The sequence below is a fragment of the Lathyrus oleraceus genome, chromosome 7 (genome assembly GCF_024323335.1).
Source record: "Lathyrus oleraceus cultivar Zhongwan6 chromosome 7, CAAS_Psat_ZW6_1.0, whole genome shotgun sequence".
Lineage (NCBI taxonomy): Eukaryota > Viridiplantae > Streptophyta > Magnoliopsida > Fabales > Fabaceae > Lathyrus > Lathyrus oleraceus.
In genome coordinates, this window is record NC_066585.1 from 365,073,041 (window position 1) to 365,145,129 (window position 72,089).

Consider the following 72,089-nt stretch of genomic DNA (forward strand, 5'->3'; position numbering starts at 1 on the left):
GTGATACAAAATTAATCCAATAAATAATTTTAACTGGGAATATCAAAAAGAAAAATATTTAAAGATTTTTGCTTAAAGTCCCATATTTTTTGGATTAAAAATAAAATTAATATGAAATAAACAAAATAAAAGGATTAAAAATAAAATTCATAAATTAAAATAAAGTAAGAAAAAACAAGGGCCATCAGATCTCCCTCATTAATTGCGGTGGCAGATCTAATAGCCACATGTGCGCGTTCCATGGTGGACACAAGTCAACGTGCTATACACGTGGTAACTCAAAACAAAGGTCCATATTAGAACATTCAAACATGATTAGATGGCCAGGAAGTGTGATAACACACTGTAAGACCCCAACTTTGACCCTAAGATCCCTCATGCTATCTCATCATATGCATTAGGTTTAGGATCACACCTTGGCATTCTCCTTACCCCTCATCCATTGGGTTTACATTAGGCGAGATCACCAAGCACATTTGATTGTATAATGCTTTTTTTTCATTATTTACTAACCAAAATGCCAAAAATATGTCAATGTATAGTTTGTTGCTTTTGTAGGTAGTGTGTGCATCCACCAATGCCTCATCAAGCTCATACCTAGGGTTTGAGACCCTTAATTCAAGGAGACTAATCAATATATGGTTTGAATTGGTTCTAGACATCATATATGGATCCACATGGTCTTCACATATCATTTTGATCAAGGAAACATTATGAGTTTGAAGCTTCTTCAGCATTTGATCAAATATCTCAAGTGATACTTCATATTACATCATCTTCTACATATATTATCCTCCATGAGTCCCAAATATCAATAGAATGTCAAGTTTGCAAGTTGGTTCATGGTGGTTGACCAGAAAAAGTCAACTGGTCAAAAATGGGGTTCCCTAGACCCTATCTCCGACAATTTTTGTCATATGAAAATGATTACAAGATAAAATTTACTCCTTATGACATTCCAAACAACTTTCATGTTGAAGTCAAGATCTAATTTTCCTTGGAAAGTCATTTTTTATGGTGAAAGATTATAAGTCATTTTGTTTGAACCCTAGTTAGGAGGTCAAATTCCAAGGACCATTACTTGCTCAATATTTATGAGATAAAATCCATTCAAGTTTCATGATTAAATTAAATATGTCCTTTTCAACTTTTATGTGTAGTATAAGTTCAAATTCAAATTTCAAATGCATGTGCCAAGAGGAAACATTATAGGTAATTTTGGGTCATTACCATTGAACAAGTGGTTTTCCTCATGTTCTAAAATGCATAACTCCTTCATGCCAAATCCAAATGAGGTCAAATTTATGACCAAGTTTAAGAGGTTTTAAAGATATTCAACTTTAATGAAGGAACGTTTTCCATTTGAAGTCCATAGCAAAAAGTTATTCAAGGTGGAAGAAGTGAACATTTGACTTGGTACTTAGAAAAGTTTCAAATATGTTTGATTTTCCAAACTTCCACCTCAAAATTCATCTCGATCCAAGCTTAAAATGGGAAAGTGTTTAACATGAACGTTGTTTCCCTTGATCTCACGTTTCCAAAAAGTATAAGATCACCTCATTTGGACAAAGATTGAGGGACTTGTGCATGATTACTTTGTTTGGTTTATTTTGGCATGTTTTGAATTCAAATGATCATTCCTGTTTACATGCTTCCATGTGATGACCTCAGAACTCTTTGTGCATGAATTGGATATGGATTTCATCATTCATTAGGCCCAAACCATTGCCCATGCATCCATGCACCTTGGTTTCCAATTTTAGCAAAATTTAAAGTGGTGCAATGATCAATTACCTTGCCTATTTAAACGAGCTCATTGCCTCAGAAATCACACACACACCTTGCCCACACTTCACCTTCTATTTTGAAGTTCAAACTCCAAGGATTCATTTCCTTTTTCATCTCAATTGATTACTGGAAGCAAGAGGAAGAAGAATTAAGCAAATCTAGATCAAGATCAAGTTGAATTGAAGCTACTCGAAGGTGAAATTTCAGAAACTTCTGTTTTTCGATTCTCCCTCATTTCTCAATTAATTTGATTTATTTTTGGTTGGCTGAAGTTCTACCAATGTAGGCAACAATATTGAGTTGCTTTAAGGTCAAATCGAAGCAACTCAGTTCATCATCCTCAAAATTCAAATCCCTGTATCTTTTTATATACTTGGAATTGGAGAAAATTGATGCCAGATTCAAGCTCCTGAGCATTTTCTCTTTGAAATAGTGTCCTTGTTTTTCAATTTTCATTAAGTTGAGGTTAGACCAGTCCGGTGGTGATCATCGGAGAAGATGACTGGAGCTAGGGCTCCGGTGGTGCGTTGGCAAGTCTCAACCATCTGATCTAGTTCCAACGTTTTAATCTTAGCCCTTGCTTTTGCATACCACACGTTGACCGAAATGCTGGTGGAATGCGTGCTTCTGGCCATCAGATCTGACACCTCAATTAATGAGGGAGATCTGATGACCCTTGTTTCTTTTTTAATTTCTTTTTAATTTCTGATTTTATGTGTAATTGCTTTATTTAGTTTAATTCATATTAACTTCATTTTTAATCTAAAAAATACGGGACTTTCACAAAAAATCTTTAAATATTTTTCTCTTTCATTTTCTGAATTTAAATAATTTTTTGGATTAATTTTGCTATTTTTCATGAATTAAATGTTTTTTTGTATATTTTTAATTGTTTAAAAATACTTCTGACTTTTCAAAAATGATGAAATTTTTTGTCTAATGTCCTTTGATCTTGTTTGAGATAGGATAAATATCTTGGCCATTTATTTGGTATTTTAAAGAGATTTTAGGTTTTGACCAAATTAATTTGTATTTTAATGCATTTTTAATTTGATTTTTAATTGATTAATTGTGTAAAACTTATTTTGAGTCATTTTTATGGCCTTATGATGTTTGACTATTTGTTTGGGCCTTGGTCAAGGTTGATTTGACTTTTGTTGGATTAAAATCATTGGATTTAGGGGATTGATAAAATGTAGATTTCATCTTCCAAAATGAATGAATGATTTTAATTTGAATAAATTCCTTCCATGACCAATTTGTGTTTCTCTCATTCCCTTCCCTCTTCAGCTTCATCCATATTCTTTCGCATTCCTTTCATTGACCAATGGATTCTCAAATGTTCTAAGGCTAATTGGTTCATCAATGACCTTGTGTCAGATGAATCAATACAAGTATGAATGAGATAGGTCCATCCCTCTTGATCTTTTCTGTTAGTGTGTGGTATGTTTTAGGAGTTTGGTTCATCATATCAAATCTCTAACATGTATTAACACCTAAGTTTCTATTGTTCGACCTCAGATAGTTGTGACTTCTACATAAGTCCAATTACGATTGGTTAACATAGAGTTAAATTTGACCCTAAAAGGCATAGCATTCTAGTAAGTGAGATTGTAAGTCTCCCATCCTTCATGGTATTGTGTCGAAACTTGGCCTTTTTTCCTTCCTGTGGAAGATGTCTTGGTTCAAGGATCCATGCTTGGGAATGGATGGTTGAGTGTTCTCCAAAGAATGACTTAATCAATTAAAAAGCAAAACATCAGAAACACTTAACTAACATTTGACTAAATCTTATTAATATCACTTTACTTTTAAGTCATTTACTTTATGCAATTTAATTTTTTAGTCATTTATCATTCATTGTCATTTTTCTTTCATTTAATTTGTTTATGTTTATGCCATTTTCACTTTTCTCATTTGAGCCATATCTTATGATTATATATATTTGTTTGTGCATCTTGATTTTGTTTGTGGTCTTAGGACCTTAAAACACTTAATAAACAACAAAAACTCTAAAAAATGTTTGGTGGACTGTTGATCTTGATCTGAACTTTTGGAATTAGGATTAGGCAAAATTCCCTGTGTAAAAAGGACTTAGCCAATGCCACCATTTTGAAATCAAGTGATTATGAACTGAGCCTTCATCTGATGAAAGCCTTGGGACCCTGTATTCATCTATCGCTTTGTCTTGGTGCCAATTGTTATTTTGATCTTGTGTCTGATGCTTTCTTCTAAGTTGATCAAAAGAACATTTCATCTGATCTATGAGAAGACAAAAGAAGATAAAAGAAGATTGTTAGCTATGGAGTTGCTTGCTTGGATATGACTATCTTTATTTGATGCCTTGATCTTCATGATGTCTGATATTGCTAATTGCTTGTTGATTATCGCTTGATTCAAAGTCCAAAGGGAAAATGGGTTTTCTATATGACATTCTTGTCTGTTGGATTGAATCCCATTGGTCAGATCTTTTCAACTCTTAACTTTTAATTTTATGCTTAGGATAACCTCTTCATCTCCTCCCACTTATTAAATTTCGAAATCTCTCCCCCTTTTTCAAAAACTTTATTTGCTTGTGATTTCAAACTTAGAATTTGTTTAAATGATTAGAAACATTGGCCTTATGCCATTGAATTTTAAAACTCTTTCTTAAATCAAACTTGTAAATAAATCTAGTCATATTGACTTAAAATTTTCAAAAGACAAAAAGAACTAAAAACCCTATTCAAACCTTTGGCCCCTTTGTGCCCTTCTCAATTAAATTTTTGTTAAAAGTAATTCACCAACTTTGAAATTGTCACCATGAACTATGAGGTTTTGATCCCTCATTTTTTATTTTGGTACGTAGGCACAAGTCCGAAGGTCTTGTCAAAAAAAAAATATAATTAATAAATTCTTTTCTTATCCCCACACGCTATTTTTTTCTCAAACATCTTTTATACCAAACACACATACACACATAAAAAAGGGCTCCCTAGGAGTACCTAGAACACTTTAGGTGCTAACACCTTCCCTCTGTGTAACCAACCCCCTTTCTTGTAATCTCTGGCATTTAATTAGTTTTGACTTGAAAACTTCTTATCTTTGGGTTTTGTTCATACTTTTCCCTTTTCCTTTGGAAACAATAAAAACACGATGGCGACTATGGTTTTATTGATGTCAAGTTTATCCATAGCTTGATGGTCATGAATTTACCGCTACAGATATTAAGTGGCGACTCTGTTGGGAGTTGTCCTCAGTGGGGTTAGCCTACTTTTTTTATGTGTATATATTTGTATATTTGATGTTTGTATATTTGTTTGTGTGATATAATCTGTCTGTTGTGCTTGGTGATCTCTGAGTTGTGAGATAAGTTCTAACCCGAACTTGAGTGCAATTAAGATAGGAGGATGGTATAGTCATGATTAACTTGTATAAAGTACTCCTTAACAAGTTGGCTTGAGACTCATCTACTCAGTGGAGACCCTTTTGGAGTTACTAATGTCATACAAGTTATTTGTGGTTAGGCATTACTCTCTCTGATTTGGGGTCCGAGAGGCTGAGGAACGTAGAACATTTAACCCAACTTGGCCTATTTAGGACGTAGTGCAAGGACTGTTCAAGTGTAGACCTGATAAAAGTTGTTACGCGATACTACACTCAGACGAGTTTCTCTTGAGAATATTATGGTTTCATGAGTCAATCATCCTAACCTGTAATATCCGATAGATGGTATTAAGACTCTGGGAACTTTTTTAGAACATGATCTACATGTTTTTATCCTTAGTACACTCCTTTGGATGGTTCTTAACCTGACTCCATGCTCATGACTCATAACAAACCCTTTGATTCTTGGTTTATCTGATTAAATCTCATCAATATCAATGGAACTTGGGTGTTGATAAGGTGAAAACCATAATCCACCAAAATGGATGATTGATCTTTATGATGACTTGATTCATCCCTTGACCTTTGTTTATGTTTGCCTTGTGTGTGATCCATTGTTTGTGATTGTTGAATTCATGCATACATGCGCATCATAACATTCATCACAGAAAATTAAATTTCAAAGAACTAAGGTCTTATTTGCAAATGTTTTTAGACCATGGATTATGGATGAAGGAACACTAAGAAATACGGTTTCAGATGTCCTAATTTGAAAGATCTAAGGAAGTTGTACTGCTTTGTATTAGATCCCTTGGACATCAAGCAACGCCATGGGAAGCTCTTGTCTGTGTTATTTGCTGATGTGGTCGAAGGACTCCTGAGTGTTTTGGTTCAGTTCTATGATCCTCTCTACCGATGCTTCACTTTTCCTGATTATCAACTTGTGCCTACGTTAGAGGAGTATGTCCGTCTCTTAGGAATACCCGTATCAGACAAGGTACCCTTTAGTGGATTGGAGGAGATTCCCAGATCTCATATCATAGCTGAAGCTCTTCATTTGAAGAAATTTGTGATTGGAGCTCATTTGGTAAAGAAAGGAGGTATTACGGGGTTGACTTCTGAGTTCCTCATTGGTAAAGCTAATGTCTTTGCTCAAATCGGTAGTGTGGATGCTTTTGAAGCCATATTTGTATTGCTCATATATGGTCTAGCTTTGTTCATTAACATTGACGGTTTTTGTGGATGTTAACGCCATTAGAATCTTATTAATTGGGAATCATGTTCCTACTATGTTGGGTGACATGTATTTCTCTTTGCATTTGAGGAATTCCAAAGGTGGTGGGACTATTGTGTGCTGTATTCCTCTTCTGTACAAGTGGTTTATTTCGCACTTGCCTCAGACGCCTACTTTCTTGGAGAACAAACAATGTCTACGGTGATCTCAGAGACTTATGTCTCTCACTAATGATGATATTGTTTGGTATGACTCTGCATTGGGTAGCTTGGATATTATTGAGAGTTGTGGTGAATTCTCTAATGTGTCCCTCATTGGTACACTAGGAGGAATCAACTACAACCCTGCTTTGGTTCGTCGTCAACTTGGGTTACCCTTGATAGATAAACCTAATAACACTCAGTTAGAAGGTATTTTCTATCAAGAGGGTAAAGATACCCAACATTTGAAACAGAGGATGATACGTGCTTGGCATAATGTGCATAAGAAAGGACGATCCGAGCTTGGTCCGTGCAACTGTGTAGCTTTGGAAGCTTACACTACTTGGGTAAAGAAGAGAGCTTTGGAGCTGAAGATGTTGTATGCTTGTGAAAGACCTATGTCTTTGGTTGTGGCTGAGCATCAACTCGCCCTAACTAATATGTAGAGGAGTTGGAAGACGCACTCGCCAAGATGAAGCAAGAGAGAGACATGTGGGAAGAGCGGTTCCATGCTTTGAGTCGAAAGCATGAGGAGTTGCAACTTGAGTCGAAAGACAATGATGCACTTATTGAACTTCTTGAAGATTGGGTAGTGAAGAGACAGAGAGAGCTAGAGGTTCTACCTTCCTCTAGTGTGCCTCAACCTTCCGGTGCTTGGAAGAAGATTGTTAATCCGGTTGTCATAAAGAAGGCTCAGATGAAGACATCCTTTGAGTCCGGGATTCGACGCATCCGAAGGAAGTACGCGCCTACAGCCAGATCATCTGATATAGTTGCTAAAGGGGTCCTTACGATGATTAGTTTCCTCTTCTCTTGTATTTTTATTTTTGGTTTCTGAAATTGTACTTAGTGTAATCCTTCCAAATTTATGAATAAAAAGAGATTTTATGGTCAATCAAATTGTTACTATTGTTATTATTTAATATTTGCAAATAGAATTTCGAATGTTCCTTGAAATTAAACAAATAAAAACATTGCATTTGATGCATCATTTGCATAGAAGGTTTCCTTCCCCCAGATGTCTTATCGGTTATTCTTTTGTGCTTCAGCCAAGCTGACTCACCGATACAACACTCGCGCTAATTATAATTAACCAAGGATCATGGAACACTTAGAGTAAGAAAACAGAGAGCTGAAGGATGAAATTGTCATGTTAACGGAACTAATGGAATCTGTCATTGCTGCCCAGAACCAGACTTCACCAACTCCTGTAACTCCTCCCCATAGGACTATTATTTCGGAGGTTGCTACCTCGATTGTTCCTGTTGCAGCCAACCAATCCGGTCCTTCCATGCCTAGTGGATTCTCTTGGGGAATGCCATCAAACGTTATGCCTGAAGGGTATGCACCCACTTTTGTTTCTCTGGCAGCATCTAGCCCGGTCATGTTAGTGCCACCTCCAGTTGTTCATACTCTGCCTCGTGTTAAGGACACCATCTACCATTCTGAGCCATATGAGGGCCCAGACGTGTATGAGAAGATGGACGAAATGAAGGATCAGTTCCTCAAGCTACGTAAAGAGTTGAAGACTCTAAGAGGAAAAGACTTGTTTGGGAAGAGTGTTGATGAGCTCTGCCTAGCGCCTAATGTGAAAATCCTAGTGAAGTTCAAGGTCTCTGACTTTGAAAAGTATAAGGAAAACACTTGTCCTCTAAGCCACCTTGTGTCGTACGCCATAAAGATTTCTACTCAAACTGATAACGATCAGTTGCTAATTCACTATTTCCAAGACAGTTTACTTGATGTTGATTTGGACAATGCAAGTATTTGTACTTTCAACGACTTAGGTGAAGCCTTTGTTAAGCAGTACAAGTACAACATTGATATGGAGCGCGATATAGACCAGCTGAGGTCTATGTCTCAGATAGATCAGGAGACATTCAAGGAGTATGCCCATAGGTGGAGAGAGCTTGCTTCCCAGATAAGTCCACCATTGGAAGAGAATGAGATGACGAAGATCTTCCTGAAGACGTTGAGTTCGTTTTATTACGAACGTATGATTGCTAGTGCCCCCAATGACTTTACCGAAATGGTAAACATGGGGATGAGGTTAGAAGAAGGAGTCCTCAAAGGACGTCTGTCTAAAGAAGAAGCATCGTCTAAAAAGAAGTATAAGGGTAGTTTCTCCAAGAGGAAGGAGGGGGAAACTAATTTAGTGTCAGTGGGCAGGCAGATGAGGCCTCATGTTAGAAAGAGTTCTCAACCTCGTCAACATCAACATCAAGTTTCTTCAGTGATTCCAGTTTTTTCCAACAATTCCAACAATCAATTTGTTCCGATTCAACAACAATAACAACGTCAACAACAACTGTAACAAAGAACCAACTCAAACAACAATAATAATCAACAATAAAACTTTAAGAGGAAGAAGGTCTCCTTTGACCCTATTCCTATGTCATATGCAGAATTATATCCATCCTTAGTACTCAAGAACCTCATTCAACTCAGAAATCCTCCACAAATTCCTGATCTACTGCCATGGTGGTTCAAACCTGAACTTCACTGTGCTTTTCACCAGGGAGCCCATGGCCACGACATAGAGAACTACTATCCATTGAAGTATGAAGTACAAAATCTTGTGAAGAATGGGATGGTGTCCTTTGAGGACAAAGCACCTAATGGGAAAGCTAATTCATTGTCTGCTCATGGTAATTCTACTGCTAACTTGATGGATGGTTGTCCAGGAAATTTCTAAGTATTCAATGTACGACGTATCCGTAGATCATTGGTGGAAATGCGTAGGACCTTGTGTTTGATCAGTGACTGTGAGCATGACAATGATAGTTGTGTGATATGCAGTGTGAATCCCCGTGGGTGTATGATTGTCAAGAGAGATATCCAGAAGTTGATGGATGAGAATGTAATCCAGATTCAACAATCGAGGGATATAGATTATGTAAATGTAATCGTGCTATTGTTCAATACCCCTGAGCAGGTAGTTATTCTTTGATAGAAACAACATCAACCATGTTAGTAGACCGGTATCACCGTTGGTTATATGGTTAGTGGGCCCTGTTTTGTATGCATCTGACAAAGATGTGCCTTCTCAATACAATGCTACAATGGTAGAAAATGGTCAAGAGGTTATTTTACCAATTGCAGGCTCTGTGGTAAATATTGTTGACATCGCAAAGGTGACCCATATTGGTGAGTTGGTCCGGTTTTTCTAAAGGAGGTAGAAGAAGTTGTAACCAGTAAAAAGGCAGAGATTCCAATAGTGAATCTGATTAGCACTTCAGTGTGTCAGTCTGGTGAATCTAGCAAACTAAAGGTTAATGATGATGATGAAGTTCTGAAGTTAATAAAAAGAAGAAAATTTAATGTGGTAGAGCAGCTGCTCCAAACCCCGTCAACGATCTTTGTGCTATCACTATTGATGAACTCGGAGGCACAGAGGGACCCATTACAGAGAATGCTCGGGAAGGCTTATGTGGAGCATGATGTGACTGTGGATCAATTTGACCATATTGTTATCAATATTACTTCTTGCAATAATTTGAGTTTTTGATGAAGAGATTCCTAAGGAAGGCAGAAATCACAATTTAGAATTACACATTTCTATGAACTGCAAGGAGGACGCTATGTCCAATGTGTTGGTCGATATTGGTTCGTCTTTGAACGTGCTTCTAAAGTCAACATTGTCAAGGCTTTCTTATCAAGGTGTCGCAATGAGATAGAGTGGTGTGATTGTTAAGGCGTTTGATGGTTCCTGTAAAACTGTCATTGGTGAAGTGGACCTTCCAATTAAGATAGGTCCGAGTGGTTTCTAGATAACCTTCCAAGTAATGGATATCCACCCGGCCAACAGTTGTCTATTGGGAAGGCCATGGATTCATGAAGCAGGAGCTGTGACGTCTACTCGTCACCACAAGTTGAAATTTATGAAGAACGACAAGCTTGTTGTTGTTGGTGGAGAGAAGGCACTATTGGTGAGCCATTTGTCATCTTTTTCTTACGTTGAAGCTGAGGAGGAGGTTGGAACTCTATTCCAAGCCTTGTCTATTGCTGAAGAGAAGAAAACCGCGACACCTATGTCCTCTCTAAAGGATGCATAAAAGGATATTGAGGTTCGCATCATTGATCAATGGGGTCGTATGGTAGAGATTGCTGAAAACAAGAATCGGGCTGGATTGGGATTTCTACTAGGGTCTTTCAACGTCAGAATAAAAGATGTGCAACCGAGTTTCTTTAGTGGAGATTCATTCATGGGAATGATCAACACTCTACTGTTGTGATTGACGATGGTGACGATGAAGACGAAGATTGCACCAACTTTGTGATGCATGACCAGACTTGCAACAACTAGGTTGTTGTTAATGTTCCTACTATTATTCATCGCTCTAAGTAATTTTTTTTTCAATTAAAAAAAATCCTTCTCCTATGCCTAAGGGAGAAGTGAACATTGTTGGGCATTTTTATTATCATCAATAAAATGTGATTTTATTCATCCATATCTATGATGTTTTGTTTTTACTTTTTCCTTTTCTGAAAATGGTAATCACAAAAAACATAAATAAATAATAATCTTCCATCTGCATAATATTTGGTCACAATTCACTTCTCTAAAATCAAAATATCAAATCATTATGCAGGTTGGTTCTCAAACCCACTAAATATAATGATCCTACTCCCACTCCAAACTTTGATTTCCCTGTGTTCGAAGTTGAGGAAGAGACTGATGATGATGAAGTATCTGATGAATTATCTCGTTTACTTGAGCATGAGGAAAAAACTATTCAGCCGTTTGAAGAGCAGATTGAACTAGTCAACTTGGGTTCCGAAGATGATGTCAGGGAAGTCAAGATTGGGTCTCAACTGTGTCCAGAGGCTAAGAAGAGGTTGATTGATCTTCTTCAAGAATATTCAGATGTGTTTGCTTGGTCCTATCAAGACATGCCTGGGTTGGATTCTGAGATTTTGGAGCATAGATTATCGTTGAAGCCAGAATGCCCGCCGGTCAAGCAGAAGTTGAGGATAACCCATCCTGATATGGCAATTAATATCAAAGAGGAAGTGCATAAATAGATTTATGTTGGTTTTCTTGTTACCTCCAAATATCCGCAATGGGTGGCCAATATTGTTCCTATTCCTAAGAAGGATGGAAAAGTTCGCATGTGTGTTGACTATAGATATTTGAACAAAGGTAGTCCAAAAGATGATTTTCCTCTGCCACACATTGATATGTTGGTAGACAATACATCTAAATTCAAAGTCTTTTTGTTTATGGATTGATTTTCCGGTTAAAATCAGATGAAGATGGCACCTAAAGATAGGAGAAGACCACATTCATTACGTCATGGGGGATATTTTGTTACAGAGTGATGCCTTTCAGTTTAAAGAATGCTGGTGTAACATACCAAAGAGCTATGACCATTATTTTTCATGATATGATGCATAAAGAGATTGAGGTTTACGTTGATGATATGATTGCCAAATCATGTGATGAAGAAGAAGATGTTGAGCATTTGTTGAAGTTATTCCAGCATTTGAGAAAATATAAACTCCGCTTGAATCCCAATAAGTGTACTTTTGGTGTTCATTCCGGTAAGTTGTTGGGCTTTATTGTCAGTGAGAAGGGTATTGAAGTTGATCCTGCCAAGGTCAAAGAAATACAAGAAATGTTTGCGCCCAAAAATGAGAAGCAAGTCAGAGTTTTTCTCGACTGCTGGAATTACATCTCGAGATTCATATAACATATGATTGCCACATGTGCACCTATTTTCAAGCTTCTTCAGAAAGATCAGTCTTGTGATTGGACCGAAGATTGCCAGAAATATTTTTACAGTATCAAAGAATAATTGCTTGAGCCTCCGATTTTGTCTCCTCCTATTGAAGGAAGGTCGTTGATCATGTATTTGACTGTGCTTGATGAGAGTATGGGTTGGGTTCATGGTCAGCAAGACGAATCCGGGAAGAAAGAATATGCAATATACTACCTCATTAAGAAGTTCACCGACTGCGAGATTCGGTATTCTATGCTGTTAAAGACTTGTTGTGCTTGGCTTAGGCTGCTGTAAGACCCCAATTTTGACCCTAAGATCCCTCATGAAATTTCATCATAAGCATTAACATTGGGATCATACCTTGGCATTCTCCTTACCCCTCCTTCATTGGGTTTGTTATGGGAGAGATCACCAAGCACTTTGTGATTGTGGCATACTTGTATTTTATCATTTCACTAACCAAAATATCAAAAATATGTCTTTGTATTTGCCTAACTCTTTTGTAGGAAGGGCATGATCCCATTGATTCATCAAGTTCACATCTAGGGTTTGAGACCCTCATGAACAAAGAGCACAACAATGGATTGATTCAAGGATGGTTACAAACATCATATATGAATCCTAATGATTACTACATATTATATTGATCAAGCATTCTTCAAGAGTTTGAGGGTGATTTTCCTTAGAAACCTTAGTTTGACTAGGTATCTTGAGTAACTTCTTCAACAAGCTTCTTCACCAATTGATCAAAAATCTCAAGGGATACTTCAAAATTCATCATCTTATGCATATATGATCTATCATGAACCAAGAAGTCAAGGGAATTGGAAGTTAGCAAGTTGGTTGATGGTGGTTGGCCAGATGAATTCATCTGATCAAAACTGGCTCTCCCTAGACCCTATCTCCTACAATTTTCACCATATGAAAATTATTCCAAGAGAAAACTGACTCTAAATGACATTCCTAACAACTTTCATGTTGAGACCTTGAGCTAGTTTTTCTTGGAAAATCATTTTCTATTTTGAAAAATTATAGGTCATTTTGTCTAAACCCTAATTTGAAAGTCAACTTCCCAAGGCCATAACTTTCTCAAGTTTTATGAGATGAGATATCTCCATGTTGCAAAATCAAAAATCGATGTGTGTAATTCAACTTTTATGATTGGAGTGGGAGCTAATTCATATTTTTTGAGCATGTGATATGAGGTTACATTATAGGTCGTTTTTTATCTATACCATTGATTAAGTGATTATTCAAAACTTCAAAAATGCATAACTCTATCATTTAAAATCTAAATGACATGAAATTTGTGACCATTTTTAAGGTCTTTGAAATAGCTACAACTTTGATAAAGACACTCTTCCCATTTAAACCTCACATAAAAAGTTAAGCAAGGTGGAACATTGAGACATATGGCTTGACACTTAGAAAAATTTTGATATGTCAAAAATTTCCAAACTTCTACCTCAAATTTCTTCATGATACAAACCCCAAATGGAAAAGTGTTGAACATGAAAGTTATTCCTCTCAATCTCACATTTCCAAAGAGTTCAAATTCATCCATTTTGGACAAGGAATACATAGGCTGAGTATGGCATGAACATGGTGTCATCACTTTGCAAGGATCAAACTTCAAATCTTCATGTACACTTGCCTTGCAACCCAATTTGAATTCAGAATATCTTGTAATACCCCAAAATTTACCCTTTATTTTTCCTGGATGCATGGAATTTTGTTGTACACTTCATTAGCATCATACTAGGTCATACTCATTACATACTGCATTAATGACATGGAAATCAGATTTTGAATGATCACTCCTTGACAGAAGGAGCCCACACAAAGCAAGATTGAGAAGGGGACTTCATTCTCTAAGTATACAAGTCTCAAGGTTCTCAGGGGTCTCCAGGTATCTTATTATGGTCCTCAGTTCATCAGTGAAGGATTTAGAGCTATCAAAGTGTTCATCTGGATTTAATCAGAAATTAGGGTTTCATGGCTACCTGCAACAAGCAATGTTTGGTTGGAAGTATAGGGGCTCATCCATGTCATGATTTGAGAGGCATCTTGGCCTAGGAAGATTCACATTTATCTCAAAAAGATCCATTGACAAGCAGTGCAATCAGTTCCCGATCAAGTTTGCCCTAAAATTAGGGTTTGGTATAAAATCACTTTATTTCTGATTATTTGGGTGAAACTCTTTTCCATGGCCCTCCATATGTCCACAAGGGTCTACATACAAAAAATCAACTTTTTATTTGAGCCAGAAGTGCTTCAATTGATCACTGGAATCCGGAATTAGACAGTTTTGGAAAAGTCAACTGTGGGGCCAGAAAAGTCAACTCCTGACTTTTTGAGAGTGGAATCTCAAAATCCATGCCTAGGGGATACTACATGTGAAATTTGATCAAGGTTGGATCATGGATTCATCATTTAATCAGGAATTGGAGAAGTTACTTAATTTGGAAATGGTTGACTTTCCATTTAGGGAAAGTTTTCATGATTGTTGCACTCACTTTAAGCCCATTTTCCTTCAAGATAAGAGCTCCATTTGAACATTTCTCCAACATGAAAGTTGTTCCTCTTGTTCAAATATTTCTAGAGATATAAAGTTTGCTCCATTTGGATTAAAATTGAGAAAGTTATGCTTAGTCAAAGTGAGACATATTTTTAGGACACTTAGAAAAATTTCTAAGTTCAAAATCTTCAAAGTGTTTCAAGATTTTTTGGCCAGTTTTCTTGCACTTCAAGGCATCATTTGAAAAATTTTTCTTCATAATAATTGTACCTTGCCATGTCCTCTTTCACATACTTTTGGAATCATCTCATTTGGATCCATGGTTTGAGAGATACACTCACCTAAAGTGGGCATCATGACTTGGTTTTCTAGGCAGATTTTAGGCCAAACTGGCCCAACCATTTTGCAGTTGTGAAACCTGAACTTGAGGCCCATTTTTCACCTTCTTCCATTCATCATTTCAACTTGTGCTCAACATGAAAGATGACATACTCCATGAGATCTTCCTACTGTTTGCATTGTCTCACCAATTGGTAGCTTGCTCATCAAGTTACATGGCCACAAAGTCACCACCTTGGAATGGATTTCTTGCTTGCCAAGTTATGCTGCAAACCAGCCCACGTTTTTGCTACCTCTTTTGGCCATGCATTGGATATCCATTTACTTAAGTTTGGCCCAAAATAACACAAACATCATGTGTCCATTCCTAATACACCTCACTTTGCATTTTTATTCTTATGGATAACAATTGTTTCAAAGCCCATTTAATCATTTGATCCACATATTTAAGAGGCTGCAAACCCTAAACCTAAGAGGCATTGGTGAATTTTCGAGAAAGGCAAGGCAGGAGAATTAGAGATCTGTTTTCATCAAGCTTCCACTAGGTAACATTTTTGTCCATTTTCCATAGCCATCCATTGATATATCATGCTTGCACCATGCTATTTTTATGCTTGCTTACCACGCTCATCATCATTACCATGCCAATCATATAGTTTTTGCCTTTGCCCGTGTCCATGTTGACATCTTGTGGTCAACTTTTCTCCATGATTAAGCCATCATTTTACTCAAACAAGGATACCATGATAATCTACACATTTTGTACTTGAATTTTGGTTTTTATTTCATGGCATTTGGTGCAGTATAGTGCTTGTATTATTGAGTGGAAGTTGGAGAAAATCCACTGTGTTTTTCGCGTTTTCTGCATGCATGGCATTAGGGTTAGGTTTAGTGAAGAAGATGATTACGTGGCACTTCATGAACCATTGGATCTATCATTCATGTTTTAATCCTGGCCGTGCATAACTATTTTGTCTTTTAGTCACTTAAGTGACCATGACCAATTGATACAAGGTCACATGAGTTTTTTTAATAAAATGTTATTTAAATGGTTGTCACGCTGGATTATTAATGTTTTGGACTGGGCCTTTGCACATTTCGCTCTTCACACCCTCCCTTTCCTGGCCCATCAGCATCATTCCTTCCACTTTCATTTTTTTTTTAATTCTAATTTTTATGCTGTTTTGATTTTAATTATTTTAAAATATTTCCTTTATTCATAAAAATATCCCAAAAATATTTTCCATATTTCTTAATGTCTTATTTAATTTTATATAATTTTTATTTTCGTATTTATTTAATGTTAATATTTTATTTTATTTATTTATTCTAAATGGTCCATTTTAACACACTTTTTTTTCTTTATTTTATTTGTATGTTATAAAATTATTTTTAACTTTTGATTTTTGTGATGAAGGTTAACCAATATCCCATGGTCAACCTTACTTTTTCTTGGAATTTTATTTCCCATTTTCAATTTATTTTGGATTTATTTTTTGACCTAGTCTAGTTGGTTGTCTTTTGTTTTGACCTCTATTTTGTTCCAATTAATTCAATAACCAATTTTCATTATTTTTAAAATCTTCTTGGGGGATGATAATGTCCTGACCCCACACTATTTAGTTTAATTTTTCATAATTTTCTTGATTAATTTACTATTTATTTGATATTTTTTAAGTTGACTTGACTTTTCAGTTGACATTTCTATGATTGATGTTTGACTTAGGGATTGCTTATGGAAATTGAAGAGATCTTTTGATCCTCCCTTGTTCATCTCATATGCCATGTATTAGAGGCCTTTCATCTTGATTTTATTTGATCCTTGCATCATTTCCTGATTAAATTATTCTGTGAACCCCTTTTATGCATATTTTCATCAGTCTGATTCATCTGTCCTTTGTTATACTTGTTTCTGTCATCCATGCTTAATATTGCTTGATTGTTTGACATGTTCATACTCCCATACATTGTTTAATGCTCCATTATTTGATTCTTTGATTTGATTATACACTTGTTTACTTATCTGATTTGATTAATAACTATTGCCTACTTGTATGATGATTAAGGCATATATTCTTATTGTTTGATTGCCATGAACCATCCCCATTCATAACAAATGTACCCCTCTCCCATGAAGTGTATAATATTTATTCTTTCATTCTTTATTCATCTGTTAATTCAAGAATTAAAACGAACATTCGATAATCATTTCAAAACAAGATCAAAAGCTCGATCCAACGTCGAGTAATCATTTTCAAAACTTAACAGAACCAACACATATTCATCCATCCTTCTGTAAGTCGATTTCTTCATGCATCGCCATTTCTCTTGTTAGTCGATTTCTTCATGCATCTTCATCTACCTGTAAGTCAATTGCTTCATGCATCGCCATCTACCCTTATCCGTGGCTCCTCTCCTTGCTCCATCCGTCGACTCTTGTTCCGTTTAGGTAGCACCCATTAGGTAGAACCCTTTGTATGATAACATAGGTAGAATTCCCTTATTCTTTGCATGCTAACATTAGGTAGAAGTTCCCTTTTGTAAATCCTAACACATAGGTCCATATTGCATGACAACTCTAGGGCAGAGCTTCCCCACTTTTAGACCTTCCGTGCGTCTCCGATCTTGTGGCATGTCAATCCGTTCTATTACAAAGAGGTAAATGCCTAAGACTCGATTCAGCGAGCTACGACACCTACTGCTAGGATGTTGAGCACATTGCCCACTTTCCTTTGACACAGCTGGTGTCCTCTTTTGTAAGTCCATGTTCAGATGGCAACCATTAACCCGTAGTTAGCCGAACTACGGTAACTCTGATTCTTATGTTCAGATGCGATACGTAGGCACGAGATGAGATGTCTTGCCGAGTTTGACTGACGACTAACAACTAATCCTTGTCTGCTTTTTCCCTTGGTGAGATTCTTTTCTCTCGCCCTCGTTGCGATCGAGACCTTCCCTTTCTCTTGCCCTAGTTGCAATCGAGACCCTTGTTCCCGTAGTTAGCTGAACTACATTTTGCTCTGATTCTCATTCCAGATCAGACACGTAGGCATAAGATGCGATGTCTTAGAGAGCACACTTCTCTTTCATCCCTAGGTGGCCGAGCTACGAAGACTCTGATTCTCATACTCAGATGAGATACATAGGCATTGGATGCGACGTCCTTGCGAGTCATTTTCTTTTTGACTTTCCTTTAGTAGATAGTACATTAAATATACATACACCCTTTAGACTAGAACAACAAGAGTGGATCCCGTAGAGTACTACAGATGCGTAGGGGTGCTAATACCTTCCCTTCGCATAATCGACTCCCGAACCCTAGATTTGGTTGCGAGACCTTGTCTTTTCCTTTCCTCAGGTTTTCTTGGATCGTTTCCTTTCCTTCCTTTGGGATAAATAACGAACGGTGGCGACTTTTATGTTTTCTTTTTCCTCGCCGGTTGTTTTTTCGCACCAATTGCGACAGCTGGCGACTTTACTGGGGAGCCTGGTTTCCCTATGCGAGTCCCTCCTAGCTTTTGTGAGTTTCTTGTTTGTTGGGTGTTTATTCTTTTGTACAGTTATTTACTTTCAGCATTTATCTGCCTTATCTTATTGCATTGTGTACATATGATTGTTGTATCCTTTGGCTCTATTGGTTTGTGTGTTTGTTGGGTTGGGATGTTCTATGAGAGATAAGCCCATGATGCGGTGTTTTTCGCAAGTATACGAACGCGTCAGAGTAATATAAAAGATTGTCGAATCCACAGAGACCAAGTGTCAATCATCGTTATCTATTGTTATGGTGTTTATCAAAGGCAATCAAAATAAGTGTTTTTAGGGTGTGCAAGGAAAAGTAAAGTATTGAATAAAGTTCAATTAATAAAGACAGGGTCGAATGTAATTCACGTAATCAATTAATAATCCAAGTACTTGCTAATAGAATTACTTATGGGCAATGTTTCCTACTTTGAAAAAAATAATTTAACAGGAACTGTCGCTTTCGCGTATTCAGAACTGAGTTGTACTCCCTAATCAAACCCTCTTATTGTCACTTATAAAAAGGCGCGCATTGCGTTAGAGTAGTAAACCTATTTTTAAGAAATATAGTATCTTGACTAAGTTGAAAAGTATTATAACCTGGATTTCTTAACCAAAAGAGGTTCTCACGAACCAGACTCTAAACTTATAAACGCGTCCGAAAATAATTTTAAAATCTCTTTTCTTCTTAAGTTAAAAACTCCTAATGAACTAAACAAAGCACTTTCGCTGTTTTTGAAATAGTTAAAAACAATTAAGTTTAGATAGACATTGGACGGCTTTCGATCTTACCCAACGGAATTGAAGTGCGGAAAAACTTAAGTTGAAAGTTAAAATAGCCCTTAAATGTTTCTACGAACAATTGTACGTATTACCGGTTCAATTACGATCCTTACATTCTAACCTTATAAATTTAGTTAGACATGGTAAAGTAAAAGTGAATTAAAATAAATAAAAGTAGAGCGAGTGCGGAAAGTAAATAAAAGTAGTGCGAGGGCGAGGAAATAAATAAAAGTAAACCGAGTGCGAGGAAATAAATAATTTAAAGCGAGTGCGAGGAAATAAATAATTTAAAGCGAGTTTTGGAAATAAACAAAGTAAAGCGAGTGCGGGAAAATAAATAAAGGGAGTGCGAGTGCGACGAAATAAACAAAAGTAAAGCGAGTGCGAGGAAATAAATAATTTAAGGCGAGTGCGAGAAAATAAACAAAGTAAAGCGAGTGCGAGAAAATAAATAAGATAAAGACAAGTAATAAAAACCTGCTCCAATCGGAGGGTTGAGTAAATTGCAAAGCGGAAATGAAAATGGCGGCAGGATTAACTTCCTTCCAAAATGCTCCAAACTCGATTACAGACTCTATCACAGACTCGATTACACAATTGTGGTAACACTCCAATGTGAAGCGATTACCACTTTAAAATACTGAATATATGCCTAAGTGAAACAAAGTTGCTCTGAGTTTGCCTCTGCTCTAAGTTTGGATGATTGTAAAAGTGATTTCGAGTTTCTATTTATAAGCAAGTAAAAAGATGGAAATGACAAGGATGCTCTTCAACTTGAAAATGGGAGGGAAAACTTTTCCTCTTGTGGCGCCCGATTAAAGTAAAAACCTGAAAACAAAGGAAAACATAGAAATAACACAACAAAACAACAATAAAACAACTAGAATGCATGTGAAATCAGAGTCGAAAATACGGTAAATTTTAGTGTTATCAAACTCTCCCACACTTAAACCTTTGCTTGTCCTCAAGTGTTAGTATCTTAGGATTGACATTAATTTTGTAAAACAAATAATGTAATCACCTCTGTTGTTTTAATATGTTGGGTTGAAGAAGTTCAACATCTGGACCAACATGTCATGTAAGATTTCATAACATCGTGACTATGACATCACGCCTGTGTGTAAAACTGAATTAGTTAATTCTGTTATGTGTTAACTGATTCAATATCCTGGGATTAGTTAGAATCCTATGTGGCGTTATTTGTGGAGGTCTTGAAGACTCAATCAGAATATTTGGTGAATATACAATTTCTAAATATGGAGATATTTTAGGAAGTAAAAGATTGAAGACCTTGATTGTAGCAGAAGTTTTCTGCTGGCTTTGTAACAGCAAAGGAGAAGTTTGCTGCGATTTCTGAAGGCCCAAATCCAGTTGGGTGTTTAGGTTATAAATAGCAGATTGTAACCTAGGTTTGAAAAGCCTCAAATAATGTAAAATTAGGGGTGTGTGTGAGGTAAACCTCTCAACCTGTGGGAAGGTTACCATGTGTTTCTCAGTGCTCGAAGGCATGAGATTATTTGTAACTCAAAGCCTATAGGTAAGAGTTTGTTATGGTCTTGAACGAAGCTGTGAAGCACGTTCAAGTTGTTTAGCATTACAGTGTATTGTAGTGATAGGAATGGAAACTGGAGGTTTCTATCTAGGAGTTCCTAGGTATAGATTGCATTGGGTAGGGATTAAGTGAAGAGTTGTAAACGGGGGAGTTTAACTCTGAATTAATATTGCTGATAGTGGATTTTCTTCCTGGCTTGGTATGCCCCCAGAGTAGGTGATGTTGCACCGAACTAGGTTAACAATTACTTATTGTATTTACCTTCTGCATGTTATAATTTTGTCTGTTATAAAATAAGGTAAACCTGTAATGCTGTAACAGGTGATGTTCAAATCAATGTTGAGACATCGTGCTGATAACTGTGCAGGCTCAACAAAAGTAAGTGCTATGGTTGATCTCTGCTGTGTCTTTGTACCAGTTGGTCAGAACTGCGTGTTCTTCCATACTATGGTGATATAGTAGCAGATGTCGTGACATCTGTGAATGTGTGCATATCAGTACTGGGTTTTAATTTGTATAAATTTCTTGTTGTATTAGTAACAATGTTGGATCAGATGTCATGACTTGGAGTAGAACATCTGAACTCTGACTACACCAGAATTTGAATTTGTATCAGAGCAGGCATCCTGTTCTTGTTCTGGATGAGATCCATGAGTGATACTTTCTGTCATCTTGCAAGGAGTTATGTTAGTACTGATGTTGGAACCTGTGGAAGGTTCTGTGATTTCCCTGAATGGTCCCTTGAAGTAGGTGGATGGACTATTCATGACAGGAACTGTGTGTACCTGTCTCTGGAGGTTGGCAATTGGCCTTTGTGTGGGACAACTGTGCTAGTATTGAATCATATTCAAACTTGGTATGTTCTTGGAGGCTTATCTGGTGAAGTGTGTGTTCATAGGTTGAGTTGTATTATGATTTCCGCTGCATAATACCTGGCAAAACTCAAACTCTGATGGAGTTTCCCCTCATGTGGATGAAAGGCTGTTGTATTCAAGATTTCATCATAACCTACTGAAGATGTCAAAGATACTTGAGTCTCCTCAAGTCCACTCATCATGACGTTCTCACTTTAGGATGGTAAGAATTACCTGATCACTGATTCTTTTACTCTCTTGGGTAGTGTATATGAAGACCTTGAAGACTTTCAAGGAGGGTTTGTTCCAAGGAGGTGGAATTAATGTTCTATGTGATGTTAGAACATGTTGTTCAACAAGTATGCAGCTACTGGTTGAAGAGCAGATGTTTTTAGGTGTCAAACAAAGGGATACTTTTGTTTGGAACCTACTCCTAACCTGGAAGAGGAGACATCTGTGTGTGCTAAGTTGACAAGGGTAGGGTCAACTATGTGTGTGCTCAAGAAGGTCACTTTTAGAAGTCTGATCTCTAGAAGTGGAGCTGGTTGAGATGTGACATTGTTCAATCTCCTGTTGTTTGTCTTATTCCTGTAGATTGATCAGGGTTGGATAGTTGTTCCCTGAAGTACCATGTAGTGTTGGAAGACAAGTCCCCTGGATGTTAGAAGTCAATAATGGGGTAACCTGATTGCTTTTCCATTTAAGAGGATTGGGACCATGAATCTTGTAATTCAAACACCACGCTCAGAAGTGGCAGTTCTTTCAAGGAGTGAGAATATGAAGATTCAAAGGTTAGTTGAGGTATAACTCATAGAGTTAGTTGCCACTGGTAGGGATGGTGTATGTCATGTTGAGACATTTGTGTACAATGCATGGATATTGGTGTGGAGTTTCCATGATTGTTAATTTAAGGGGGAGTTTTTGTTAACCTCCTCACGGTTGGTCAGCCTAGGGTCTAGTTGGCTGTTGACCTGTGTCACATGGGTTCTGATTGTTGTGTGACACATTTGCCAGGAAGGATTCATCTTTCTCATTCCCAAGGGTGAATCTAATCTGGAAAGATTCTCAAATCTGTTGAGGTGCTTGCAAGCAGAAGATGTTGACACAAGAAGAGTATTCTCGAAGTATTCTTATGGTGGAAGTATCTGAAAGGATAATTGGGAAAGGATTTAAGATCAATGTCTACTTATGCCAAGAACAAGTATTGAATTGATTATCCTTGGAGCTCAAGATAACTGATGTTCTTGAAGATGTTGGAACATCCCTTCTTCAAGACCCTGTGCAGAATCACAGGAAGGATAATACATTGGTTTATGATCTATCTCTTTGGTGACAACAAAAGCATATGATCTCTGAAAAAGGTTTCCTGGCAAGGAACATGTTCAGCCTTGGTGTGTACACGATGAAGAAGACATCATAGTCTTGATGGTGGTTACTTGGATCAGTTTATTTCTGATCCAGGTAAGGAAGTGCACTGGCTAATGCACCCTGGGGAGTTAAGAACAAGTGGCAGCATTCTTGACATCATGGAAACATCCTTACTTTAGGAAGTGGAATCCTTGGTATAGCTGAAGGGTTAGTCTCTAACTGGTCCTTCTAAAGACTCATGCATCAAAGTGTCTGATGTCTTTGGAGAAGAAGCAGGGATTCACCAATGTGTGAGCTTGGATGACTTAACTGCAAACCTGCAGGATGGAGGTTGTTTACTCAAACTTGGTTCCACAATCAAGTCTATGAGAGCGTTGAACTCTGGTTCTGTGAAGGAAGGAAGTTCTTTCAAGTGGCAGAAGAAGGAGCTGAATTCAACAACTAGATGTTAAAACACAATGTTGTGACATTTGGTTCAACATCAGAATCTTAGTTGGTGAAGTAGGACATCAACTTAAGATACAAGGGTCTATAGAGTTGTAGATTGGGTACTTCGAAAAGATCGTTCTCATTGCAGTTCTTTGGAGGTGCTAGATGGAGATGTCACTACTATGGTAGATTTGGTCATATAAAAGCCTTCTGCTACAGGTTGCATGGTTATCCTAACCAAACCCCTCATGACAGACCTAAGCATAAGGCATCTAAGCATAATTCCCCCATTAAGAAACGACAATGGGTTGCTAGGTTAGCGCACACAACTCTAAGGGTGTTTACCAGAGAAGACTGATACTTTGATAGTGGCTGCTCAAGACATATGAATGGTATGGAGAATTTATTGGTGGATCTACAACCTCACACTACCAGTTATGTGACCTTTGGTGATGGTGCTAAAGGAAAAATCAACGGTGTTGGTAAGTTGGATAGCTCTGGAGTTCCAGAACTGAATAATGTGCTGTTAGTAAAAGGACTAACTGCTAATCTCATCAGCATAAGCCAACTGTGTGATCAAGGTTTCTATGTTCAGTTCACTAAGGAATTATGTGTTGTGACTAATGGAGATAATCAGGAGGTTATGAGAGGATCCAGGTCCAAAGATAACTGCTATCTATGGGAACCTAATGTCTCAAACTACTCCTCAATTTGCCCCTCAGCCAAGGAAGAACAGGAGGTGAAGTTATGGCATAGACGTCTTGGTCATCTTCATTTAAGGGGAATGAAAAAGATCATATCCAAGGAAGCAGTTAGAGGAATTCCAAAGCTGCTTATTGATGAAGGCAGAGTCTGTGGAGAATGCCAGGTTAGCAAGCAAACCAAGATGTCACATCCTGAGCTGGGACATCCTACAACATTCAAAACTCTGGAGCTGTTGCACATGGACTTAATGGGACCTATGCAGCGTGAAGATCAAGTCTCACTTGGAAGGTCAGAATATCTTTGGGAGAAGTCTGATAAATGTGGAGAAGTCAAAAAGTGGCATGTGATCTTTTTCATGTGAGGATTCATGAAGGAGGTAATCAACCCAGTAGCAATTGTTCTATCCCAAAAGTGAGTTCGAAGAATCAAGATAATCAACATATGGGAGCTGATTATTCTTTAGGAAAGTCTGAAACAAATTACTTTTGAGCAGAAAAGTAGCAAGTTGAAGACAAAAGGAGGTGTTTTCTATTCATCTCTTGGAGCTTGTGGTAGGAGTTCTGAGCTATCTATGGAATATTATCTCTTGTAACTGGACGAGAATGTATATGTCCCAATTTATGCCTGGGTTCTTTTGGATCAAGATGGTGACTCAGTGTTATCTAAAGATTATCAGATGGTGTTCTATGTTATATTGTGAAGGATGTCCTAACTTATGTTAGAACAGTTGGTGAAGTGATTTTCTATTCTGGTTAGAAGAGAGATTGACACAGAGTGTGGATGTGTTCAGCCAAGACTGTTGAACAGAGGGAGTGCTCTTGAAGACATCAAAATGCGTCTTATGTTTTCCATTCATCAAGTTGTCTGGGTTCCCTTTGAATCAGGAAGTATGTGAAGGTCCAACTTTGGGGTGTTGGATATGTTCATGTGTGATCTCCAAGTTTCATGAAAAGAGTTGGTTGTTCATGACAGGGGGAGTTCTGTCTTTGCACTGCAAGTAATCATCAAGCTTGTGGTCTATGTGTTCTCAGATAACAAGGTATGGCATCTTGGTAGTTAGTGGGATGATGTGAGTGAGCAGAAGAATGTCTGACCGAATGTCATGACATTGCCTTGGACAATTTGTGTGTCTTACTAGTTGCCCCCATAACTAGTAATTTTGTTTGTTGCACAGATTTAGGGGGAGGAGAAGTACCCTTGTGCATGTGTGTATTACTAGTAACCATAGTTAGTAATTGTTTTGCTTCTGCTGCTGATTAAACTTCTGTTATGTTGTTTAACTGCTGGTAGTTTTCCTTGTGAACAAAAAGGACAGAGTGTTCACAAGATGTCATATGTAATGTCTTAACATAAGATATCCTATGTACCTGCTGGAAGTTATATAAGGAAATATGGATGTGTGGTGCTAGATGTCAAGCTACCACTGGAGGTGAGAAAGTGGTTTTAGGAAATGGTGATAGGGAGAATACATGAAGAATGCAGACAAAAGCAGTGTCGAATGTTAAGACATTGCTTGCAACGTGTCTGACAACATTTATGGAAGAGTATACACGCATTGGAACTGTTGTTTCTGAAAAGAAACAGTCAAGAGCTATAAAAGATATTCAAAGATAGTCTGGGATATTGGTGGTGATTCTCTTACTGATTCTCAGCAAATATTTATGGGTCTTGACCAAGTATTTACTCCTACCGTTAATTCCTAAGCATATATTCATGGATCTTGACCAAGTATTTACTCCTACCGTTAATTCCTAAGCATGGTCTGTCCTATTTAAAGGATGTATCAACACTCCTCTTCTCACAAGAACGACATTCCATTCCCTCTAAACCATGGGGTTTGTTAAGATTTGGGCATACTGCGCCTGGATCTGGTTTTGTGAAGGTTTCATTTATAACTGTTTAGCTAAAAAGGGGGAGAGAAACATTATCCTGAGGATGTACCAGAAGCAAGCAAAATGTGGTAGCAAGCAGAAGTTGGTTTCAGGCACAAAAGTCACTAACTGGGTATATCACTTGTGACTTGTGATCTGAGTTAAGAAGACAGTTGTGTCTTGTGATCTGAGTTACATTATCTATGTACTCAGTATTACATATTCTTCAGGAAGCTCTAGTGTTGAGGGGAAGGGTTGTGATGCAGCTGATTCCTGTACAACTTCTTCTTCATGTACACCAAAGTTGGTTTCGGTGATGGTGCTGACAATGACAAAGAGGAAGTGCAGACCCATATTAGGATGTGGTGTCTAGTGTAATGTTTATTTGTTTTAGCTAAAATTTGCCAAAGGGGGAGATTGTTAGTATCTTAGGATTGGCATTAATTTTGTAAAACAAATAATGTAATCACCTTTGTTGTTTTAATATGTTGGGTTGAAGAAGTTCAACATCTGGACCAACATGTCATGTAAGATGTCATAACATCGTGACAGTGACATCACGCTTGTGTGTAAAACTGAATTAGTTAATTCTGTTATGTGTTAACTGATTTAATATACTGTGATTAGTTAGAATCCTATGTGGCATTATTTGTGGAGGTCTTGAAGACTCAATCAGAATATTTGGTGAATATACAGTTTCTAAATATGGAGATATTTTAGGAAGTAAAAGATTGAAGACCTTGATTGTAGCACAAGTTTTCTGCTGGCTTTGTAACAACAAAGGAGAAGTTTGCTGCGATTTCTGAAGGCCCAAATCCAGTTGGGTGTTTAGGTTATAAATAGCAGATTGTAACCTAGGTTTGAAAAGCCTCAAATAATGTAAAATTAAGGGTGTGTGTGAGGTAAGCCTCCCAACCTGTGGGAAGGTTACCATGTGTTTCTCAGTGCTCGAAGGCATGAGATTATTTGTAAATCAAAGCCTGTAGGTAAGAGTTTGTTATGGTCTTGAAGGAAGCTGTAAAGCAAGTTCAAGTTGTTTAGCATTACAGTGTATTTGTAGTGATAGGAATGGAAACTAGAGGTTTCTATCTAGGAGTTCCTAGGTATAGATTGCATTGGGTAGGGATTAAGTGAAAATTTGTAAACGGGGGAGTTTAACTCTAAATTAATACTGCTGATAGTGGATCTTCTTCCTGGCTTGGTATGCCCCCAGAGTAGGTGATGTTGCACCGAACTAGGTTAATAATTACTTATTGTTTTTACCTTCTGCATGTTATAATTTTGTCTGTTATAAAATAAGGTAAACCTGTAATGCTGTAACAGGTGATGTTCAAATCAATGTTGAGACATCATGCTGATAACTGTGCAGGCTCAACAAAAGTAAGTGCTATGGTTGATCTCTGCTGTGTCTTTGTACGAGATGGATAAAACTGGGTGTTCTTCCATACTATGGTGATATAGTCGCAGATGTCGTGACATCTGTGAATGTGTGCATATGAGTACTGGGTTTTAATTTGTATAAATTTCTTGCTGTATTAGTAACAATGTTGGATCAGATGTCATGACTTGGAGTAGAACATCTGAACTCTGACTACACCAGAATTTCATCAAGCAAAACATTGAAAAGCTCATAAAAGAAAATTTGTGTAAACGAGTGCTTCAGGTAAAAATTCTAAGTTCAAGTCGGGATGTAGTGATAGGTACTAATGAGTGAACTAAGGGTATCATGATGAGACTAATCCGCAAATACGGACATAAACTTCATTCCTATATTAACCAACCCATATTATCCCACAATACCTAGGTCTGCCTCATCATCTCTTTTTGTGTCCTTTTCATTCAGGCGCAATCACATTAAGGCCGTTATCCGTACATGCTTCATAGTAGAGTGGCCTGTTAGTGATTATGATCTGAGCACAGGGTTTCTGGCACATAAATATCTGTAAACCCTTTTATTGGACCCAAATGTAGTTGTGGGGGATCGGATCGTAATCCGCCCTACCGAGTTCAGTGTCAGATACCTCTGAACCAACTAGCAGTGGGTAAGTTTTTCTTTTTCTTTTTCTTTTTGTAGCAATTTTTTACAATTCTTTGGTTTAAATGACTTTCTGAGGGTCACCTATACCGGAGTTGCCTTTTTGCTTTCTTTTATTTTTTTTGTTTTTCTGGATCATTCACTTATTTGCATCGGTCCCCTACGTAGAGGATGCGTAGGCCGGAGCTGACTGCTGAGATAAACTACTGAGGACTTATACGGAAATGATGATTAAGGCCATGGTATATGGGGTTTCGGGAGTGGTTCCTATATTTACAAAGTCTATGGTGCTAAAATAATACTGATGTTTCGCAAAGTTCTCCCAAGTCACCGCATCCTTACTCAAAATATGTCTTTAAAACCTGAAAACTTTCGGAAAAACACTATTTTCTTTTGCAATTTTTTTTTCGGTGGGGCTAAAGGTATGGGGAGGTAGGATTGTACTAAAGATCTACTATATTTGGTGACTCGTCAAACTCATGCATTATACTAAAAAGCAAAATAAACAACTAAGAGGAAATAAAAAGAAATAAACTATCTAAAAACAACAAAGAAAAAAGAAAAAGCGATAAAGGAAAAACGAGAAAAACAATAAAGAAAAGACGATAGAGTCTCCTCCCACACTTAAATCGAACATTGTCCCCAATTTTTCGAAGTAAGATAAGGGAAGAGTTACCTGACAAACTATTGCTGACCACTAGTGCCCTCGCCATCCTGAGGTGGACGACGGGATCGGGAACAACGACGGTCTCTCTGATCCATCCTCGCCTGTAGGGCATCCTGATCGGTCCTCACCTCTCGAAGGTTACCCATAATGGAACTTTTAGTGGCTTCAATGAGTACCATGTGTCTCTGGTGGTAGTGTTGCTGACGGGCTTGTGAATCTGTGATCGTTTGCAGGGACTGTAGGGCAGTGTCGTAGGACCTGTCTGTCCTCCGTTGCGACTCTTGCATGAAGCTCATGTTATTCGCCAACTGTTGTTAGATGGTAGATAGTAGGTCGTCACGCCTCTACTCTCTAGCCATGAGGTCACGCCACATCTCCTCTGTAATATAAAAGCCAGGAGTGGTACCTGCAGAAGAAGAAAATGGTGCGGTGTGTGGTGGTGAAGGATGATGGGGGGACACATGGGGTACGAGAGATCTCTCTCTCCGATCATATTCATCATCAGCGTCATGTCCCGCCTCATCAGGCATGTTAGGAGGAAGAGGACCCAAAACAGGTGGAGCATCTAAAGCGTAGGTCCAATTCCTTTCATCTCGTACATCTGTACGTCTAGTGCACGGTAAAACAACAGATGGGATGGCTACACCATGAACCATAAGCATATAGCCTCCTTCTCTCCTCAAATGAAACAGTTTCATGTCTCTAAAAAATTTTAGGTTAATTGTGCGAGGAGGTAAGGGGTCTAGGGTAGCCATCTCATTGTTCAGGTTAAGCGCCCGAGCAATAGATGTAATCAATCCACCAAAACAAATCGGTCCCGTTTTATTCAAAGTTAAAGTCATATGAGCAAGCATGAATGGGACCGAATTAATACGTCTATTTGTGAGGCTTCCTTGTAAAAATAGAAGCTCTCTAGCATTAACCTTATTTGGATTCTCCCGGCCAAAAATAGTGCATGCCAACAGATATCTAGAAACACTGATGGCCAGGTTGTGGATAGTTAAGGCAAGAACTCCTTCAAAAGAGTTTATGGAAGTGTTTGATAAACGCTCCCAGAAGGAAAATACCTCAACTGACCACTCAGAATCCAAAGGGGCCTCACAAATAGCACCTTCCCCATGAGGGATTCCTAACAAGCTGGCTAGTTCGTCGGTACTGAATTCGTATTCAACAGAAAACATTCTAAATCTGACAGTACCAACTGTGCTAGCAGTGTTAGGGTTGACAATATAAATCAAGGAACTCAAAAATTCAATTGTCAGCCGCTCATAGGTAGGTTCTTTGTTAGAAAAGAAATTATGCAAACCTAAGTTATCTAATAAATGAAATATGCTATGATAGATACCTAAAGTGTAGAGACAGTTTTCGTCAACATACCTTGTCGGGAGGATTTCCCGATTTTGCAACCGTTCGATAAATTTTCTTTGTCTTTCCCCCGGTTTCCCTCCTCGAAGAATGAATCCATTAAACTCCATTTGGAAGCTCTTGAAAAGTGATGAAGAAGTTGAAGTGGAATGTGAAAAGGTTGGATTTTTACAAAATCCGACGAATGAAAATGAAAATGGAAATCAGAAAAATGATTTGCACGGTGTGGTGGTTAGAAAAGTATGAGCTTTTTGTGGGTTCAAGGATGTTTTTCCAAAGTGAAAAAATGGGTTTGGAAGGTTGTAAGGTGTAAAAATGGTGAAGAAAGGGGTTTTGCCCCGACCTTTTACAAACGCTGTGGCGGTCGCCACAAGGTCTATGGCGGGCGCCACAAGGCAAAATCTGGCTGGGCCGGATTTTGGTCCTTTGGCTTGGGCTTCTCTTGTCTTTTGGCTTTGAGGGGTCCAGATATCATTTGTTTTGTGATTTTCCTAGCATCATTGACTTGCATAATTTTATAAAGGTAAAAACAAAAATAAAAATGAAACTGAAACAAAAATTAAATATTAGACTAATAAATAAATAAATAACTGAAAAATTAAAATGCAAATAAAACAAACATAAGACATATATAGATAAAAATAGAAATATCAATATATAGACGTAGTTTATATAATATTCCAAATGCGATAATATAAAATGAGTTATGTAAATACGGGAAAAATAAAATAAAAGAAAGATAAAATAAGATGGAATGGTGAGATCATATAGTAGGGATGTCGTCTTCCTGAGAGGATCCACGGAGCATGGCTACTTCCTGCCTGAGCTCTGCGATCTCCTGATATAGACAGTCGACTTCAGTAGCATGAGTGAGGTCAGACACTCTTATCTGTAAAGTGAGGTCGGCCACCTCCTGTCTAAGCTCTGCGATCTCTCTACGACACTCCACAATCTGAGTGCGGATGTCGGGGGTCTGCAATGAAAGATTATTAGAGAAAACAGTGATCCTAGGAGATGGTGGTGTAGGCTTTTATTCAGCAATAGGTGGTGATCTCGGCTCCTCGACGGTCTCTCCCTGGCCCTCTAGAGCATAACTCCAATTCACTAGATCATGAACACTGGTCATCATAGGATCTGGCAGTGTGAAATAATGAATAGCCTCGCTGTCGACTAGCAATCGGAACTGACATGGGTGGAAAAAGGCCCTCCTCATCAACCCTCTAGTCAAACAGAAGTTGATGTCCATGGTCGTGTACCCACAGTAGGTCCGAAGATGTAACAGCTTGCGAGACAGACCTAAAGCGACAGCAATCTGTGTGATGATTCCGCCAACATGGATAACTCCTTCGGTAGATCTGGAGATACCACTGAGACTGTATAATAAAAAGCTCCCACATGCTACTTGGCGAGACTGGGATGCACAAAATAATAGGAAGATCTCCTCTTCACTCAGTAATGTCTCTGCATCCGGTCTTCCCAAAAAGGAATGTGCTAATATCATCTGAAAGTATATGAAGGCAGGGTTATGTATAACATGAGACAGCTGCGTAGATGGATCTTGGCTTCCGCCACGCGATATATCACTCCAAAACTTCTCCACCTCCTTACCCATAAAATATCCCATAGGTGTCTCCGAGATAGCATCAGGAGTGGTTTGGAAACCCAACAGGTCGCCGAACTCTTTCTGGCTGAAAGAGTACTCAACTCCAAAAAGCCTGAAAGCAGCATACCCATCTGGTCTAGAGTATGGGTCATAGTCGAATGAACTCAGGAACTCCAATGTCAGGTTCCTGTAGGTGTTAATCAAGTCATTAGCAAACTCGTCCCAATGAAGCTGGTGGCTAAGGAATCAGATACTCGGCTCAATGCACAGTGCCTCCATACAGTGCTGATCAGGATAACGTGTGGGTGCCATAGGACGCTGATACAGAGCGATGTAGCGCTCCCTCTTGGCATTATCTCTATAGGCCACGTGCATGTCATCAAAATCCTGCATCATGTAAAGGTTAAGAAAGTGATCCTTAAAATACAAACCATTCAAATTTTAGTCTTAATGCAAAATATGATAAAATAAAATAAAATAAAAATAAATGCGAAAAAGTAAAATGAAAGAAAAACCATGGGTTGCCTCCCACGCAGGGCTTGTTTAACGTCATTAGCTTGACGATTAGAATCTATACACCTGTAGTGGTAGGGATTGGTGGATCAATCAGGGTGTGGCTTGAGTAGTATGCTGGAATGTCTCCTCCTTCGTAGAGCTTCAGTCTTTGTCCATTTACAATGAATGGACTACAGGTTTCATTCTTGATTTCTACGGCTCCGGATCTCAGAATCTTGGATACTTCGAAAGGACCAGTCCATCTTGAACGTAGCTTTCTAGGTAAGAGTCGTAACCTAGAGTTAAAAAGGAGAACATGATCGCCTATATTGAATTTTTTCTTTACTATTCTTTTGTCGTGATAGGCTTTCGTCCTCTCTTTATATATTTTTGCATTCTCGTAGGCAGATTGCCTAAGTTCTTCTAGTTTATGAATGTCTAGGGTACGCTTTTCTCCAGCGGCTAGGTAGTCTAAATTCAAAGTCTTAATGGCCCAATAGGCCTTATTCTCTAATTCAAACGGTAAGTGACAGGATTTTCCATAAACTAGTTGATAAGGAGTGGTTCCTATAGGGGTTTTGAAAGCGGTTCTATAGGCCCATAATGCTTCTTGAAGCTTCTGAGACCAGTCTCTCCTAGAAATAGAAACAGTTTTCTCTAGGATTTGTTTTATCTCCCTATTGGACACTTCTACTTGGCCACTAGTTTGTGGATGGTATGGTGTTGCTACTCTATGCCTAACTCCATATTTTCTTAAAAGTTTGTCAAATATTCTCGATATGAAGTGTGATCCTCCATCGCTTATGACTAAACGTGGTGTACGAAATCTAGGGAATATATAGTTTTTAAATAGTTTGATTACTACCCTAGTGTCGTTTGTGGGTGCAGCTATAGCTTCAATCCACTTAGACACATAGTCTACGGCTACTAAGATATACCTGTTTCCTAAGGATGGGGGAAAAGGTCCCATGAAATCTATACCCCATACGTCAAAAAGTTCTACTTCCTGAATGTTTCTTAGAGGCATTTCATCACGCCTTGAAATGTTTCCAGTGTGTTGGCATCTATCACATTTGACAATGCAAGCATAGACATCACGCCACATGGTAGGCCAAAATAGGCCAACTTGAAGAATCTTGGCGTATGCCTTAGAGATGCTCGCATGTCCACCATAGGGTGCAGAATGACAATGCTCGATAATACTATTTACCTCTTCTTCTGGAACGCAACGGCGAAAAATGCCATCTTTACCCCTTTTGAAAAGGAGCGGTTCGTCCCAATAGAAGTTTCTCACATCGTGGAAGAATTTCTTCTTGCGGTGGTAGTCAAGATCAGGGGGTACTATATCAGCAGCTAGGTAGTTAACGAAGTCTGCATACCAGGGTACGTTACTTATTGCTAAGGAATTTTGGGGGTGCTCGTAAAGATCTAGGTTATTATCTTCAATGGTTTCTACTCTAGCGATCAGTCTATCATAGGCGAAATAATCATTTATGGGTACTAGTTCTGGTTTTAGATGTGCTAGCCTAGAAAGGTGATCGGCTACTATGTTTTCAGTGCCTTTTTTATCTCTTATGTCTAAATCAAACTCTTGTAGTAATAGAATCCATCGGAGTAACCTGGGCTTGGCATCTTTTTTACTTAATAGGTAAGAATGGCAGCATGATTGGTGTAAACTATAATTTTTGCTCCTACTAGATAATTTCTAAATTTGTCTATAGCGAAAACTACAGCGAGTAATTCTTTTTCAGTTGTTGCGTAGTTAAGTGGGACATCATCTAGGGTTCTACTGGCATAATAAATGGCATGTAATTTTTTATCTTTCCTTTGTCCTAGAACGGCTCCAACTACATAATCACTAGCATCGCACATTATCTCAAAAGGTTCTGACCAATCAGATGGTTTCATAATGGGTGTTGAGATCAATGCTTGCTTTAAAAGATTAAATGCGTCATTACATTTTTCATCGAAAATGAATTCAGCATCCTTCATTGAAAGTCCAGATAAAGGTTTAGTTATTTTGAAGAAGTCCTTAATAAAACGCCGGTAGAATCCAGCGTGTCCAAGAAAGCATCGGACTTCTCTGATGGTTTTTGGTGGTTTTAGGTTTTCTATAACTTCTGATTTAGCTTTATCTACCTCTATACCTTTTTTAGAAACTATATGTCCTAAAACTATTCCTTCGGTCACCATGAAATGACATTTTTCCCAATTTAGCACGAGGTTCACCTCCACGCATCTCTCCAGGATTTTCTCAAGGTTAGCAAGACAATTGTGGAAATCAAATCCACAAACCGAGAAATCATCCATAAACACTTCCATGATACCATATAGGTAATCTGCAAAGATTGACATCATGCAGCGTTGGAAAGTAGCTGGGGCATTACAGAGGCCGAATGGCATTCGTCTGTAGGCAAAAGTTCCATAAGGGCATGTAAAGGTAGTTTTTTCTTGATCTTCGGGGTGGATAGGTATTTGGAAGAATCTAGAGTATCCATCTAGATAGAATAAGTAGGAGTGTCTGGCTAGACGCTCCAACATCTGGTCTATAAATGGTATAGGGAAATGATCCTTCCCTGTTGCTTTATTTAACTTTCTATAATCTATACACATCCTCCATCCTCCTTCTAAACGTTTTTCTACATATTCGCCTTTATCGTTTTGCACGATTGTGATGCCTTCCTTTTTGGGTACTACATGCACAGGGCTCACCCACTTACTATCCGAGATCTGGTAGATTATACCTGCCTCAAGTAACTTAAGAACTTCCTTTTTAACAACATCACTCATTATAGGGTTTATTCTTCTCTGATGTTCCCTAGAGGGTTTTGAATCGTCTTCGAGCGAAATCCGATGCATGCATACGGATGGGCTTATACCTTTCAGGTCAGAGATATTATATCCTAAGGCTGAGGGATATCTTCGTAAAACGTCTAAAAGTTGGTTCGTTTCCTCTTGGCTCAAGATAACACTAACTATAACTAGACGGTTCATCTTTTCATTGAGGAACTCATATCTCAGGTTCTTAGGCAGTTCCTTAAGTTCTATGGTTGGTTTCTTAGGGCATGGCATAGGATCTGGGGTAAGGGATAAACATTCGTAAAGGTTATCATCGATGTAGGGTTTCTTAAAGTCATCATCTTCCCTTATGAGAGTTGATGGTAACTTAATTGTTTTTATAATTTCTTTTTGTTCTAATTCTCTAACACATTTATCAATGATGTCTAAGGCATAACACGAGTCTCCCATCACAGGTTCCATAAGAAATTTTGAAAGTATAAATTCTATTTTCTCGTCACCTACCTCAAATGTAACCTTTCCTTTCTTGGCATCTATTATGGCTCCTGCAGTCAATAAGAATGGTCTACCTAGAAGGATTGGTATATCATTGTCCTCTTTGATGTCCATGACAACAAAATCAGTAGGGATAAACAACTGACCTATCCTAACAGGAACATCTTCTAAAATGCCTATAGGATATTTAACAGATCTATCGGCTAACTGAAGTGACATCTTAGTGGGCTGTAATTCTCCTAAGTTTAACCTCTCACAAACTGCTAAAGGCATTAGGCTCACACTAGCTCGTAAGTCTAGAAAAGCTTTTTCGATGACATGATTACCCAAAAGGCAAGGAATGGAGAAATTTCCAGGATCTTTATCTTTCTTCGCTAACTTGTCCTTGGAAATAGCATTACATTCCAAAGGCTTCGGATCGTCAAGTCTACGTTTGTTGGTAAGGATGTCTTTGAGAAACTTTGCATAAGAAGGTATTTGGGTGATGGCTTCGGTGAAACGGATTTCTACATGAAGTTTTTCTATAACTTTAATAAAATTTTGATACTATTTATTAATTTGGGTTTGTTTGAGTCTTTGCGGATATGGTATAGGTGGTTTATATGGCGGGGGTGGTACGTAAGTTTTATCTTTAGGTTCTTCTCCTTTTTCTCGACCTTCCTGGTTTTCAGGTTCCTCTGGTTCTTTTACTTCGTCCGTGGATTTGGTACATTCCTTAGAAGTTTCGGGTTCACTCAATTTATGGTTTGGTGGCTCATCATAAGCGTTCCCACTTCGTAGGGTTATGGCATTGGCTTGTCCTCTCGGATTTTGTCGAGGTTGTCCAGGGAATTGTCCTCCAGGTGTAGTCTGAGGGTCTTGGTTTAAAGCTACCTGAGAGATATGGGTTTCAAGCATCTTGGTATGAGTAACTATTTGGTCAACCTTGGTTCCTAACTGAGTAATCAATTCGCTAACATGAATGTTTTGGTTCATGAACTCCTTGTTTTGTTGGGTTTGAGCGGTGATAAAATTTTCCATAATTTTCTCAAGGCTTGGCGTTGGTGGCACAGGTTGCATAGGTTGATTTGATCTAGGGGCTTGATAACTAGGTCTCGGAGGTGCATTATTTTGAATAGGGTTATTATTTTTATAGGAGAAGTTCGGGTGATTCCTCCATCCAGGGTTATAGGTATTCGAGTATGGGTTCCCTTGGGTGTAGTTCACTTGCTCAGAGTGGGTTTCGTTTAATAGACTGCATTCTGCAGATTGGTGTTCTTTGGTTCCATATATCTCACAATCCGACGAAACTGCGGCTACAGTATTCGGGTTTATGCACATATGCTCGACCTTAAGGGCTAATGCGTCCATTTTAGCTTGCATCATGTCTATAGAGCTTAGTTCATGCACTCCTCCTTGAGCTTCCTTCTTATCTACTGTCGCTCGTTTGACTCCCCATGATTGATGGTTTTGAGCCATATCTTCGATGAGGGCACTAGCTTCATGATAAGGTTTGTTCATCAGAGCACCGCCTGCGGCAGCGTCGATGGTCATCTTTGTGTTATAGTGAAGTCCATTATAGAAGGTTTGAATGATTAACCAATTTTCTAAACCATGATGTGGGCATGCTCGTAACAACTCTTTATATCTCTCCCAAGCTTCGAACAGCGATTCTCCTTGGTTTTGGGTAAATCTAGTTATATGGTTTCGGAGAACGGCGGTTTTACTCGGGGGAAAATTGAAGGAGAATTGCGACCCAAAGCGCAGCGGAAATTAAAATTTTCTCCTTTAGAGATCCTTACGAATGGTCATGATCAGTGATAGAATATTTACCTCTTGTGATGGTTGAAACCTTTGGTGCAGATCTCTTGTAACGATCAAAACCCTTTGATGCAAATCCACGAAACGATCACGAATGTTGAACGATGACAACGTCTCTACTCAGTCCACACGAACGGATTCCTTCAATCTCAGTGCTAGCTGGTACAAATGAAGGCTTTGAGTGAGAGAGAGAGAGTGAGAGAAAACGAAAATAATGCAACCGCCAACAAATGCTTTTGCACAAGGGTTCTATTTATAGAACCACTTGTGTGGGCTTCAAGCTAAAAGGCCCACTTAAGTGTATTTTGTCCCATATCTTATAATATGCCCAAAATCACTTAAGCCCATGGTACCTTACCATATTTCGTATTCTACTCAAGTACACCGTACCTTACGATGTTCTATAATTCACTTAAGGGCACCGTACCTTACGGTATTCCTTAGTTACTCTATCTCTCATCAATCCGTCCTTTGTGTGTGACCCTGTAGGTTTTCGCGGCGTTGGCAATTATATTAAATCATGTATTTAACATAATAAACAGTGAGCGGTATCTAGCAACACATCACTGCTACCCAAGACACGAAAATGTCATGTGATCTGACAATTCCTTCTATGATAATACTTATGTGTATAATTACCCTTTTGCCCTTATGTCTATATTGAACACAAGGCATAGACCGTGTCATCCTTGTCCAGTTCAATATTGGGCCCATAGACATTTATCCTGTTATGCAGGATGGGCAAATTCCATCTAGGTCACCCATGTCCCTCAGCATGCTTCGTGGAGTACCCATCAACTGTCTTTATGGTTTTCCAGTTACGGACAACGTTGGATCAGCAATAAAGCACTCAACTCTACATCTAGGGTCCATAGTGGTTTCAGGTCGAAGAGTGGTATACACCATTATCACCATGAGAATAACTTATGACACTTTGCATAACTTTCTATATAGTATTCTCGTAGCGGGTCAATCCCGTATAAATATTACTCTTAATATTCATACCTATGTTTAAGACTTGATAACTATTTATCCATGATCCATGAGATGTGATCATCAGTCTACAAACATAATAGTCTTAATGCTTTAATGTTATCCCACTTCACACTAAAGCTCGACTACGGATACTTTAAGAATAATGTCCTTATGTTTAATGTGTTCTCATGATTAAGTCACACTTAATACATTGAACGGACTATCTATTCCAGGGACTTTATTAATCAACCATAATAAAGAAAATGCCTTTTATTATTAATAAATAATTCGATACAAGTACCAAAAAGTATTGGCCTCTAGGGCTTACACCAACAAAAATATCTAGCAAGAAAAACTCTTCTAAGGTTATCCCAAGTCGTAATGGAATTGGGTGGAAGGGAATCTAACAATGATAGGGCTTTATCTCTAAGGGAAAAAGGGAATCATCTTAAACGTATTGCCTCAGGAGAAGCTCCATTGGTTTTAAAAGTGTCTGCTAATTGAAGAAATATTTTTAAATGTTGGTTTGGGTTCTCAGTAGCGAGACCCGCGAATTGTCTCTGTTGCACTAGTTGCAACAGGGATGGTTTAACTTTGAAATTATTAGCTGGGATGGTTGGGTTTACTATACTAGAACTAGGTTCTTCATTTGATGGTTGAGCGAAATCTTTAAGAGGTCTTTGGTTTTGATCCTCGGTCATAGCTCTCTTAATTCTATGAAAGAATAAACGTGCGCGAGCATAACGTTCAGGTTCCGCCAGAGGGTATACTAAGCTTAAACTTCTGGTGCTGCGAGTTCTTCGCATTGACCGGCGGGAAATAGCCTAAGTCTAAACGATATAACAACAAGAAAATGAAATTTGACGAAATTGGTCCCTGGCAACGGCGCCAAAAACTTGATGCGGTGTTTTTCGCAAGTATATGAACGCGTCAGAGTAATATAAAAGATTGTCGAATCCACAGAGACCAAGTGTCAAACTATCGTTATCTATTGTTATGGTGTTTATCAAAGGAAATCAAAATAAGTGCTTTTAGGGTGTGCAAGGAAAAGTAAAGTATTGAATAAAGTTCAATTAATAAAGACAAGGTCGAATGTAATTCACGTAATCAATTAATAATCCAAGTACTTGCTAATAGAATTACTTATGGGTAATGTTTCCTACTTTGAAAAGAACTAATTTAACAGGAATTGTCGCTTTCGCGTATTCAGAACCGAGTTGTACTCCCTAATCAAACCCTCTTATTGTCACTTATAAAAAGGCGTGCATTGCGTTAGAGTAGTAAACCTATTTTTAAGAAATATAGTATCTTGACTATGTTGAAAAGTATTATAATTTGGATTTCTTAACCAAAAGAGGTTCTCACGAACCAGACTCTAAACTTATAAACGCGTCCGAAAATAGTTTTAAAATCTCTTTTCTTCTTAAGTTAAAAACTCCTAATGAACTAAACAAAGCGCTTTCGCTGTTTTTGAAATAGTTAAAAACAATTAAGTTTAGATAGACGTTGGACAGCTTTCGATCTTACCCAACAGAATTGAAGTGCGGGAAAACTTAAGTTGAAAGTTAAAATAGCCCTTAAATGTTTCTACGAACAATTGTACGGATTATCGGTTCAATTACGATCTTTACATTCTATCCTTATAAATTTAGTTAGACATGGTAAAGTAAAAGTGCATTAAAATAAATAAAAGTAGTGCGAGTGCAGAAAGTAAATAAAAGTAGTGCGAGTGCGAGGAAATAAATAAAAGTAAAGCGAGTGCGAGGAAATAAATAATTTAAGGCGAGTGCGAGGAAATAAATAATTTAAAGCGAGTGCGGGAAATAAACAAAGTAAAGCGAGTGCGGAAAATAAATAAAGGTAGTGCGAGTGCGAGGAAATAAACAAAAGTAAAGCGAGTGCGAGGAAATAAATAATTTAAGGCTAGTGCGAGGAAATAAACAAAGTAAAGCGAGTGAGAGAAAATAAATAAGATAAAGACAAGTAATTAAAACATGCTCCAATCGGAGGGTTGAGTAAATTGCAAAGCGGAAATGAAAATGGCGGCAGGATTAACTTCCTTCCAAAGTGCTCCAAACTCGATTACAGACTATATCACAAACTCGATTACACAATTGTGGTAACACTCCAATGCGAAGCGATTACCACTTTACAATACTGAATATATGCCTAAGTGAAACAAAGTTGCTCTGAGTTTGCCTCTGCTCTAAGTATGGATGATTGTAAAAGTGATTTCGAGTTTCTATTTATAAGCAAATAAAAAGATGGAAATGACAAGGATGCCCTTCAACTTGAAAATGGGAGGGAAAACTTTTCCTCTTGTGGCGCCCGCCACAAGGCCATGGCGCCCGCCACAAGGCCAATCTGAGGCGCCTTAGTGGAAGTAGTGGGGAACGTGGCAGTTGAGGGAAGTTGAGCTTGGACACGTCATGGCAGGGTCTGTGGTGCCAGCCATGGGGTAGGCCACAAGTGCAAAATGCTGAATTTTAGGGTTTTTAGCTCTTTTTCACTCCTTTTCTCGATCGGGGCTCCGATTAAAGTAAAAACCTGAAAACAAAGGAAAACATAGCAATAACACAACAAAATAACAATAAAAAAACTATAATACATGTGAAATCAGAGTCGAAAATACGGTAAATTTTAGTGTTATCAGGCCACTACCCAGGCTTGAGTGTACACATAGGTTTTAGAGTGGATAATCATGAGGCTTGCGTAGTATTTTGCTACGTTAAGTCGTTCATGAAGACCCACACCCAGACGAGGTTTCTTTTGGATATATTTTGTCCTACGGGTGTTCCGTAACGACATGATGTTCCTTTAGAAATCGTCGACTCTGGTGACCATTTCCCGAGGACTCAGTCGAGGCCTCTCCTCCGAGACGCGATAATGTTAGCTCTGGTGGGCGCATTCTCGCTGCTCAATCCGAGGACCCCGGGGCTGGGAACTTGCTTTTAGGATGTGTAACACCCCAAAATTTGCCCTCCTTATTCACGCATTCATTTTTAGGTCATTTAACATTAGATACATTGCATTTCATCATGTCAATCTGGATTAGCTCCAAGAAGCTTGAACATCATCCAGGACACTTTTTGGGTTCTATTTAGATGATCAATCAACACAAGGGAAAGACTTGAGTTACTTCCAACAGGGGTCTATTCGTCAGTCAAAACGTTAATCTTGAAGGAGCAAAGGTTTGTTCATGAGCTGTCATGCTCGCTACGCGAAGCCCACATGTTTTGAAAAATAAAATAATAAAATAAAAAACAAAAAACGAAATAAAAATAAAAATAAATAAATAATTAAATAAATAAATAAATAAAAAATCTTGGACTTGGACCTCTCTCATTTGAACCCACAGGTCCACAAAAATCAGGTTATAAATTCAGAGTTTCAGTGAAATAAAATTTCATTCTATTCCTATTACCCTGGCTGGAGGAAAAAGATAGTGAGAGAAGAGCTAACAGAGTTCAGAGCAACCTCCAGAGACTGAAGGGAACTCTTCTACAAAGAACCAATTCCCTCTCATATAAACCCTAAGATTGTTCTGCAAACCCAACCGGGCAATTCAATTTCATTCGATCTCTCCAATCAGGTTTGCCCTATTTCCACTACTTTATACTTTCAACCTGAAATTTTTGATACCCTTTTAATGCATTTGTTTGACAAGAGGTTTAGGCCTCCTACCATTGGTTGCTTTTTGTGAGCTCATTGTGAATTTTAATGGCATTATTCATGTGGTTACATTTTGATTTGGGGGTAACCCATGATTACCCTATGTTATTACTCTAACCCTTTTGTTGAGTTTTTGTGAAGGCTCACATGACTTTTGCAGGGATAGCTCACTGGATATTCCACTTTGCTCGTGGGATACCATTTGGGAGATTTATTCTGATTGCCTTGTTGGCTCATTTACTTTATACATGTTTGTTTTGTATGTGTTCGTATCCCCACAGGTAGCGCGGTTCGTTCGTCGAGGACTGCCTTTTTGCATGAGCATCCCTAACCCTACAAACCCATTGATTTTTCTTCTCTTAACACGTTTACTCCTTCTACTACAGGCGAGTAAGTCTCCAAAGGTCGAGCATCCGGTAGATTGCGTAGTGACGTCGTTCGTCTAAAACCCAATCCATAACCCCGTAGTTAGCCGAACTACGGCTTGCTCTGATTCTCATTCCAGATGAGATACGTAGGCATAAGACGTGATGTCTTAGCGAGCAAAATTACCCTTAACCCCTAGGTAGCCGAGCTACGAAGACTCTGATTCTCATATTCAGATGAGATACGTATGCAGTGGATGCGGCATCCGTGTGAGTCATTTTCTTTTGACCCTTCTTTCAGTAAACATCACAAGATAAACCGACACCCTTTAGACAAGAACTACAAAAGTGGGTTCCGTAGAGTACTACGGATGCGTAGGGGTACTAATACCTTCCCTTTGCATAATCGACTCCCGAACCCAAGATTTGGTTGCGAGACCCTGTCTTGTCCTTTCCTTTTTCCAGGTTTACTTCGAGCGTTTCCGTTCCCTCCTTTGGGATAAATAACGCACGGTGGCGACTCTCCTGTCTTTCTTCGCCGGTTGTTTTTTTCGCATTCCATTTTTCAGGTTGCGACAGCTAGCGACTTCACTGGGGACCCAGTTTCCCTAAGCGAGTCCCTCATAGATTTTGTAGGTTGTTTGTTTATTGGGTGTTTATGCTTTTGTACAGTTATTTATCTTTCAGCATTTACCTGCTTTATTGCATTGTGTACATATGACTGCCGTATCTGCTGGTTCTGTTTGTGAGATGAGTTCTAAACCCGAACTCGAGTGCACTTAAGATAGGAGAATGGCATAGTCTTGTTGACTTGCGTGGAGTTATTCCTTAGCAAGTTGACTTACAAGCCCATTCACTAGGTTGAGGTCATGTTGAGATCAATAATGTCACACAAGTAAGTTGTGGTTAGACATTACTTTTTCCAATATAGACCTTAGAAGCCAAGGACCTTAGTTTACCAAACCCATCTTGTCCTATTCGTAGGATGTAGTGCGAAAGTCGTTCAAGTGTAAGATTTGATACGATTGTTACGCAATACTACATTCATAAGAGTCTCTCTTGAGAATATTTTTGGAATACGAATAGTCATTCCTCCGATAATATCCGAAGGATGGGATTATGACTATGGGAACCTTTTTGTAGAACATGTTTGGCAGGTTTAAACCTTAGTACACTCCCTTTGGGTGGTTCTTAACCTAAACTCCATGCCCGTGACTTGCAACAAACCCTTGATTCATGGTTGATCCGTTCAGGTATCCTTAATATTTATGAACCTTGGGTGTTGATAAGGTGTAAACCATAATCCACCAAAAATGGATGGTTGATATTAAGGATAACATGATCCATCCCATGACCTTTGTTTGATGTGCTTTGCTTGATCCTCTTAATTTCTCTCCAGGCAGTGCAACCTGACAGATGTTCAAGCGGATCCAGCAATTCTTATTGACATGCCATTGCATTGCATAACATCATTCGCATATTTGCATCCAACATCTCATGCTTATTGATTTGCAGGGTATTCCCTTTTTAGGGGGGGGGGGGGCTTAAAATTGGATAAGCAGTGCATCGCATACCATGCATACTAACCCTTGTTTGTTTTGCAGGTGTCACCGCAGTGTCTAATATTTGTTCCCTGTATCGGGCAGTTATTGGTCCCAAGCGAGTTCACAGGTAACCGACAAAGGAAAACCGTCCACGACTAGTAATGGACCAGATACAGAAAGAACTGGCTGATATGCGTGAAAGGATGGATCAGTTCATGACATTTATGACTGGTATGGCAGAAGGCCAAGAAAAGCTGAGGGAATTGGTTGAGCAACCGAGGCCCGATCCAGAGGTGGAAATACCAAGTGCTGAGGGGAACCCTGGTAACCCTGGGAACACTGATAACCCTGTGAACACTGGAAACGTGGGTAACACAAATGTTGATGGAAACCCGGGTAATGTTGGCAACACGGGAAATGTTAGGAATGGTATTGGCGGAAGGTACAATGTGAATAAAGGGATTCGGATTAACGGGCACCCCGTTACTGAAGATTGTCAGTATGATCAATTTTCTTTGCATGACGAGGCCCTCGAGACCACTCGCCGTATGGATGACCTTGCTGAGAAGCTCAAATCTTTGGAGTCTCAAAATTCCTTAGGTTTTGATGTCACCAATCTTGGTCTGATTCTGGGAGTAAGGATCCCTCACAAGTTCAAACCCCCTACTTTTGAGAAATACAACGGGGCTTCTTGCCCACGCACTCATCTCCAATCTTATTTGGGAAGGTTGGGAGCTCACACGGAAGATGAAAAGTTGTGGATGTACTATTTTGAAGACAATTTAACTGGAGCTTCTCGTGAATGGTATTCTCATTTGTCTCGCACTACCATCAAAAGCTGGAAAGACTTGGAAGAGGCTTTTATCAAGCAATATCAATACAACTTGGACATGGCTCCAAATCGGACCTTGTTGCAAGGAATGTCTTAGACTACCAAGTAAACCTTTAGAGAATATGCTCAGCGTTGGAGACAGATTGCTGCATCCGTCCAACCCCCTATGTCTGAAAGGGAGATGGCGGACATGTTCATGAACACTCTTCAAGGTAATTATATCGAAAGATTGGCTGCTTGCCCGTCAATCAGCTTTGCAGAAATAGTGATTGCTGGAGAAAGGATCGAGAGTCTGTTGAAGATGGGCCGAATTCAAGACAACAGTGCTTCCAACTCACCAGTTCCCAAGAAACCGTTTGCTGGTAACGGTCAGCGAAGAAGAGAAGGTGAGACGAGCGTTGTATATGCCGGCAGAGGCAGGGGCAGAGGATGCCCTAATTATTATCAAGATCAAGTGGCCGCAGTCACTATTCCAACACATGTTCCTCAACCGCAGTATCATCCGCAACAACAACCCAGGTACAACAATCAACAACAAGGAGGCAATCCGGGTTAGCAGCGACCCTATCAACAACGTCCAAGGCAGGCGGACCGGGTCATTGATCCAATCCCAATGCCTTATTCTGTATTACTTTGCAAGCTGATTTACATGAATCTGGTTACGTTAAGAACTCTGGCTCCACCAGTCGATCCCAACAATCTGCCTAGAGGTTATAATGTCAACGCCAGATGTTCTTTTCACTCCAACGCACCTGGCCATACTACAGATAATTGCAAAGCTCTCCAGCTAAAGGTACAAGATTTGAGAGATGCCCAGGCCATCAATTTTACTCTGGTGCCTAATGTTATCCAAAACCCGATGCCAGCTCACGGCGGGCAGAGGATTGATGCTGTTGATAGTGGGGAAACTTTGAATTTGATTTCCGATGTGGCCAAAGTGAAGACTTCGCTATCGGTAGTTAAAGACCGACTCTTGAAAGGACGGATTTTCCCGGGCTGTGGGGAAGAGTGCAGAAATTGTCAAGACGCCGAGAACGGATGTGATAGTTTGAAAAGGGGTATTCAGCAACTGATAGATGCAGGTTGTCTTCAGTTCGATCAGACTCGTCTAATGAAGAATGATGTGTCGATAATAATGTTTTATTTCACTCCTGAAGAAATATATGTTCCCGAGAGACCCGCTCCGATGACAATATATTTCCCAGAAAGTCTAGCACCAATTTACTCTGACAACCCTCAACCGACTTTGATTGGTCCGGTCACCATCAAGGTACCAGGACCTGTTCCGTATGAGAAAGACAGTGCTATCCCGTGGCACTACGGGGCTGATATCTACTGCCAGGGGCAGAAAGTTAACGAAGAAGACATTGACATTGGTAGCTCCGCTGTAGACAATGTTGGAGGAATTGGTGGCTTCACTCGCAATGGACGCCTATTTGCACCATCAACATTGCGCACGAATGCTGAAGCTGAGGTAGTTGCCAAGGCTAAAGGAAAACAGATAGCCACCGAAGAGGTTACTACTGAGGAAGCTCCTCCTAAGACCGTGTTCGAGAAGGAAGTGGATGAGTATATGAGGATTATCAAGAAAAGTGACTACAAGGTAGTCGACCAGCTAAATCAGACACCCTCAAAGATCTCCATTCTCTCACTATTGATGTGCTATGAGGCACATAGAGCAGCCTTGTTAAAAGTACTGAATATGCCCTATGTTCCACCAGAGATAACTGTTAACCAGTTAGAGTCGGTAGTTTCGAATGTACACACTAGCCATGCGCTAGGTTTCACCGATTATGACCTAACATCTGAGGGCAGGAATCACAACAAAGCCTTGCATATCATAATGGAATGCAAAGGGACGGTGCTTTCCCATGTTTTGGTTGATACAGGTTCTTCTCTGAATGTTCTCCCAAAGAAAGCCTTAACGAAGTTGGATTGTGATGACATCATCCTGAAGCCAAGTAATTTAGTTGTGAGGGCTTTTGATGGCTCTAAGCGAGCTGTCTGTGGCGAAGTTGAGTTGCCAGTTAAGATTGGACCGCAGGTATTCAAGAGTACCTTTTATGTGATGGATATCCAGCCTGCCTATAGCTGTTTGCTAGGTCTGCCCTGGATTCACGCTGCCGGTGCTGTTACTTCTACTCTCCACCAGAAGCTCAAGTATGGACTAGAAGGTCAGATCGTCACTGTCTGTGGTGAAGAGGATATTTTTATTAGCCACCTGTCTACGTTTAAGTATGTGGAGATGGATGGCAAGATGCATGAGATGCTGTGTCAGGGCTTCGAAACTATAAACATCAGTGAGGTCGTGCCCGAAGCTGTCTTTTCACCTGAGTCTGAGAAGGTCGGGACTTCTATCTCTTCATACAAGCAAGCTTTTGAAGTGGTTAAGGTTGGTAATGCCCAAGGCTGGGGCAAATTTGTGGAGCCAATCATAAAAGAAGACAAGTTTGGATTTAGGTATACTCCGGGGTCTCAGAAGAATGAAGCCGGTACTTTCTCCAGCGGGGGTTTGGTTTCTCCCCACACCGTCAATGCTGCAGATGAAGACAAGGCTGACAGCGACTGTGACATAGATAGCTGGATTCGCCCGTGTGTCCCAGGAGAAAAGCTCGACAATTGGTCATCTGAAAAAGTCGTTCGGTTTACTCTACTGAAGGAGTAATTTTTATTGTTTTCCTTTTATCATATGCATAACAAAGTCTTACAATTTGACCAAGGTGTAATGTCTCATCTGTAGGGCCATCCATTTAGTTACATTTCGCAATTATTTTCATCATCAATAAAGGACAGCTTTTGCAAACAATTTTGTGTTCTCTTTCTTTCAATTATTTTTACTTTTACAAAAACGGCAATGTATCTTTTTCATGTTTCTTTTTCGTTTTTCTTTCCAAAAAACACCTCGTAAAACTGATCACCCGGATCTCACTGCTAACGACACTGCTACGGCCAAGTATGACTTCGACAATCCTATCTATCAAGCCGAAGAAGGGGCTAAAGAAGATTGTGAATTGCCTGAGGAGTTAGCCAGGTTGTTGAAACAGGAGGACCGAGCTATTACACCTTATCAGGAAGTGGTTGAGACCATCAACATTGGTACCGAAGACGACAAGAAAGAGATCAAGATCGGGGCCAGTCTGCAGGCCGAAGTGAGAAGACCGTTGATCATTTACTTGACTGTGTTAGAAAGGTCAATGGGTTGTGTACTCGGTCAGCATGACGAGTCAGGTCGAAAAGAGCATGCAATATACTACCTTAGCAAAAAGTTTACCGACTGTGAACAAAGATACTCACTGCTCAAGAAAACTTGTCGCGCTTTGGCATGGGCTGCTTGCCGACTAAGACAGTATATGTTGACTCACACGACTCTATTGATATCAAAGATGGATCAAGTCAAGTATATTTTTGAAGAGCCAGCATTTACCAGAAGGGTTGCTAGGTTGCAAATGATGTTGACAGAGTATGACATCCAATACACTTCACAAAAAGCCATAAGAGGAAGTGTCTTGTCAGACTATCTTGCCGAGCAACCGATTGATGATTACCAACCTATGAGGTTCGACTTTCCTGATGAGGACATCATGTTTCTCAAATCGAAAGATTGCGAGGAACCACTCCCGGAGGAGGGCCCTGACCCTGAATCCAAATGGATTATGATGTTTGATGGGGCGGTCAACGTCAATGGTCGTGGAGTTGGTGCAGTGTTCATCACGCCGGAGGGGGTTCATATGCCATTTTGTGCCAGAATAACTTTTCCCTGCACCAACAATGAAGCCGGACGAAGCAGAATGGGTCCGTTCTCGATATAATCAGCTGAGCCTAGTTGAGGAAAAGAGACTAGCAGCTATATGCCATGGCCAACTATATCGGAGACGGATGAAGAGAGCATTTGATCAGAAAATGCACCCTCGGGAGTATCAAGTCGGTGAATTGGTACTCAAAAGAATTCTTCCTCCCAACACAGATCACAGGGGCAAATGGACACCGAACTATGAGGGTCCATACGTGGTTAAAAGAGTTTTCTCTCTGACGGAGCTTTGATGCTAACAACCAGGAATGGCGAAGACTTCCTATCCCCTGTCAACTCAGACGCAGTTAAAAAATACTTCGCATAAATTGACCCGCTGGACAAGTAAAAAGAATAGTCCAAGCAAAAAAGGGGCATCCCGATGAACCAAAAAAAAGAATGAAGAGGTTCGGGCAAAAATTAGGGATATAAAAAAAAATGTCCACCCGGTGAGTCGAAAACCCTAAAGGGCGGCTCAGGCAAAAAAGGGTATCCCGGTGGATTGAAAACCCAAAAGGGCGGTCCACGCAAAAGTTAGGGAATAAGCGAATGACTGCAATCTGAGTTCATCCGTGTTATATCATTGTTCCATTCAATCCGGCAATCTTCGAAGGTTAATGATCGTCTAACCATCCACTTCAGAAAGAAAGATGAGAAGAGCGTCTTGAGGACATAAGAGCCATAGCAGAGTCGAAACTCAGTGGGACCCCGTTTCCACATTGCCATTAAGATAGTTTCTCTTGTTCAATTTATAGAGATCGCCTCTTTCCAGGGATCAACATCCTGATGTGCTCGCCTATTCCTGGCACAAATTTTTTCAACCAACAAAAGTCGAATATTCAGTTAAAAAAGCCTCTTTATATTTCATTTATCAGTTTGGTTGCAAAAGATGTCTGAATTCTTGAGGAAACATATTGCATCTGAATATAATGGTGGCTTTTGCAGATGACTTGCGTAGGAAAACAGTCAAAATTGCTTTGAATGTGCTTAATCCCGGACGGTGAATTCAAACCGAGTAATTCCCCGGGGCATATGTGTATTTTTTGGTTACATGTCATAGGAACCGGATTCCAAGTCATGAATCCTCACCCTCAAGCGGTTGACAAAGCCTCTCCTCTGCAGAGCAGGTTTCCCAGTAGAGTTGACAGTATCCAGACTGTATATCCCCAGCGGAGTCGATATTGCCAGACTGTATCTTCCCAGCAACAGCGGAGTAGTCGCATACCCAACAGACAAGAGGGTGGTGTTCCCAGTCTTCATCTCGTCCCCAACAGAGTATTATTTTTACTAGATTTGTTTTAATCCCCAGCCTGAGGACGATTAGCAAGTTCATATCCCCAACAAAGGTCGATTCCTACGACATTTCCCCAGGAAGTGCTTTCCTCACAGACTCTCCTCGCAGAGCCTCGCCAAGCAAAGTTTCCATAGGTGATACTTCCCCAGCAAGGTTAACTTTTCAAAAAAGGCCGATTTATTTTCGGTGGCTCCCCGGTCCCGGCAGACGGATCATTCCCCACAGAGCATTCAAGGATTGATACAGCGATCCGTTCCCTACCGGAGTTTGCTTCCCCAAGCAGATTTCTTTTTACACCATGCATAACATTTGCATATGCATTTGCATGCATATCAAACATACACATAAGCTGATAAGCAGGTTTTTCAAAGCAGACTGAAAAATTACTTTACAACCAAAGTCATGAGATTCGACCGGAGGATCAAGTGTGTGTGTGATCCAGCCTGAGGGTCATTTTGAAGATTCAGCCTGAGAATCGTTTTCCAATGACCCAGCCTGAGGTTTAATTCGAAGATTCAGCCTGAGAATCGTTTTCCAATGAGCCAGCCTGAGGTTCAATTTGAAGATTCAGCCAGAGAGTCGACTACGAGTGTTATTTCCCCAGCGAGCCGGCTAGAGGAATAGATTGACAGCTCAACAGAAAATCAGCTTACAAGAGGATCCAGCCCGCGGATCGCATTTAAAAAAACAAAGTCTAATCGAAGAGTCGTTATAACATGTTCAAGCCTGAAGAATATGTACGAAGCCCAAGAGTGGGATATTCTCGAAGCTGCATATCTAACATGAAGATTGGGCGTAGATTTCGAAAGAGAGTCAACCAGCGCATGCCTCAGATGCAAGATCCTGATGATGGGAATTTATCATCAAATCAATCCAGATCTAGCCAGAAGATCGAAGTCAGGTCTAGCCCGAAGACCAGAAATAGATTCAGCCAGAGAATCGAAACAATTTAGATCTAGCCAGAAGATCGAAGTAGATTCAGCCAGAGAATCAAAGAAAATAGATTCAGCCAGAGAATCGAAACAAAGGAGATCTAGCCAGAAGATCGAAGAAGATCTAGCCAGAAGATCGAAGTCAGGTCTAGCCCGAAGATCAGAAATAGATTCAGCCATAGAATCGAAACCATTCATATCTAGCCAGAAGATCGAAGTAGATTCACCCAGTGAATCATAGATTCATCCAGAGAATCGAAACAAAATCGTATCCAGCCCGAGGATCAAAATTAACATCCAACCAGATGACTAAATTGAGTATAGATTCAGCTAGAGAATCGAAACTCCAGATTAAGTCAGAAGACTGATTCAGATTCAGCCAGAGGATCGGAAGAAAAATAAACAGCGCGGTGTATTTCAGCATTTTTATGGTGTTCTCGGAGCCCAAATTTTCGGTTTGTCTTTAGTATTCAATCATAACTAACCCTGCTTGTCTGATAAGCTGTTTGCTTTCATCCTGCTCGGGTTAGCTGATGACTGAATAGGGTCAGCTGTAACACCCCAAAATTTGCCCTCCTTATTCACGCAATCATGTTTAGGTCATTTAACATTAGATACATTGCATTTTATCATGTCAATCGGGATTAGCTCCAAGAAGCTTGAACATCATCCAGGACACTTTGTGGGTTCTATTTAGATGATCAGTCGGCACAAGGGAAAGACTTGAGTTACTTCCAACAGGGGTCTATTCGTCAATCAAAACGTTAATCATGAAGGAGCATAGGTTTGTTCATGAGCTGTCATGCTTGCTAGGCGAAGCCCACATGTTTTGAAAAAAAACGAAAAACGAAAAAAATAAATAAATAAATAGATAAATAAATTAAAAAAAATAAAAATTCCTGGACTTGGACCTCTCTCATTTGAACCCACAGGTCAACAAAAATCAGGTTATAAATTCAGAGTTTCAGTGAAACAAATTTTCATTCTATTCCTATTACCCTGGCTGGAGGAAAAAGATAGTGAGAGAAGAGCTAACAGAGTTCAGAGAAACCTCCAGAGACTGAAGGAAACTCATCTGCAAAGAACCAATTCCCTCTCATATAAACCCTAAGATTGTTCTGCAAACCCAACCGGGCAATTCAATTTCATTCGATCTCTCCAATCAGGTTTGCCCTATTTCCACTACTTTATACTTTAAACCTGAGATTTTTGATACCCTTTTAATGCATTTGTTTGACAAGAGGTTTAGGCCTCCTACCCTTGGTTGCTTTTTGTGAGCTCATTGTGAATTTTAATGGCATGATTCATGTGGTTACATTTTGATTTGGGGGTAACCCTTGATTACCCTATCTTGTTACTCTAACCCTTTTGTTGAGTTTTTGTGAAGGCTCACATGACTTTTGCAGGGATAGCTCACTGGATATTCCACTTTGCTCGTGGGATACCATTTGGGAGATTTATTCTGATTGCCTTGTTGGCTCATTTACTTTATACATGTTTGTTTTGTATGTGTTCGTATCCCCACAGGTAGCGCGGTTCCTTCGTCGAGGACTGCCTTTTTGCATGAGCATCCCTAACCCTACAAACCCATTGATTTTTCTTCTCCTAACACGTTTACTCCTTCTACTACAGGCGAGTAAGTCTCGAAAGGTCGAGCATCCGGTAGATTGCGTAGTGACATCGTTCGTCCAAAACCCAATCCATAACCCCGTAGTTAGCCGAACTACGACTTGCTCTGATTCTCATTCCAGACGAGATACGTAGGCATAAGACGCGATGTCTTAGCGAGCACAATTACCCTTAACCCCTAGGTAGCCGAGCTACGAAGACTCTGATTCTCATATTCAGATGAGATACGTATGCAGTGGATGCGACATCCGTGCGAGTCATTTTCTTTTGACCCTTCTTTTAGTAAACAGCACAAGATAAACCCACACCCTTTAGACGAGAACTACAAAAGTGGATCCCGTAGAGTACTACAGATGCGTAGGGGTGCTAATACCTTCCCTTCGCATAATCGACTCCCGAACCCAAGATTTGGTTGCCAGACCCTGTCTTGTCCTTTCCTTTTTCCAGGTTTACTTCGAGCGTTTCCTTTCCCTCCTTTGGGATAAATAACGCACGGTGGCGACTCTCCTGTCTTTCTTCGCCGGTTGTTTTTTTCGCATTCCATTTTTCAGGTTGCAACAAGATGTTCTGTTGAGGGGAGTCAATGGAGGTCTTTTGTCTCATAATAATGCCAAACATTCAGTGTTAAACGTATTATTCGACTGAAGGGATGGAAGCTGACAAACTTCTGTTCTTAGAACCTACTAGTGAGGGGCGGGCTAAATTCAGGAAACCTTAACCTCCAACCAACCCGGTTTTCTAGTATTCTTGTTAGAGCAGAGCTTTGATCTCTTATATGTTCCTCAATGGTTTTCTTTTCGGACAGTGCAACCTGACAGTTGTTCAAGAAGATGCAGCAATCCTGATCCCCATGTCACTACATTGTATCACATCATTTCGCATTCATATCATTTAACACATGTTTATCTATTCCCAGGGGTTTATATCTTCTTCTTGATCCTAGTCGGGGTTTTCTTACACTGTTTATCTATTGAGAGACTGGAATCAAAGGGGAGAATACCTTTTGGAGATGATAAACATGTCATTGTATTTGCATATTCATTAGCCTGTCTTGCATAATAGGTATTGCCGCAGTGTTCTGAGTTTGTTTAGTATTCCACTAGCAGGATAGTTGAGTCAGGCATTCACCGATACGGTACCCAAAGAAATCAACAAAGAGCAATGGAAGGCCTACAAGCAGAGCTCACTGAGATGAGGATTCACATGAATCAGTTCATGGAAGTGGTCATAGAAGTGGCTCAGGGACAGCAGGAGCTTAGTTTGTTGGTACAGAGGAATCCCCCTACTACTCAACCGGAGGTTGTGGTTGATCCTCCAGCTGGAGAGGCTAATGAACCCAATGGACCGGGGCCTATCCCGACCCCACGTGTCAACCTTGATCAACAACCCATCCATGATGATCAGGAGGATCAGTTCCCCCTGCTTCAGGAGGACCTTGGCATGGGCCATGGTATGGACCCTATGTTTCGGAGACTGGAAGAGAGGTTGAAAGCTGTGGAAGGGCAGAATGATCTTGGTGTGGATGTTGCTGACTTGGGGCTGGTCCCAGGTGTGAGAGTTCCACCAAAATTCAGAGTCCCAGTTTTCGATAAGTACAATGGCAATTCTTGCCCGAAAACTCATGTGCAAGCTTACTTCTGCAAGATGGTTGCGTATTCTGATGATGAGAAGCTGATCATGTACTTCTTCCAGAACAGCCTAGCTGGGGCATCCTTGGAGTGGTATATGAGGCTAGACAGAGCCCATATTCGCTGCTGGAGAGATTTGGCTGAGGCTTTTGTGAAGCAATATCACTACAATGCGGATACGGCACCTGACAGGACTCAACTCCAGAATCTGTCTCTCAAGAGCAACGAGTGCTTCAAAGAGTATGCTCAACGCTAGAGAGAGATGGCTTCCCGTGTTCAGCCTCCGATGTTGGAAAAAGAGATGGCCAACTTGTTTATGAACACACTACCTGGATCTTATTTGGAGCGTCTGGTGGGTTGCAACGCCTCCAATTTTGCTGATGTGGTCTTTACCGGTGAGAGGATGGAGAACTACTTGAAGACGTGTAAGATCCAAAATGGGGTTGGATCATCTTCGGGGTCAAAGAAGCTGTTCTTAGAAGGACAGAAGAGGAGAGAAGGGGATGCAAATGTTGTGTCTTCTTATCAGAGCAGAGATAACCGCAAAAGCAGTTTTCAGAATTACTATCAGCAACCCTATGTTGGAGTTGTGACCATTACGGCTGCAGCAACAGTGCAACAACAACAACCTCAACATCAACAAAATCAATACCAACAACAACAGGGTAACAGACCTGCTTATCAACAGAGACAGAGGATGATGGATAGGCGTTTCGACATTCTTCCAATGTCGTACGCCCAATTTCTTCTCAACCTTCAGCAGTTGTAACTTGTGCCATTACGCACTTTGGCTCCTCCTATTGGCAGGCTTCCAGTGGGTTATGACGCCAATGCTAGGTGTGAGTTCCACTCTGGGGCACCTGGCCACACTATTGAGAACTGCAAAGCTTTTAAGCACGTAGTTCAGGACCTTATTGACTCAAAGGCCATTAACTTTGCGCCGGCTCCTAATGTTGTCAACAATCCTATGCCGCAGCATGGTAGAGCAAATGTTAACATGGTTGAAGGAGAAGTCAAATTAGTCAAGGAGGTGTTGAAGTTGAAGACTCCGCTGTTAGAAATTAAAGAATACTTGCTAAAGGCAGATGTTTTCCCCGGTTGTGGGAGTGGTTGGTTGGGTTGTGTTGCACAGAGTGGGGGTTGTGTGAAGCTGCAGCAGGGTATCCAGGCTTTGCCTGACGATGGTATCCTTCAAGTTGAAGACTTATCTGCCCAAAGGTCTGTTGGAGGGGTTGTTGAAGGGGTTGTTGAGAATGCAGATGTTGATCCTTTCTTTCCTGAAGATGCTGAAGAATTTACAAATGTTATTCCTGTTGATTTTGTAATTCCTGGGGATGTAACTAATTTCTCTAATGTTGTTGCTGATATTCCAAACATTGTGCTTGATTCTGATGTACTTGTTGAACTTGATTCCGATGTTTCGGATGCTTGTACTTCAATGAATAAGATATTTATTCTCTCACTCCTGCTGTGTTTGGAGGTACACAGGGAGGCACTCCTGAAGGTCCTTAATGCTGCATATGTGCCTCAAAAGATCTCAGTGAACCAACTATAAGGGATCGTTGCAAATGTTCATGCAAGCAACGGGTTGGGTTTTACTGATTCTAACTTGACGCTAGCTGGACGCGATCATATCAAGGCTTTGCACATTTCGATGGAGTGTAAAGGCACTGTGCTATCCCATGTTCTAGTGGATACAGGTTCCTCTCTCAATGTGCTACCCAAGAGAGCCCTGTCAAGGTTAGAGGTAGAACGTTTGATCTTGAAGCCTCCCGATCTTGTGGTGAGAGCCTTTGATGGTTCTAAGAGGTCGGTGTTTGGAGAGGTAGAATTGCCAATTCAGATTGGATCACAAACCTTCAACACCGTCTTCTATGTGATGGATATCAGTCCTTCGTACAGCTGCTTGCTGGGTCATCCTTGGATCCACAATGTCGGGGCAGCCTCCTCGACCTTGCATTAAAAGATCAAGTTCCCGGTCAATGGCAGAATTATCATTGTCTGTGGTGAGGAGGATATTCTGGTCAGTCACCTGTCTACATTCAAGTATGTGGAGGTAGAAGGTGATATTCATGAGACCCTGTGTCAGGCCTTTGAGGCAGTTCAAGTCAAGGATGCAGCTCCAGTGGAAGAGGTTGAAGTAGGTGCCTCTATTTTGTCCTTCAAGTAGGCCCAGGCCTTGGTAAATTCAGGTGTTGCTCCCGGTTGGGGATGTTTGTTGGATTTACCTATGAAGGAAGACAAGTTTGGGATTGGGTATCAGCCAACATTGACTTCTACAACTTCAACGCATCAGACTCGTCAGGGGCCGATTACATTCTCCAGTGCTGGCATCATTCAGTACGGCCAGATCTCTGCAATCAACAAAGAAGATGGGGATATTGATTGCGACATTTACAACTGGGTGCGTCCAAGGGTCCCGGGTGAAGTTCTTCACAATTGGTCTTCTGAAGAGATTTTCCAAGTCACTCTTCTTGAAGAGTAATTTTCTTTGTTTATTCATGCATATCCAAGTCTTACGGTCCGCCCAGGGCGTAATGACTCATTGTAGGGCTCATCTATGTGAATCCCTGTATTTTTTATCATAAATAAAGGACGTCTTTTTGCATTCAAATATTTTGTTCACTGTCTTTCTATTTTTGCAGTTTTCAAAAAATCAAAAAAATATATTTGGCAATGTTTTGTCTAGTTTTCATTCCTTGTTCACACTCATAAGCACATACCATCACTCATGCAGATGCACGTCACCAGATCCTATTGATAACAGTTCTGCTATGGCTCGCTTCAACTTTGAAAATCCAATCTTTTAAGCTGAAGAAGAGGGTGATGAAGACTGTGAACTCCCTGAAGAACATGCGAGGTTGTTAAAACAGGAGGAAAGCGTCATTCAACCGTATCAAGAGTCCATTGAAGTAATAAATCTCGGCACCGAGGACGCCAAGAGAGAAATCAAGATAGGGGTTGCTTTGGAAGATAATATGAAGAAAGGGCTGATTGAATTGCTGCAAGAGTATGTTGACATATTTGCTTGGTCCTATCAGGATATGCCAGGGCTTGACACAGACATTGTGGTACACCGTTTGCCTCTCAAAGAGGATTGTCCTCCGGTCATGGGTTGCAAATATCATCCCAGTACCTAAGAAGGATGGAAAGGTACGAATGTGTGTTGACTACCGGGATCTGAACAGAGCTAGTCCTAAAGATGATTTCCCATTACCTCACATCGATGTTTTGGTGGATAACACGGCTCAGTTCTTGGTATTCTCCTTCATGGATGGCTTTTCTGGCTATAATCAAATTAAGATGGCACCAAAAGACATGGAGAAGAAAGCTTTCATAACCCCATGGGGCATCTTCTGCTACAAGGCGATGCCGTTTGGTCTGGAAAATGCTAGGGCAACATATCAACGAGCTTTGGTAACTCTTTTCTATGATATGATTCATCATGAAATCGAGGTTTATGTTGATGATATGATTGCCAAATCCAAGACGGAAGAAGAGCATTTGGTGAATTTGCAGAAATTGTTTGAGCGTTTGAGGAAATTCAAACTGAGGCTTAATCCGAACAAGTGTACTTTCGGGGTGAGATCTGGAAAACTGTTGGGTTTTATTGTTAGTGAAAAATGGATTGAGGTGGATCCGGCCAAAGTGAAAGCAATACAGGAAATGCCTGAGCCAAGAACAAAAAAACAAGTTCGTGGTTTCTTAGGAAGGTTGAACTACATTGCAAGGTTCATCTCTCACCTAACAGCCACGTGTGAGCCAATATTCAAATTGTTAAGAAAAGATCAGGCTATAAGGTGGAATGATGATTGCCAAAGGGCTTTCGAAAAGATAAGAGAGTATTTGCAAAATCCTCCAATCCTTATGCCTCCAGTTCCAGGGAGACCGCTGATTATGTATTTGACAGTACTTGATAATTCCATGGGTTGTATTCTCGGTCAACACGACGAGACAGGTAGGAAAGAGCATGCCATCTACTACCTAAGTAAAAAATTCACAGATTGCGAGTCGAGATACTCAATGCTTGAAAAGACATGTTGTGCACTTGCATGGGCTGCTAAGTGATTGAGACAATACATGTTAACTCACACAACCTTACTGATCTCCAAAACGGATCCAGTCAAGTATATATTTGAGAAGCCAGCTCTCACCGGAAGGGTTGCTCGTTGGCAAATGGTACTGACAGAGTACGACATCCAATATACGTCCCAAAAAGCCATCAAAGGGAGTATTCTGTCAGACTATCTTGCTCAGCAGCCGATTGATGATTATGAGCCGATGAAGTTTGATTTTCCAAATGAAGACGTCATGTTCCTCAAGATGAAAGACTATGAAGAGCCAGTTGTTGAGGAGGGACCTGATCCATATGAAAAATGGACTTTAATGTTTGATGGGGCCGTCAATGCCAAAGGAAGTGGAATTGGTGCTGTCATTACCACTCCGAAAGGTGTCGACATGCCTTTCACCACTCGTTTGACTTTTGAGTGCACCAATTATGAAGCTGAGTATGAGGCTTGTATCTTGGGTATTGAGCAAGCCATTGATTTGAGAATCAAGACTCTGGACATCTTCGGAGATTCGGCTCTAATGATCAATCAAGTGAATAGTGATTGGAATACTCTCCAGCCTAATCTCGTCCCCTACAAGAGATTACAAGAGAAGACTGTTGACTTTCTTCACAACAGTAAAGTTGTATCATATACCTCGTGATGAGAACCGAATGGCAGATGCTCTTGCTACTTTATCCTCCATGATCAAGGTGATTGGGTGGAACTGTGTTCCCAGGATCGATGTTATGCGCCTTGATAGGGCCGCGTATGTGTTTGCTGCTGAACTGGTAGTTGATGACAAGCCCTGGTATCATGACATCAAGTGCTTTCTGAAGAATCAAGAGTACCCTGCAGGGGCATCCAACAATGATAGAAAGACTTTGAGAATATTGGCAGGCAGTTTCTTCTTAAACAAAGACGATGTGCTGTATAAGAGGAACTTCGACATGGTTTTGCTCAGATGCGTGGATAGACACGAAGCGGACATGTTAATGCAGGAAGTTCATGAAGATTCCTTCGGTACTCATGCCGGCGGACATGCAATGACTAAGAAATTGTTGAGAGCGGGTTATTACTGGATGACCATGGAATCTGATTGGAAGTGTCATAAATTCCAGATTTATGCTGATAAGGTGCATCTGCCGCCAAATCCTCTGAATGTGATATCTTCATCGTGGCCGTTTGCTATGTGGGGCATTGGTATGATTGGAAAGATTGAGCTGACTGCTTCCAATGGGCATCGCTTCATCCTTGTTGCCATCGACTATTATACCAAGTGGGTTGAAGCAGCGTCATTTGCAAAGGTCACCAGATATGTGGTTGCCCGATTCATTAAGAAAGAAATCATTTGTCATTATGGGATTCCCGAAAGAATCATTAGTGATAATGGTTCTAATATCAATAACAAAATGATGAAGGAGTTGTGCAAGAACTTCAACATTCAACATCACAATTCTTCCCCTTATCGTCCTAAGATGAACGGTGCTGTTGAGGCAGCAAATAAGAACATAAAGAAGATTGTGCAGAAGTGGTTGTTACGTATAGAGATTGGCATGAGAGGCTACCCTTCGCCTTGCATCAGTACCGCACTTCAGTACGTACATCGACCGGGGTGTCGCAACCTGAAAAATAGAATGCGAAAAAAACAACCGGCGAAGAAAGACAGGAGAGTCGCCACCGTGCGTTATTTATCCCAAAGGAGGGAAAGGAAACGCTCGAAGTAAACCTGGAAAAAGGAAAGGACAAGACAGGGTCTCGCAACCAAATCATGGGTTCGGGAGTCGATTATGCGAAGGGAAGGTATTAGCACCCCTACGCATCCGTAGTACTCTACGGGATCCACTTTTGTAGTTCTTGTCTAGAGGGTGTGGGTTTATCTAATGTGTTATTTACTAAAAAAAAGGGGTCAAAAGAAAGAGACTCGCACGGATGTCGCATCCACTGCATACGTATCCCATCTGAATATGAGAATCAGAGTCTTCGTAGCTCGGCTACCTAGGGGTTAAGGGTAATTGTGCTCGCTAAGACATCGCGTCTTATGCCTACGCATCTCATCTGAAATGAGAATCAGAGCAAGCCGTAGTTCGGCTAACTACGGGGTTATGGATTGGGTTTTGGACGAACGACGTACTACGCAATCTACCGGATGCTCGACCTTTGGAGACTTACTCGCCTGTAGTAGAAGGAGTAAACGTGTTAGGAGAAGAAAAATCAATGGGTTTGTAGGGTTAGGGATGCTTATGCAAAAAGGCAGTCCTCGACGAAGGAACCGCGCTACCTGTGGGGATACGAACACATACAAAACAAACATGTATAAAGTAAATGAGCCAACAAGGCAATCAGAATAAATCTCCCAAATGGTATCCCACGAGCAAAGTGGAATATCCAGCGAGCTATCCCTGCAAAAGTCATGTGAGTCTTCACAGAAACTCAACAAAATGGTTAGAGTAACAAGATAGGGTAATAAAGGGTTACCCCCAAATCAAATTGTAACCACATGAATCATGCCATTAAAATTCACAAAAAGCTCACAAAAAGCAACCAAGGGTAGGAGGCCTAAACCCCTTGTCAAACAAATGCATTAAAAGGGTATCAAAAATCTCAGGTTTAAAGTATAAAGTAGTGGAAATAGGGCAAACCTGATTGGAGAGATCGAATAAAATTGAATTCCCCGGTTGGGTTTGCAGAACAATCTTAGGGTTTATATGAGAGGGAATTGGTTCTTTGCATATGAGTTTCCCTCAGTCTCTGGAGGTTTCTCTGAACTCTGTTAGCTCTTCTCTCACTATCTTTTTCCTCCAGCCAGGGTAATAGGAATAGAATTAAATTTTGTTTCACTGAAACTCTGAATTTATAACCTGATTTTTGTGGACCTGTGGGCTAAAATTGGAGAGGTCCAAGTCTGAGATTTTTTTTAAAATTTATTTATTCATTTATTATTATTATTATTTTTTATTTATTTATTTATTTAAACTTTTTTTTTTCGTTTACCGTTTTTTTTTCTTTTTTTTTTAAAACACGTGGGCTTCGCCTAGCGAGCATGACAACTCATAAATAAACCTTTGCCCCTTCAAGATTAACGTTTTGACTGGCGAATAGACCCCTGTTGGAAGTAACTCAAGTCTTTCCCTTGTGTTGACTGATCATCTAAATAGAACCCACAAAGTGTCTTGGATGATGTTCAAGCTTCTTGGAGCTAATCCCGATTGACATGATGAAATGCAATGTATCAATGTTAAATGACCTAAAAATGAATGCGTGAATAAGGAGGGAAAATTTTGGGGTGTTATAGCTGCCCCTATTCAGTCATCAGCTAACCCGAGCAGGATGAAAGCGAACAACTTATTAGACAAACAGGGTGAGCTGTGATTGAATACCAAAGACAGACCGAAAATTTGCGCTCCGAGAACACCACAAAAATACTGAAATACCCGGCGCTGTTTATTTCTCTTCCGATCCTCTGGCTGAATCTGAATCAGTCTTCTAACTTAATCTGGAGTTTCGATCCTCTAGCTGAATCTATACTCAATTTAGTCATCTGGTTAAATGTTAATTTTGATCCTCGGGCTGGATACGGTTTCAATCTTCTGGCTAGATCTTCTTCGATCTTCTGGCTAGATCTTCTTCGATCTTAGGGATAGATCTCCTTTGTTTCGATTCTCGGGCTGAATCTATTTTCTTTGATTCTCTGGCTGAATCAACTTCGATCTTCTGGCTAGATCTGAATTGTTTCGATTCTCTGGCTGAATCTATTTCCGGTCTTCGGGTTATACCTGACTTCGATCTTCTGGCTAGATCTTCTTTGTTTCGATTCTCTGGCAGAATCTATTTTCTTTGATTCTCTGGCTGAATCTACTTCGATCTTCTGGCTAGATCTGAATTGTTTCGATTCTCTGGCTGAATCTATTTCTGGTCTTCGGGCTAGACCTGACTTCAATTTTCTGGCTAGATCTGGATTGATTTGATGATAAATTCCCATCATCAGGATCTCGCATCTGAGGCATGCGCTGGTTGACTCTCTTTCGAAATCTACGCCCAATCTTCATGTTAGATATGCAGCTTCGAGAATATCCCACTCTTGGGCTTCGTACATATTCTTCAGGCTAGAACATGTTATAACGACTCTTCGATTAGACTTTGTTTTTTTAAATGCGATCCGCGGGATGGATCCTCTTGTAGGTTGATTTTCTATTGAGCTGTCAATTTATTCCTCCAACTGGCTTGCTGGGGAAATAACGCTCGTAGTCGATTCTCTGGCTGAATCTTCGAAATGACCCTCAGGCTGGATCTCTGGAAAATGATTCTAAGGCTGAATCTTCGAAATGACCCTCATGGTGGATCACACACACACTTAATCCTCTGGCTGAATCTCGTAACTTTGGTTGTAAGAGAATTCTTCAGTCTGCTTTGAAGAACCTGTTTATCAGCTTATGTGTATGCTAGATATGCATGCAAATGCAAATGTTATGCATGGTGCAAAAAGAAATCTGCTTGGGGAAGCAAACTCTGGTAGGGAACGGATCGTTGTATCAATCCTTGAATGCTCTGTGGGGAACGATCCGTCTGCCGGGACCGGGGAGCCACCGAAAATAAATCGGCCTTTTTTGAAAAGTTGACCTTGCTGGGGAAGTATCAACTATGGAAACTTTACTTGGCGAGGCTCTGCGAGGAGAGTTTGTGAGGAAAGCACTTCCTTGGGAAATGTCGTAGGAATCGACCTTTGCTGGGGATATGAACTTGCTAATCGTCCTCAGGCTGGGGATTAAAACAAATCTATTAGAAATAATCTGCTGGGGGAATGAGATGAACACTAGGAACACCACCCTCTTGTCTGTTGGGTATGCAACTACTCTGCTGTTGCTGGGAAGATACAGTCTGGCACTATCGACTCCGCTGGGGATATACAGTTTGGATACTGTCAACTCTACTGGGGAACCTGCTCTGCAGAGGAGAGGCTTTGTCAACCGCTTAGGGGTGAGGATTCATGACTTGGCATCCGGTTCTTGTGACCTGTAACCAAAAAATACACGTATGCCCCGGGGAATTACTCGGTTTGAATTCACCGTCCGGGATTAAGCACATTCAAAGCAATTTTAAATGTTTTCCTGTGTAAATCATCTGCAAAAGCCACCATAATATTCAGATGCAATATGTTTCATCAAGAATTCAGACATCTTTTTGCAAACAAACTGATAAATGAAAAATAAAGAGGCTTTTTAACTGAATATTCGACTTTTGTTGGTTGAAAAACTTGTGCCGGGAATAGGCGAGCACATCAGGAAGCTGATCCCTGGAAAGAGGCGATCGCTATAAATTAAACAAGAGAAACTATCCTAATGGAAATGTGGAAACGGGGTCCACCGAGTTTCGACTCTGATATGGCTCGTATGTCCTCAAGACGCTCTGCTCATCTTGCTTTATGAAGTGGATGATTAGTCGATCTTTAACCTTCGAAGATTGCCGGATTGAATGAAACGGTGATATAACACGGATGAACTCAGATCGCAGTCATTCGCTTATTCCCTAACTTTTGCGTGGACTGCCCTTTTGGGTTTTCAATCCACCGGGATACCCTTTTTTGCCTGAGCCGTCCTTTCGGGTTTTCGACTCACCGGGTGTACATGGTTTATTTTATATCCCTAATTTTTGCCCGAACCTCTTTATTCTTTTTTTTGGTTCGTCGGGATACCCTTTTATGCCTGGACTATTCTTTTTACTGTCCAGCGGATCTATTATGCGAAGTATTTTTTAACTGCGTCTGGGTTGACAAGGGACGGGAAGTCTTAGCCATCCATGGTTGTTAGCATCAGAGCTCCGCCAGAGAAAACCCTTTTAACCACGTATGGACCCTCATAGCTCGGTGTCCATTTGCCCCTGTGATCTGTGTTGGGAGGAAGAATTCTTTTGAGTACCAATTCACCGACTTGATACTCCCAAGGGCGCAATTTCTGATCATATGCTCTCTTCATCCGTCTCCGATATAGTTGGCCATGGCATATAGCTGCTGGTCTCTTTTCCTTAACTAGGCTGATTGTATCGAGAACGGACCCATTCTGCTTCGTCCGGCTTCATTGTTGGTGTAGGGAAAAGTTATTCTGGCACAAAATGGCATATGAACCCCCTCCGGCGTGATCAACACTGCACCAACTCCGCGACCATTGACGTTGATCGCCCCATCAAACATCATAATCCATTTGAGAAACACGATGTCCTCATCAGGAAAGTCGAACCTCATAGGTTGGTAATCATCAATCGGTTGTTCAGCAAGATAGTTTGACAAGACACTTCCTTTGATGGCTTCATGTGAAGTGTATTGGATGTCATACTCTGTCAGCATCATTTGCCACCTAGCAACCCTTCCGGTAAACGCTAGCTTTTCAAAAATATACTTGACTTGATCCATCTTTGATATCAATGGAGTCATGTGAGTCAACATATACTGTCTTAGTCGGCAAGCAGCCCATGCCAAAGCGCGGCAAGTTTTCTCGAGCAGTGAGTATCTTTGTTCACAGTCGGTAAACTTTTATCTAAGGTAGTATATTGAATGCTCTTTTCGACCTGACTCGTCATGCTGACTGAGCACACAACCCATGGACCTTCCTAACACAGTCTAGTACATGATCAACGGTCTTTTCCTCTCAGCCTGTAGACTGGCCCCGATCTTGATCTCTTTCTTGTCGTCCTCGGTACCAATGTTGACGGTCTCAATCACTTCCTGATAAGGCATAATAGCTCGGTCCTCTTGTTTCAACAACCTGGCTAACTCCTCAGGCAATTCACAATCTTCCTCAGCCCCTTCTTCGGCTTGATAGATAGGATTGTCGAAGTCATACTTGGCCATAGCAGTGTCGTTAGCAGTGAGATCCGGGTGATCAGTTTTACGAGGTGTTTTTTGGAAAGAAAAACGAAAAAGAAACATGAAAAAGAAACATTGTCGTTTTTGTAAAAGTAAAAATAATTGAAAGAAAGAGAACACAAAATTGTTTGCAAAAGCTGTCCTTTATTGATGATGAAAATATTTGCGAAATGTAACTAAATGGATGGCCCTACAAATGAGTCATTACACCTTGGTCAAAGTGTAAGACTTTATTATGCATGTGATAAAAGGAAAACAATAAAAATTACTCCTTCAGTAGAGTAAACCGGACGACTTTTTCAGACGACCAATTGTCGAGCTTTTCTCCTGGGACACACGGGCGAATCCAGCTATCTAAGTCATAGTCGCTGTCAGCCTTGTCTTCATCTGCAGCATTGACGGTGTGGGGAGAAACCAAACCCCCGCTGGAGAAAGTACCGACTTCATTCTTCTGAGACCCCGGAGTATACCCCAATCCAAACTTGTCTTCTTTTATGATTGGCTCCACAAATTTTCCCCAACCTTCGGCATTACCAACTTTAACCACTTCAACAGCTTGCTTGTATGAAGAGATAGAAGTCCCGACCTTCTCAGACTCAGGTGAAAAGACAGCTTGGGCACGACCTCACTGATGTTTATAGTTTCGAAGCCCTGACACAGCATCTCATGCATCTCGCCATCCATTTCCACATACTTAAATGTAGACAGGTGGCTAACAAAAATATCCTCTTCACCACAGACAGTGACGATCTGACCTTCTAGTCCATATTTGAGCTTCTGGTGGAGAGTAGAAGTAACAGCACCGGCAGTGTGAATCCAGGGCCGACCTAGCAAACAGTTATAGGCAGGCTGGATATCCATTACATAAAAGGTACTCTTGAATACCTGCGGTCCAATCTTAACTGGCAACTCAACTTCGCCACAAACATCTCGCTTAGAGCCATCAAAAGCCCTCACAACCAAATTACTCGGCCTCAGGGTGGCGTCGTCGCAATCCAACTTCATCAAGGCTTTCTTTGGAAGAACATTCAGAGAAGAGCCTGTATCAACCCAAACATGGGAAAGCACCGTCCCTTTGCATTCCATTGTGATATGCAAGGCTTTGTTGTGATTCCTGCCCTCAGATGTTAGGTAATAATCGGTGAAACCTAGCGTATGGCTAGCGTTTACATTTGAAACTACCGACTCCATCTGGTTAACAGTTATATCTGGTGGAACATAGGCCATATTCAGTACTTTCAACAAGGCTGTTCTATGTGCCTTAGAGCACATCAATGGTGAGAGAATGGAGATCTTTGAGGGTGATAATCCTCATAAACTCATCCACTTCCTTCTCGAATGCGGTATTAGGAGGAGCTTCCTCGGTAGTAACCTCTTCGATGGATACCTGTTTTCCTTTAGCCTTGGCAGTTGCCTCAGCTTCAGCATTCATGCGCAACGTTGATGGTGCAAATAGGCATCCACTATGAGTGAAGCCACCAATTCCTCCAACATTGTCTACAACGGAGCTACCAATATCAATGTCTTCTTCGTTAACTTTCTGCCCCTGGCAGTAGATATCAGCCCCTTAGTGCCACGGGATAGCACTGTGTTTCTCATACGAAACGGGTCTTGGTACCGTGATGGTGACCGGACCAACCAAAGTCGGTTGAGGGTTGTCAGAGTAAATTGGTGCTGGACTTTGTGGGAAATATATTGTAATCGGAGCGGGTCTCTCGAGAACATATATTTCTTCAGGAGTGAAATAAAACGTTATTGTCAACACATCATTCTTCACTGGATGAGTCTGATCGAACTGAAGACAACCTTCATCTATCAGTTGCTGAATACCCTTTCTCAAACTGTCACATCCGTTCTCGGCAGCTTGACAATTTTCGCACTCTACCCAACAGCCCGGGAAAATCTATCCTTTCAAAAGTCGATCTTTGACTACTGATAGCGAAGTCTTCACCTTATTCGCATCAGAAACCAAATTCAAAGTTTCCCCACTATCAACATCATTAATCCTCTGCACGCCGTGGGCTGGCATCGGGTTTTGGATAACATTAGGCGCCGAAGAAAAATTGATAGCCTTGGCGTCTCTCAAATCTTTTACCTTTAGCTGGAGATCTTTGCAATTATCTATAGTATGGCCAGGTGCGTTGGAGTGAAAAGCACATATGGAGTTGACATCATAACCTCTAGGCAGATTGTTGGGATCGACCGGTGGGGCCAGAGTTCTCAACTTAACTAGATTCATGTCAATCAGCTTGGGAAATAATATAGAATAACGCATTGGGATTGGCTCAATGACCCGGTCCGCCTTCCTTGGACGTTGTTGATAGTGTCTCTGCTGACCCGGATTACCTCATTGTTGTTGATTGTTGTACCTGGGTTGCTGTTGCGGATGATACTGCGGTTGAGGAACAGGTGTTGGAATAGTGACTGAGGCCACTTGATCTTGATAATAATTAGGGCGTCCTCTGCCCCTGCCTCTGCCGGCATATACAACGCTTGTCTCACCTTCTCTTCTTCGCTGACCGTTACCAGCAAACGGTTTCTTGGGAACTGATGAGTTGGAAGCATTGTTGTCTTGAATTCGGCCCATCTTCAACAGAATCTCGATCCTTTCTCCAGCAATCACTATCTCTGCAAAGTTGATTGACGGGCAAGCAGCCAATCTCTCGATATAATTGCCTTGAAGAGTGTTCATGAACATGTCCGCCATCTCCCTTTAAGACATAGGGGGTTGGACGGATGCAGCAATCTGTATCCAATGCTGAGCATATTCTCTAAAGGTTTCCTTGGCAGTCTGAGACATTCCTTGCAACAAGGTCCGATTTGGAGCCATGTCCAAGTTGTATTGATATTGCTTGATAAAAGCCTCTGCCAAGTCTTTCCAGCTCTTGATGGTAATGCGAGACAAATGAGAATACCATTCACGAGAAGCTCCAGTTAAACTATCTTCAAAATAGTACATCCACAACTTTTCATCTTCAGTGTAAGCTCCCAAACTTCCCAGATAAGATTGGAGATGAGTGCGTGGGCAAGAAGCCCTGTTGTATTTCTTAAAAGTATGGGGGTTTGAACTTGTGAGGGATCCTTACTCCCTGAACCAGACCAAGATTTGTGACATCAAAACCTAAGGAATTTTGAGACTCCAAAGATTTGAGCTTTTCAGCAAGCTCATCCATACGGCGAGTGGTCTCGAGGGCCTCGTCGTGCAAAGAAAATTGATCATACTGATAATCTTCAGTAATAGGGTGCCCGTTAATCTGAATCCCTTGATTCACATTGTACCTTCCGCCAATACCATTCCCAACATTTCCCGTGTTGCCAACATTACCCGGGTTTCCATCAACATTTGCGTTACCCGCGTTTCCAGTGTTCACAGGGTTATCAGCGTTCCCAGGGTTACCAGGGTTCCCTTCAGCACTTGGTATTTCCACCTCTGGATCGGGCCTCGGTTGCTCAACCAATTCCCTCAGCTTTTCTTGGCCTTCTGCCATACCAGTCATCAATGTCATGAACTGATCCATCCTTTCACGCATATCAGCCAGTTCTTTCTGTATCTGGTCCATTGCTAGTCGTGGACGGTTTTCCTTTGTCGGGTACCTCTGAACTCGCTTGGGACCAATAACTGCCTGATACAGGGAACAAACATTAGACACTGCGGTGACACCTGCAAAACGAACAAGGGTTAGTATGCATGGTATGCGATGCACTGCTTATTCAATTTTAAGCCCCCCCTAAAAAGGGAATACCCTTCAAATGAATAAGCATGAGATGTTGGATGCAAATATGCGAATGATGTTATACAATGCAATGGCATGTCAATCAGAATTGCTGGATCCGCTTGAACATCTGTCAGGTTGCACTGCCTGGAGAGAAATTAAGAGGATCAAGCAAAGCACACTAAACAAAGGTCATGGGATGAATCATGTTATCCTTAACATCAACCATCCATTTTTGGTGGATTATGGTTTACACCTTATCAACACCCAAGGTTCATTGATATTAAGGATACCTGAACGGATCAACCATGAATCAAGGGTTTGTTGCAAGTCACGAGCATGGAGTTTAGGTTAAGAACCACCCAAATGGAGTGTACTAAGGTTTAAACCTACCAAACATGTTCTACAAAAAAGGTTCCCATAGTCATAATCCCATCTTTCGGATATTATCGGAGGAACGACTACTCGTATTCCAAAAATATTCTCAAGAGAGACTCTTATGAGTGTAGTATCACGAAACAATCGTATCAAATCTTACATTTGAACGACTTTCGCACTACACCCTACGAATAGGCCAAGATGGGGTTGGTAAACTAAGGTCCTTGGCTTCTAAGGTCTATATTGGAAAAAGTAATGTCTAACCACAACTTACTTGTGTGACATTATTGATCTCAACATGACCTCCACTAAATGAATGGGCTTGTAAGTCAACTTGCTAAGAAATAACTCCACACAAGTCAACAAGACTATGCCATTCTCCTATCTTAAGTGCACTCGAGTTCGGGTATAGAACTCATCTCACAAACAGAACCAGCAGATACGTCAGTCATTTGTACACAATGCAATAAAGCAGGTAAATGCTGAAAGATAAATAACTGTATAAAAGAATAAACACCCAATAAACAAACAACCTACAAAAGCTAGGAGGGACTCGCTTAGGGAAACCAGGTCCCCAGCAGAGTCGCCAGCTGTCGCAACCTGAAAAGTGGAATGCGAAAAAAATAACCGGCGAAGAAAGACAGGAGAGTCGCCACCGTGCGTTATTTATCCCAAAGGAGGGAAAGGAAACGCTCGAAGTAAACCTGGAAAAAGGAAAGGACAAGACAGGGTCTCGCAACCAAATCTTGGGTTCGGGAGTCGATTATGAGAAGGGAAGGTATTAGCACCCCTACGCATCCGTAGTACTCTACGGGATCCACTTTTGTAGTTCTTGTCTAGAGGGTGTCGGTTTATCTAATGTGTTATTTATTAAAAAAAAGGATCAAAAGAAAATGACTCGCACGGATGTCGCATCCACTGCATACGTATCCCATCTGAGTATGAGAATCAGAGTCTTCGTAGCTCGGCTACCTAGGGGTTAAGGGTAATTGTGCTCGCTAAGACATCGCGTCTTATGCCTACGTATCTCATCTGGAATAAGAATCAGATCAAGCCGTAGTTCGGCTAACTACGGGGTTATGGATTGGGTTTTGGACGAACGACGTTACTACGCAATCTACCGGATGCTCGACCTTTGGAGACTTACTCGCCTGTAGTAGAAGGAGTAAACGTGTTAGGAGAAGAAAAATCAATGGGTTTGTAGGGTTAGGGATGCTTAATCAAAAAGGTAGTCCTCGACGAAGGAACCGCGCTACCTGTGGGGATACGAACACATACAAAACAAACATGTATAAAGTAAATGAGCCAACAAGGCAATCAGAATAAATCTCCCAAATGGTATCCCACGATCAAAGTGGAATATCCAGCGAGTTATCCCTGCAAAAGTCATGTGAGCCTTCACAGAAACACAACAAAAGGGGTATGAGTAACAAGATAGGGTAATCAAGGGTTACCCCCAAATCAAAATGTAACCACATGAATCATGCCATTAAAATTCACAAAAAGCTCACAAAAAGCAACCAAGGGTAGGAGGCCTAAACCTCTTGTCAAACAAATGCATTAAAAGGGTATCAAAAATCTCAGGTTTAAAGTATAAAGTAGTGGAAATAGGGCAAACCTGATTGGAGAGATCGAATGAAATTGAATTGCCCGGTTGGGTTTGCAGAACAATCTTAGGGTTTATATGAGAGGGAATTGGTTCTTTGCAGATGAGTTTCCTTCAGTCTCTGGAGGTTGCTCTGAACTCTGTTAGCTCTTCTCTCACTATCTTTTTCCTCCAGCCAGGGTAATAGGAATAGAATGAAATTTTGTTTCACTGAAACTCTGAATTTATAACCTGATTTTTGTGGACCTGTGGGCTCAAATGAGAGAGGTCCAAGTCTGAGATTTTTTATTTATTTATTTATTTATTTATTTAATTTTTTTTTTTTCGTTTTTCGTTTTTTTTTTCAAAACACGTGGGCTTCGCCTAGCGAGCATGACAGCTCATGAACAAACCTTTGCTCCTTCAAGATTAACGTTTTGACTGACGAATAGACCCCTGTTGGAAGTAACTCAAGTTTTTCCCTTGTGTTGACTGATCATCTAAATAGAACCCACAAAGTGTCCTGGATGATCTTCAAGCTTCTTGGAGCTAATCCCGATTGACATGATGAAATGCAATGTATCTAATGTTAAATGACCTAAAAATGAATGCTTGAATAAGGAGGGCAAAGTTTGGGGTGTTACACGGGGCAACCCCTTACTCCCTTGTGTATGGTACCGAAGCAGTCCTACATGTTGAAGTGGAGATTCCTTCTCTAAGAGTCCTGCTGGATGTCAAGTTAGATGAAGCTGAATGCATTCAGACAAGGTTCAATGAGTTGAGTCTTATCGAAGAGAAGCGAATGGCATCCATTTTTCATGGGAAGTTCTATCAAAGTTGGATGAAGAGAGCCTTTGATCAGAATATGCGTCCTCGGTGCTTCCGAGTCAGAGATCTGGTGTTGAAAAGGATCCTTCCTCCTCAGACAGATCACAGGGGTAAGTGGACTCCTAACTATGATGGACCATATATTGTCACCCAAATTTTTGATGGTGGAGCCTTAATGCTTGCAACTATGGATGGTGAAGACTTCACTTCCCCCGTGAACTCAGATGCAGTTAAAAAATACTTCGCATAAAATAGACCCGCTGGACAATAAAAAGAAAAGTCCAGGCAAAAAATGGGCATCCCGGCGAACCAAGAAAATGAAAAGGGTTCGGGTAAAAGTTAGGGATTAAAGATGAAAAAAGATTGTACACCCGGTAAGTTGAAAACCTGAAAAGGCAACTTAGGCAAAAATGGGTATCCCGGTGGATTGAAAACCCGAAAGGGAGATCCAGGCAAAAGTTAGGGATTAAGCGAATGACTGCGTTCTGAGTAGTTCTGAATCTCATCTCGT

At 40.3% G+C, this 72,089-nt stretch overlaps 1 non-coding gene across 1 annotated transcript; it reads left to right on the forward strand.

The window, feature by feature from the left end:
• The first annotated feature begins 37,296 nt into the window (after window positions 1–37,296).
• LOC127109876 (small nucleolar RNA R71) lies at window positions 37,297–37,403 on the forward strand. Its single transcript, XR_007797124.1, has one exon. It is a non-coding gene; the product is annotated as a small nucleolar RNA R71 (small nucleolar RNA).
• Window positions 37,404–72,089: the final 34,686 nt, after the last annotated feature.